Below are 66,592 nucleotides of genomic sequence, written 5' to 3' on the forward strand. Positions count from 1 at the left end.
GCCTTAACCCCCTAAGCAGTAGGGTAATAGGCTAAAGCATAATAGATCTAACCTTCAAGTATTTACAGTGAAGTAGATCCAAGATGATTTGGCGTCTCTGTATTGTCAGGGAGCAGATCGAAGATACCAGATTTGGCATCTCTATATTGGCAGGGAGCAGATCGAAGACATAGCTGATTTGGCTTTCACGTGTTTACGTTGAAGCAAATCTAAGATGATTTAGCGTCTCTGTATTGGCAGAGAGCATATCGAAGATGACTAATTTGGCATCTCTGTATTCGGCGGAGAGCAGATCGAAGACATAGCTGATTTGGCTTTCATGTGTTTATGTTGAAGCAAATCTAAGATGATTTGGCATCTTTGTATTGGTAGAGAGCAGATCAAAGATAACAGATTTGGCATCTCTGTATTGGCAGAGAGCAGATCAAAGATGACAGATTTAGCATCTCTGTATTCAGCGGAGAGCAGATCAAAGACATAGCTGATTTGGCTTTCATGTGTTTACGTTGAAACAAGTCTAAGATGATTTGGCATCTCTGTATTGGCAGAGAGCAGATCGAAGATAGCAGATTTGGCATCTCTGTATTGGCAGAGAGCATATCAAAGATGACAGATTTGGCATCTTTGTATTTTGCGGAGAGCAGATCGAAGACATAGCTGATTTGGCTTCCACGTGTTTATGTTGAAGCAAGTCTAAGATGATTTGGCATCTCTGTATTGGCAGAGAGCAGATCGAAGATAACAGATTTGACATCTCTATATTGGCAGAGAGCAGATCGAAGATAATAGATTTGGCGTCTCTGTATTGGCAGAGCGCAGATCGAAGATAGAAGATTTGGCGTCTTTGTATTGTCAAAGAGCATATCTAAGAGAAGAACAACAGATTTGACATCTCCGTATTCGACGGAGAGCAGATCCAAGATGATTTGGCATTCCTATGTTTACAGGGAACAGATCGAAGACATAGTAGAGCTGACATTCCTGTGCTTACAACGAAGCAGATCAAAGATTTTAACATGGCATCTCTGTGTTTATAGGGAACAAGTTGAAGATAGCAGATTTGGCATCCCTGTGTTTACAGGGAACAGATCGAAGACATAGCAGATCTGACATTCCTATGCTTACAGCGAAGCAGATTGAAGATTTCAGCATGGCATCCCTGTGTTTATAGAGAACAAGTTGAAGATAGCAGATTTGGCATCTCCATATTCGACGGGGAGCAGATTAAAGACATAGTAGATCTAACCTTCATGTGTTTACATCGAAGTAGATCCAAGATGACAGATTTGGCATCTTTGTATTAGACGGGGAGAAAATCGGAGATAACAGATTTGGCATCTCTGTATTAGACGGGGAGCATATTGAAGAAGCAAATTTGGCATCTCTGTATTAGACGGGGAGCAGATCAAAGATACCAGATATCGCCTTCCTGAGTTGCAGTGAAGCAGATTGAAGCCGTCAAGAGGCCATTTAAAGAAGATCAAGGATCAAGAACTCAAAACTCAGCGAGCCCGGGCAAAATTGGTCCTTTTATAGTCTTTGCTCTATTCCTGTTACACAGCAATGAGCAAAGAGGGGCAGCTATAGACACTCAATTTTGCCCGGGCCCAGAAATAAGTCCAAAAACAAAAATAATAAACCTAAAAAAAATGAAGTCCAAATTCAGCCCAAAATTACAAACATATAATTTGGCCCAATCGGAATGGCCCATTACTTGAAAAGATTTAAGGTCCATCTATAAGCTTGACTCATATGGAAATATAATCTTTAAGGATATGCAATTTTAGATATGATATGCAATCTTAGATATGATATGCAATCTTAGATATGATACAATCTTAGATATGATATGCAATCTTAAATATGATATGCAATCTTGAAGATATGATCTTGTAATCTTGGAGATTTAATTTGTAGATATCCTTTAATCTTAACCATTGATGTAATTGATTTGTACCGTTGGATTTTGGGAGGCTCAACTATAAATAGAGGCCTCTCCCTTCATTGTAAAACACTTGAGTTTTGGGAAGCAATAAGAATTCTTGAGAGCATTCACTCAAATTTCTCTCCCTCTTGCGTTCTTATTTTCTACGGTTTGTTCTTATTTATTCTTTGTTCATATTCGTTTTCAACCTTTTTTTTATTTAGTCCCTATCTCCTTGATTTTTTAATTCTCTTTTATATTTTATTTTTTAATAATTTTAGTATTATATCAAATTATTTTTTTATTAAATTCTATATTATTCATTGTTTTAAAAAATATATTTCATTTAATTGAAAAAGTTTTTTCTTAAATAAGGCAATGTTTGGTGTTTAGAAATTCGGAAAATAGTGCCCTAACATGCTGGGTTGCGTTTTTTTTTTTTTACTAAATAACCAAATATCCTTTTAATAAATTTTCAAAATCATGAGATAATTTTAGTTACGAGGATTTAAAACATCATGTCCTAACATGCTGGATGTGATGTTTGTATACTTTCGGAACAAAGGAATCTCAAGTTTCAACTTTAAATTGTTCAAGTTTTAAAATCTTTTCAAATTTTCGACATTAGGACAATAAATAATCAATTCGGTACCAATTTTGGGCGTTACGAGGGTGCTAATCCTTCCTTGTGCGTAACCGACTCCCGAACCTGTTTTCTTGCATTTCGTAGACCAAAATGTTTTATAAAGGTGATCCAATCACACCTAAAAAGGTTGGTGGCGACTCCCATTTTCATTTTTCAAAAAGTCGAACCCTGTTTTTCAAACCCTTTAAAAAATGGTTTCGACAATGGTTATAATGGCATGTATAGGTTATTTGGCCAATATCGACATATAAATGATTTAATTGTAACTAGCCATTGGAATGGCTTGTGATGGATATGTTTGGTATGTGTTTGAAATGGTTGATTGATAGAAATTATATTGGCATATTGATGATTGAATTAAGTTAGCATATTTGATAAAATATGCATATATATATGAACTTGGTAATTTAAGTAAGTGTGTATACTTGATTATATGAGGTACTATATCATGTATAGAACTTGATTTCGAGTTGGGTTAAATGACCTATAATAGCTTGTGAATGTGTTAAAGTGTTAGTGTAGGAGGATGACAAAATGGGGTGAGAAATATGGCTTGGAAAATAGCATATTTTTGTCCACATAGGCATAGACACAGATGTGCGTCTCATCCGTGTGTGACACACGGCCTAGCACATGGGCGTGTGATCTAGCCGTGTGTCCCCTGTGTGATAGCCCGAAATAGGGGCTAATCGGAATAGTGGTTTCGTAACCACAAATCCGAAGTGAAATAGTTTAATTTTATAAATTTTTATTAGTTACTGATTGATTGAAATATTGTGTGAAAATATGGATAGGAAATTTTAATACTTTAGTGCTTAATTGAATTTTTAGGACTAAATTGAGAAAAATGCAAAGTGTGTCTAATTAGTGATTAAATGACTTAATTGAATTATTGCATGAAATTGGAAGTGTTTATGTGGCAATTAGACCATAAATTAGTGTTATGGACACAAAAGGGTATTTCTAGAAAAATATCTAAGTAATGGGTCAAGGGCATTTTTGTCCAAATTGGGTAAAAGACAAAATAAAGAGAAAATAAGTGTCCATCTTCTTCAAAAAAATCAGAAGCTTGCTGCCGAAAGTTTCAGGTTACCATAGTTAAGGGTTTTGATTTTCCTAAGCTCAATTGTAAGTGATTTCTTGCCCCGTTTTTAATTATTTTCGTATTTTTATGCTTATTGAAGCTTGAATTTCATGTTTCTACCATTTAATTTAAATGAAATTAAAGTTTAAAAATTGACCCATTCATGATATAATTGTAAATTGATTAGTGATGTTAGATAATGAATGTTTGAAGTGTTAATTACAAGTTTTACTAGATGAATTTCAATGAAAAATGTTGAAAAAGGGCTAAATTGTGAAAGATGGTAAAGTGTGCATAAAGTTGTGATTTTGTGAAATTGAGGCCCGTTATGAGCATGAAATATGATTTAGTGAAGTTTGAAATTTAAGAATTTAGAGAATTTTATTTTTACGAGCTTAGGGACAAAAGTGGAATTTTTGAAAAGTTATGGGGAAAAATGTAAATGTGTCAAAATGTTGTGTATGAATTGTATTTGAATGGAATATTGATAAAATGTATTAAATTGTGTTAATATAGATCAAGAAAGAAGAAATAGTGCAAGTGATCGGGGAAAAGAGAAAGTTATCGACTAAATTACAAAAATAGTCGTTTTGCATCCGAGGTAAGTTATATGTAAATAATAGTTATATTTGTATAAATTGTGAATTATATTTGATATGTGAATTAATATTGAATGTGGAAGGAAAGTTGTTCATGAATTATTCAAGTGATAAAGTGTTGAAAATAAAGTGTTAAGTGTAAATTCCCGGTTGAACTTAGGAATAGAATTGGATACAAGTGACATGTCACTAGAGACCAGTGTTACAGTGTTACAGTGAGTCCCGGGTGCTGGGTGATCTAGCATGTGTTGCAGACACCTGACAACTTGTGTGAGCAGACCCGTGGACATTTCCAGTGTTATTGATCAGTGGTAGCTTCGGCTACATATCAGTGTGGCACTTATGTGCTAAATCTCTACGTATCCGTGTATATTCCAAGTGTTCAACGGGATTAATAATGAATTAAAGTGAATATGAAATGTTAAGTGTGAAAATGTATATGCAAGTGAATTGGTAAGATTGTGTATGTGTAAGTGATTGAAATTGCTAAGAAATATTTTGATTAGTTATATGTTAAAAGTGTTAATTATTAATTGAGTAATTATTGTTTACATGTAACTTACTAAGCTATTTATAGCTTACACATCTCTTTCTTTCCTTTGTTTTATAGTGATTTGAACTTGATCGAATAGTGGACCGTCGGAGCTCGTATCACACTATCATAACCATCTCGGTATTATGTGCTTTTCAAAATGTTTAAACTATGGCATGTATAGAGTCTTAATCATTTTGAGCATGTCCAAATGATATGGCTAATGTTAGCTATTGAAGTAGTTATTAAAGAATATGTTTTGGAGTTATGTATGTTTAAATGGTAACTAATTCAAAGAAGCAGTTTCTTTGACAGCAGTAGTGACGTGAATGTGAAAAATCACCATAAATAGTAGAAATGGAATTAGAGGGTGAATGATATATAGAATTAAAGCTTATCAAGTCTATTTTTACATTAAAGAAACGGTGTAGGCAAAGGAATTTTATATTTTGAGATATTTAAATTTTAGTGAGACAGGGTCAGAATGGTTTTTTGAAATCCCCTGTTCTAACTTTAGAAAATCATTATAAATTGTACAGAAATAATTATAGGTCATAATTTATATGTTTAGATTCCTTAGTGAGTCTATTTTCAAAATAAATTAATGGTAACCTTATATGAATTCTATACAATTAGATATTTGATTTTTAGCGCCAAGAGGTCAGATCTGTCGAGCTGTGAAACAGGGGATACTTTAATGAATAAACTGTACTAATGTGCTAAGTCAAAAATTCTTAAACTTTTATGGTAAGTAGGAATATGAGTCTAGTTTCACGGAAAATTTACGGATTTAAATTTTGAGTTTCGTAACTCAAGTTATAATTAAATTAGTGACAGTTGCGCAGGTGGACAGTGTTGTTATGAACAGTGAATTTAATTTTAAAAGCAAATTTTTATGCTCCGAATCGGTAAGTTAAATTGGATGACATCTCGTACTCGATTCCGGAGACGGTCTCGGGTAAGGGGTGTTACATTTAGTGGTATCAGAGCTACGGTTTAGTCGATTCTCGGACTAACGTAGCGAGTGTAATAGACTATCTATACATGCCATAATTGAATAATGATAGTGTGACGACTCCTGACATCTTAAAATGTTTTTTTTATAGTAATGGATTCTAACCGAGATACAGCTGATGATGCTCAAAGTAATGTGCCTGTTGAAAGTCGATTCGAGACTCAGGGTCAAGGAGATGAGGCTCGAGAAGCTTTTCTCCAAATGATGAACAATTGGTACACTGAGTTTGTTAGAACTAATCCTAATGCTCAACCTCCTCCGCCCCCTCCTATTCCTCAAGCTGTTCCCATAGCTCCTCAACAAACTGAAGTGTTAAAATTGTCAAAGCCTCCAGTGGACAAAATTCGAAAGTATGGAGCCGAAGAGTTCCGAGCTAATGTAAATGATGATCCTGAAAGAGCAGAGTTCTGGCTTGATAATACTATCAGAGTGTTGGATGAATTATCTTGTACTCCAGAAGAAAGTCTCAAATGTGCTATCTCATTGCTGAGGGATTCGGCTTATAATTGGTGGAAAACTTTAGTGTCAGTGGTGCCTAAAGAGAAAGTTACATGGGACTTCTTTCAAGAAGAATTCCGGAAGAAGTATGTGAGTCAGCGTTTCATTGATCAAAAGAGAAAAGAGTTTCTTGAATTGAAACAAGGGCGCATGACGGTAGCCGAATATGAGCGAGAATTTGTCAAATTAAGCAAGTATGCCCAAGAGTGTGTATCTAATGAAGCTACATTGTGTAAAAGGTTTGAAGATGGATTAAACGAGGATATCCGATTGCTAGTGGGAATTCTTGAAATTAAAGAGTTAGTGGTACTAGTTGAAAGAGCTATCAAGGCTGAAGAATTGAGCAAAGAGAAAAGAAACGTGGAAAGTGAAGCAAGAGATGAAAGAAAAAGATCAATGGGCAAGCCATTTCAGTCTCAAGCGAAGAAGTTTAAAGAAATGAATACTCGATCGAATGTTTCTAGTGTGAATTTTCAAAGAGATCGAGGAAGACAATATTCAGGTTCTAAAGCTCAGGCAACTTCTATGGCAAGTACAGGTAGTGTTAAACCTACTAGACCGGAATGTCAACATTGTGGAAAACGACATTTGGGGGAATGTTATTTAATCAGCCGAGCTTGTTTTAAATGTGGATCTCAAGATCATTTTGTGAAAGATTGTCCGGAAAGAGAAGAGATAGAAAAGTTTCAGAATGTGAGATCGAGCAGTGTGACTACTAGAGGAAGACCACAGAGAAATGTGGGGATTGGAACTAGTGGTAGAGGCGTAACAAAAGACACGACTGTAAGATCTGAAGTGGGAGCTCCAGCAAGAGCTTATGCCATCCGAGCTAGAGAGGAAGCATCTTCTCCTGATGTGATCACTGGTATATTTTCTCTTTACGACACTAATGTTCTTGCATTGATTGATCCTGATTCTACTCACTCGTATGTATGCATGAATTTAGTGTCTGATAAGAATTTGTGTGTTGAATTGACTAAGTATGTGGTTAAAGTGTCGAATCCTTTAGGCAAGCATATGATAGTTGATAAAATATGCAAAAATTGTCCTTTGATTATACAAGGTCAGTGTTTCCCTGCCAACTTAATGTTGTTGCCATTTGATGAATTTGATGTTATTTTGGGAATGGATTGGTTGACATTACATAAGGCCAAGATAGATTGCAGTCAAAAAATTCTTGAGTTGAAGTGTGGTAGTGGTACAGTTCTTCGGGTTGAAACAGATAAGTCAAATGTGATGCCAATTGTGATTTCTGCCATGTCTGCTCAGAAATGTTTGAAAAATGGTTGTGAAGCATATCTTGCTTATGTGTTGAACACAAAAGTGTCTGAAATAAAGATCGAATCAGTGCCAGTGGTATGTGAATATGTAGATGTGTTCCCAGAAGAGTTGCCAGGTTTGCCTCCGATTAGAGAAGTAGAGTTTGGTATTGAAGTAATGCCAGGTACTGCTCCAATATCGATTGCTCCCTACAGAATGGCACCAACTGAATTAAAAGAATTAAAAGTGCAATTACAAGAGCTGACAGATAAAGGATTTGTTAGACCAAGTTACTCTCCGTGGGGTGCTCCCGTTCTATTTGTGAAGAAAAAGGATGGGACATTGAGATTGTGTATTGATTATCGTCAACTTAACAAAGTGACAGTGAAGAATAAGTATCCATTACCCCAAATAGATGACTTGTTTGATCAGTTAAAGGATGCCACAGTGTTTTCCAAAATTGATTTGAGATCCGGATATTATCAATTGAGGGTTAAAGAGTCAGATGTGCCAAAGACTGCTTTCAGAACCCGATATGGCCACTATGAATTTCTTGTAATGCCTTTTGGTCTGACTAATGCTCCAGCTATTTTTATGGATTTGATGAATCGAATTTTCTGGCCCTATTTGGATAAATTTGTTGTGGTGTTTATAGATGATATTCTTATTTATTCCCGAAGTGAAGCCGAGCATGCTGAACATTTAAGAATTGTGCTACAAACGCTGCGAGAAAAGAAATTGTTTGCTAAATTTAGCAAAAGTGAATTTTGGCTTAGTGAAGTTGGATTTTTGGGGCATATTGTCTCGGGAGATGGCATTCGAGTGGATCCGAATAAGATATCGGCAATAATTGAGTGGAAGCCTCCAAGAAATGTATCTGAAGTTAGGAGTTTTCTGGGCTTAGCCGGATATTATCGTCGATTTGTAGAAGGTTTTTCGATGATAGCTTCACCGATAACAAAATTGTTGCAAAAAGATGTTAAGTTCGAATGGACCGAGGAGTGTCAACAAAGTTTTGAGAAATTAAAGAAGTGTTTAACTGAGGCACCAGTGTTAGTGCAACCTGAGTCAGGAAAGGAATTTGTTGTTTATAGTGACGCGTCACTAAATGGGCTTGGATGTGTATTGATGCAAGAAGGAAAGGTGATAGCGTATGCTTCTCGACAATTGAAACCGCATGAACGAAATTATCCTACCCATGATTTAGAGTTGGCTGCTATTGTCTTTGCTTTGAAGATTTGGCGTCATTATTTATATGGTGAGAAATGTCGTGTTTTTACAGATCATAAAAGTTTGAAATATGTTATGACACAAAAAGATCTGAATTTGCGGCAAAGAAGATGGTTGGAATTGTTGAAAGATTATGAACTTGTGATAGATTATCATCCGGGAAAAGCTAATATAGTTACTGATGCTTTGAGCAGAAAGTCTCTCTTTGCTTTGAGAGCTTTGAATACGAGATTAACATTGACTGAAGATGGATCATTGTTTGCAGAGTTAAAAGCTAGACCATTGTTTCTTCAAGAAATTTGTGAGGCTCAGAAAGTGGATAATGAATTGCAAAGAAGAAAGACTCAGTGTGCAGTGGACAATAATTCTGATTTTCAGATTGATTCAGATGGATGTTTAATGTTTCGTGATAGAATATGTGTTCCGAAAAATGTTGATTTAATTCAGAAAATTTTGCAAGAAGCACATGATAGTCATTTGGCAGTTCACCCCGGTAGTGTAAAAATGTACAATGATTTGAAGAAATTTTATTGGTGGTCGGGTATGAAACGGGATATCTCCGAGTATGTGACAAAGTGTTTAGTGTGCCAACAAGTAAAAGCTGAACACCAAGTACCTTCAGGATTACTTCAACCTATTATGGTGCCCGAGTGGAAATGGGATAGAATTACTATGGATTTTGTTTCTGGATTGCCATTGTCACCGAAAAAGAAAGACTCAATTTGGGTTATAGTTGATCGATTGACTAAGTCGGCTCATTTCATTCCTGTGCGAATGAGTTTTTCACTTGATAAGTTAGCTGAATTGTATATTGCTGAGATAGTCAGATTACATGGTGTACCTATGTCTATTATATCTGATAGAGATCCACGATTTACTTCAAGGTTTTGGAAGAAATTACAAGAGGCATTGGGTACTAAATTGAATTTTAGTACAGCATTCCATCCCCAAACCGATGGACAGTCTGAAAGAGTAATTCAAATACTCGAAGACATGTTGAGATGTTGTGTTTTGGAATTTGAAGGTAATTGGGAAAGATATTTACCTTTGGTGGAATTTGCTTATAATAATAGTTATCAGTCAAGCATAAAAATGGCACCTTATGAAGCGTTGTATGGACGAAAGTGTCGGACTCCATTATATTGGACTGAACTTAATGAAAATCAGTTACATGGAGTCGATTTGGTAAAAGAAACCGAAGACAAAGTGAAGATAATCCGTGATTGTTTGAAAGCTGCATCGGATCGACAGAAGTCGTATGCGGACTTGAAAAGAAAAGAGATTGAGTTTCAAGTGGGAGATAAAGTATTTTTGAAAGTGTCTCCATGGAAGAAAATTTTGAGATTTGGCCGTAAAGGCAAATTAAGTCCAAGATTTATTGGTCCGTATGAAGTGATAGAAAGAATTGGTCCAGTGGCTTATCGATTGTCTTTACCACCGGAATTGGAAAGAATTCATAATGTGTTTCATGTTTCTATGTTGAGGCGATATCGATCGGACCCATCACATGTGATTTCACCGACTGAAGTGGAAATTCGATCGGATATGACATACGAAGAAGAACCGATTCGAATCTTGGCACGAGAAGTGAAACAGTTGAGAAACAAAGAAATTGCTTTAGTGAAAGTGTTATGGCAACGACATGGGGTGGAAGAGGCAACATGGGAAACCGAGGAGGCTATGAGGAAACAGTATCCCAACTTATTCACTGGTAAGATTTTCGGGGACGAAAATCCCTAAGGGGGGAGAATTGTGATAGCCCGAAATAGGGCCTAATCAGAATAGTGGTTTCGTAACCACAAATCCGAAGTGAAATAGTTTAATTTTATAAATTTTTATTAGTTACTGATTGATTGAAATATTGTGTGAAAATATGGATAGGAAATTTTAATACTTTAGTGCTTAATTGAATTTTTAGGACTAAATTGAGAAAAATGCAAAGTGTGTCTAATTAGTGATTAAATGACTTAATTGAATTATTGCATGAAATTGGAAGTGTTTATGTGGCAATTAGACCATAAATTAGTGTTATGGACACAAAAGGGTATTTCTAGAAAAATATCTAAGTAATGGGTCAAGGGCATTTTTGTCCAAATTGGGTAAAAGACAAAATAAAGAGAAAATAAGTGTCCATCTTCTTCAAAAAAATCAGAAGCTTGCTGCCGAAAGTTTCAGGTTACCATAGTTAAGGGTTTTGATTTTCCTAAGCTCAATTGTAAGTGATTTCTTGCCCCGTTTTTAATTATTTTCGTATTTTTATGCTTATTGAAGCTTGAATTTCATGTTTCTACCATTTAATTTAAATGAAATTAAAGTTTAAAAATTGACCCATTCATGATATAATTGTAAATTGATTAGTGATGTTAGATAATGAATGTTTGAAGTGTTAATTACAAGTTTTACTAGATGAATTTCAATGAAAAATGTTGAAAAAGGGCTAAATTGTGAAAGATGGTAAAGTGTGCATAAAGTTGTGATTTTGTGAAATTGAGGCCCGTTATGAGCATGAAATATGATTTAGTGAAGTTTGAAATTTAAGAATTTAGAGAATTTTATTTTTACGAGCTTAGGGACAAAAGTGGAATTTTTGAAAAGTTATGGGGAAAAATGTAAATGTGTCAAAATGTTGTGTATGAATTGTATTTGAATGGAATATTGATAAAATGTATTAAATTGTGTTAATATAGATCAAGAAAGAAGAAATAGTGCAAGTGATCGGGGAAAAGAGAAAGTTATCGACTAAATTACAAAAATAGTCGTTTTGCATCCGAGGTAAGTTATATGTAAATAATAGTTATATTTGTATAAATTGTGAATTATATTTGATATGTGAATTAATATTGAATGTGGAAGGAAAGTTGTTCATGAATTATTCAAGTGATAAAGTGTTGAAAATAAAGTGTTAAGTGTAAATTCCCGGTTGAACTTAGGAATAGAATTGGATACAAGTGACATGTCACTAGAGACCAGTGTTACAGTGTTACAGTGAGTCCCGGGTGCTGGGTGATCTAGCATGTGTTGCAGACACCTGACAGCTTGTGTGAGCAGACCCGTGGACATTTCCAGTGTTATTGATCAGTGGTAGCTTCGGCTACATATCAGTGTGGCACTTATGTGCTAAATCTCTACGTATCCGTGTATATTCCAAGTGTTCAACGGGATTAATAATGAATTAAAGTGAATATGAAATGTTAAGTGTGAAAATGTATATGCAAGTGAATTGGTAAGATTGTGTATGTGTAAGTGATTGAAATTGCTAAGAAATATTTTGATTAGTTATATGTTAAAAGTGTTAATTATTAATTGAGTAATTATTGTTTACATGTAACTTACTAAGCTATTTATAGCTTACACATCTCTTTCTTTCCTTTGTTTTATAGTGATTTGAACTTGATCGAATAGTGGACCGTCGGAGCTCGTATCACACTATCATAACCATCTCGGTATTATGTGCTTTTCAAAATGTTTAAACTATGGCATGTATAGAGTCTTAATCATTTTGAGCATGTCCAAATGATATGGCTAATGTTAGCTATTGAAGTAGTTATTAAAGAATATGTTTTGGAGTTATGTATGTTTAAATGGTAACTAATTCAAAGAAGCAGTTTCTTTGACAGCAGCAGTGACGTGAATGTGAAAAATCACCATAAATAGTAGAAATGGAATTAGAGGGTGAATGATATATAGAATTAAAGCTTATCAAGTCTATTTTTACATTAAAGAAACGGTGTAGGCAAAGGAATTTTATATTTTGAGATATTTAAATTTTAGTGAGACAGGGTCAGAATGGTTTTTTGAAATCCCCTGTTCTAACTTTAGAAAATCATTATAAATTGTACAGAAATAATTATAGGTCATAATTTATATGTTTAGATTCCTTAGTGAGTCTATTTTCAAAATAAATTAATGGTAACCTTATATGAATTCTGTACAATTAGATATTTGATTTTTAGCGCCAAGAGGTCAGATCTGTCGAGCTGTGAAACAGGGGATACTTTAATGAATAAACTGTACTAATGTGCTAAGTCAAAAATTCTTAAACTTTTATGGTAAGTAGGAATATGAGTCTAGTTTCACGGAAAATTTACGGATTTAAATTTTGAGTTTCGTAACTCAAGTTATAATTAAATTAGTGACAGTTGCGCAGGTGGACAGTGTTGTTATGAACAGTGAATTTAATTTTAAAAGCAAATTTTTATGCTCCGAATCGGTAAGTTAAATTGGATGACATCTCGTACTCGATTCCGGAGACGGTCTCGGGTAAGGGGTGTTACACCCTGCATCTTTAAAATTTCAAAACAGAATGCTCATGTATTTACACACAGCCTAGCACACGGGCGTGTGGCTTAGTGGTGTGACCTAAGTAAGAGAGTTCCATAGCCTGAGACACGGGCGTTTCCCTCGGCTGCGTGAACCACACAGTCTGACCACACGGGCGTGTAACCCCTGCCCTTAGGAAAAATTTTGAGATTTTGCGAAAAATTCTCTGAGTACCCAGTTTAGTCCCAACTCGTTTCTAATGCATGTTTTGGTCCTCGAGGGTTCATATAAAGGACTTTATGTTTGATTTTTGATATGAATATTGTATGATGTGGAATATCTGTTATTTGATCTATAAATTCTAGTAATGCTCCATAACCCTGTTCCAGCGACGGATTTGGGTTAGGGGTATTACATCCCGTGTGGACGGTCATTTGTTTAGGTCGTCTGAAATGGTCCAGCTCGTGTGGCTCTTATAACTTGTTCCAATTTTCTGATTTTTGTTTGTTTTTAGCTCATTTTGCTCCCAAATGCTCTCCTAAGTATAAAAACATGAATTTAAATTATTAGGATCATAAAATTCACCATTAACATCGAATAATCACCCAAAAATGCATTAAGAATGAGATTAAAACATGTTACTTTTAGCACCTATCAGTATCCCTTACTCGTGATATATTGGTTCATTCCAGGTGAAGAGTGTTAGATTTCTTACTTGTAGCATCTTTGGTCATGTATCTTATCTCAAATTTATCTCTTAGTTCCTTAATGGTGACCTCGTTTTGGTAGGTATCAAACAAACCGTCGAATAAACCATTCAATATGTGGCCTATGCACATGTAATAATTGTTGTCTCATTTTTGCCCTCCTCAGGTTGCAACAACAGATTCGTTTTCATTCTCTTCTGGTTTTGGAATTAAGATATCTTCAAATTTGATAGTAAGAAGTACATCTTTTTCTTCCATCATAAAAAATTTTCACCATCAAACAAATCAAGCTTGACAAAGTTGGAAGCCAACTCCCTTAGTGTTCCACTTTCATGTGTTGTAGTAGTTATCATGAAAACAAGTAGAACCTTAAAATTGTTAATGTGGAATTTCTGTGAGGAAATCTTGAATACACAAATGGAACACAAACAACAACTCAAACAGAAAAACGAAGCAATAGGACAAGGCTTCAAGGCATGTATCAAGTCACTATCTTTAAGGTTCTATTTGCCCCTACCTATACTCAGTGTGCAAATGAGTTTCAAGCAAATGAACCTCAAGGATACAATGAAATCTGATGACTATTTGCATTTTGTAGTGGCGAAAATAGTCCACTAAGTACTGAGTAGAGTATAACAAGAAAATCAATGTCTATAAAAAAATTTCTGTAATAATTCTTTATAAAACAATCTAAGAATAGTAGAAGATGGAAGAATGATAGAAAGAACTTTTGAGAATTTGATATGTTTTCCAAATGAACTCTCGCTCCTAATTATAGAAATTTTCATTTCTTTTTATAGAGGCATAACTTTTAGTAGGTTTCTATTATGAATAATCATATCTTTAAAAGTGACATAACTATTCAATTAATATCTTTTAAATAAATATAACTATTCAAGTAATATTGCTTGAATACTTATATTTTTTGTCAAAAATAAAGTGATATAACTCTTGATCAATAACCAAAAGATAACTTTTGATTAATTACACCCTTTCATTTGTGATTATTAAAACACTATAAATATTTAAAAATGTTCCAAGATAACATCTTGATAGTTGGAATTTTAATTGCCTTTGTCGTTACTAATGTTAGGATGCTTGATATTGTAGGAACAAAGTATTAGAACAATTTTGTTATATTCCACTTCATGAAGGAGCGCATAGGCGAGGCAAAGTTATCAACAAGTGCCGCTAAGAAGTATTCATGTAGAGCAATGCTGCTACCTGACAATTATTATTCAAAGAATTAATATCTAAGAACTAGTTGTCTATATCTATGTATTATCCTACATAAATTCAATCATCATTTATAAGCTTTAACTCATATAATTTATGGTGGATCCTAAGGGTTGAAATAAGTCGGACAATTTTATTAGACAGGTTGACAAAGATAAACGTAGTTGAAGATCAAATTAAGAATCTAAAATTTAATTAATTTAATTTCCGAAATGAAACCAATGTAATACAAAATAATTTCAATGGCAGCCCGAACAGAAAAATAGAAAACACTAGAAATCTTTTTCCCTGCCACAGAGGCAACCAAGACATTTATCCCACCCTCACAGATCAAGGATATTGGAGCATTCATTTCTATACACAGTCTCTTTCGAAGGGGAAAGGACGAATAAAGGCAGAATTCAATTCCCATATTTTGAGTGTGGCCCTCACATTTACTCCAGTTGCATTGTTGAACAAGAACAACCTGGCTGCTCCATAGATGGCTTCCGTTGGATAAATTCTTGATGATATCACTGTCCTCCCTCCCTGAGCAAAGCTTTCCACAATTGAATGATCCACCTGAATCAACATTTTTTTTTTGTTTTACCTCAAATTTAGATCTTTACGTACTTAGGTTTTTCACCCCCATATCAGGTTGGTAGAAATATTTCTTACTTACCAATACCCTCATATTGTAGTTCTCATCATCAAGCACAGGAACTTTGCCTCCATAAACTTGTTTGAAGACGTCGGAAGCTTTAGAAGACCTGAACCATACAATTTATTGGCTCACATTATGCTTGTTAGCGTAAAACTGCAGAACAAGAATGTAAACACTAAATAAAGTAAAGCAAACCTTGTTTCGTCGGTGCAAAAGTAAGTCTTGAGAGTACCACCAGATGCATTAAGAGGACGGAAATATATAGGAGTCAACTCAGAAAGTGAAGCATCAGCAATAACCAGGAGGCCAAATGGTCCGTAAGTGCTCCTATCAACTGCACCATCACCGCAATTACCGATTTCATTCGTAGTACTAGATATCAATGGCTCTATTTCAAACTCTGCTAGTATATCCAACTGCAATATTGTTTTCAAGAACGATAGTGGAGAGTTATGAGTTACTGCAATAACATGGACGTAGCTAAAGGATTTATATGGAGTGCTAAACAAAAACCTGAGTGGTGGTGCCTATGTCAAGGGGCACAACAGATCCTGGTTCAACTAGCACCTCCTTAAACATTGTACTGTTCAATCTCAAGCTCTCTACTTCTTCCACTGGCCATTGAAGTAAATTGGTTCCAGTCTTGTTGTCATATAGAACAGTCCTGGGAATTGTCTGTAAAATACAGAAACGACTTACAGTGGGGAATCCCATCCTTTTTTTTAATTTAATATTTGAATAATTGCATGTTTAGAATTTAAACTAATCATATGGATTTATCTTGTTATAGCTAGCAATAGCATTATAAGGTACCTGAAGGGAAGCCCATCCCTTTTTGAGGTCAGCAGTTTCAGTATCAGTTTCATTAATCCAACCCCAAAGAACCCTCCTTTGTTTATGCTGATCAAAAAATGTCTTTGAGGCATAGTACCTTCCGTAATCCACTTTCAACCCGATACCCACATCCTCTTCCGGGTTATCGGGTGTCCATTTATCCGTTTTCGGGGCATAAGTCCCGATGGCATAATGGTCAACCTTTGTATTATCCAAGCTAGCCTTTAACACATGCTTAATTCCAGGCCCGAATGATGACGTGTCCAACGCCACCGAGCCGTTTATTGCAACGGGATAGAAATCCACGCATTCCCACATACCCGTACCCGGAACCGCATGTAAAACCCCATCCAATAGTTCATAATCCCTAAAGTTTGTGGTATGATAAACGAGGGATATTCCAATGGTGGTATTAAACTTTGAGCCCATGGTGAGACGCCAGGTACCTTCGGGTCCAAGCCAAGCTGTTGTTGGGTCCCGGAAATCGTCGGGTTTAATACCGGGTGGGGGGACCATAACAGGGTTGCCCGGGTATTTTAACCAGTGAAGGAGGAGGGGATCAGACAAGTTGGCAGGATATGCAAGATTTTGTACCTGCACAGATTCGTTGGTTTCGCCAGTGTAGAGCATTATGATTTGAGCATCTGGCAAGATAGTGGCAGACCCCGTCCATACACCTTTGATATCGTACCAGTGATCTGGGACCAGGGCTAGTGGAAGATAGAGCCAATGAATGAGATCCCTCGATACGGCATGGCCCCATGTGATGTTACCCCATATAGCTGAATAAGGGTTGTATTGGTAGAAAAGATGGTACCATCCCTTATGATACAATGGACCTGCAACAACAGTATAAAAACACATGCATTCTTAGCTCCAAACAATAAAATAAATAATGCATAATTTCATTTTTTTAAGCATTCTAACTTCAAAAAAAAAAAAAATCATTTCAACCTTTCTTTTAATTATTCTTTTTACTTAACGTTTAAAATTGTTATTTTTGATAAATCATTTCAAATGGATAAAAAAAATTAATCTTTTTTAACTTTGCTAATATGGATGAGATATCAATATTTAATAATTTTTTAAAATTTTAAAAAAAATTATAAAATTTATTTTTAAAATTAAAAATCATTAAAATTATTTAAAAAGTATAAAAATTACAAAAAAATATTTTTGATAGTTTTTAGAATATTAAAAATTAATTAAATATTGACATATCATCCAAGTGATGATTTATGTGTATGCCACATCAAGAAATATTAATTTTTTTCATATATTTCAGGATGACTTAATAAAAAATATAAAGTAAAAAATAGGCAAAATTAAATATAAAATTAAAATGATTTTTTTGAAGTCGTTATCCCTAAAATAATCACATGTTAGATTTTGGTGAAAGCTAGAGTCGGCTAACGCCAAATGGTGAGTGAGGACAAGGATGAAACAAGTACAGTAGTCCTGATTGGTCAGTCTGTATACGTTACAGCCACAGGGAATCCACTAATCATTCTTTCCTACCATTGCATTTCAGTCACAAGTCCTCTCTAGACCCGAAACATTACATATATACACACAGTCCCTTCCTCAATCTCGGCTTCTAAATTAGTAGGCATTAAAATGGTTTCATTTTGTGGCGTGAGCTTTGATAAAAAGAACTGGACTTGAATGTCTACCGGAACTGGAGCGTCAACTGGTACACACATTCAAATCATGTATGCTTTGCTTTATGACACAATGAAAATAATCATCTTTAAATAAAACATATTTGCCACACAAAATGATAAACAAGAGGTAAAAAAGTGATTTGCAGTTTTATGAGAGATGAAACAGTTTAAATTTGGAGGCATAATAGTGGTAAACAACCCAAAATGCTAGATTGAGATGCAACACACATGGGATAAACTAAAAGAATGCGGTTGTGAAAACTCACCGTTAGGATCTGAAGCAGAATATCCAGACGTTGATAGAAACAGAAACCAAAATCATTACGTTAGAAACCAAACAAATAAATTTAATCACAAAGATATGAAAACAAATATATATATCCACTACCATTCATCCAATTCTTTTGGGGCTGAAAATGGTAAGCACTTCTTTGCCAAGAAAACATAGCGTTAGTCCAATTAAAGGGAACTTGGTTCAATAAAGATGGATTTGACTTGGCTGACACACCTTCAGCCACCCCTCTTGGCTGCACTTTCTCAAACGGTTGTTGGGTTTGGTTAATGATTAATGCCAGGAGCGAGATCAAGGAAAAGAGGCAGGCAAAGACGGCTGCAAAACGTCCAGTCCGGGGTGAGGACCGGTCTAGCAAGGGAGCATGGAGTGGTGGGTTTTGTTCGGGGTCGTAGGAGGCCTCCATGACAGTTAATAGATGAAGAGAGCTTAAAAGATCGGTGGTTCTCCAATTTAGTTGGTGAAATTTTAAATAAAAAAGAAAGATGGAGGAAGGGTGGCTGATCTCGTGTTTCGTGCAGTGAAACGAAACAATGAGGGCAGGTGAAATGCTTAAATGTTTGGATTGAATTTTCAACTAAAAAATTCAAAACCATTTCTATTTTTGTTTTTGATTTTGATGTTGAAAGTTTGTGGGACTTTTTCTTTTTCTTTTGTTTCCTACCTGCTAGTTTGTAGAGTTCTAGTCAAACTATATTATATAACAGTATCTGATTCTTAAATTGAATTAAGACAACCCTTTTACCACTTTTTTTTTTAGGTAAATTATATCATTAGTCATTAAATTATCAAAAATTTTCATTTAAGTCATTAAACTATTAAAATTGATCCTACATGGATTTCTCTTCACACTGCTTGCTTCAATCCAAAGTTCTCATTGCCCTTTCTCTTTATAGTTCAATTTTTTTCTTTTTTAAAATAACTTTAGATATCACAAATCTACGAACTAAAATTCAAACAATATTTTTCCAATATTGTAATTTACCTTTACAATAAAATCAGATCATTCATTTATCCAATCAAAAATATATAATTTGAAGTGTATTCCATATAAAATACCAATAGTATTTAAATAGAGCCATATATATCTAATAAAAGAAAAGGTAAATTACCAAAATAGTCACTTTTGTTTGCCTTGGGTTACATTCTAGTCACTTAAGTTTGAAATTTTACATTTTAGTCACTTATGTTATCGTTTTGTTACAAAATGGTTACTCTGTCATTAAGATCTGTTACTTGTTACCATCAAAGAAGAGAATAGTCAAATGACAGAGAATAAGAAGAAGAAACTAACACACCAACCTCTATACATGCTTGCTATTGTGGTTGCCTACAATACACTAATAAACAAAGATGAAGCATGTCATTTTTGTCTATCACATATACAGAAAAACATGAAAAGATGAACCACCTTTTTGCAAAAAGAAAAATCATAATATTTGAAACCAAAACCCTAGTAAAGAACAAAAACAAACCCATTACTTACAATAATCCATGCTTGGAGCCTCCATTGAATTGGTCTTTTGTTCATCCATTTTGAATAAAAAAATCCAATCGATTAATAGAGCACTCAATTCGATTTCTACTGTTTTGATTCAAGAAAGATGACTATGAAAATGGATGGTTTTTTCAGTCAAAATGGAAACGAAAACTAAAAGAAAAAGGAGACCAAAGGTTCTTTTTTCTAGTTCAAAGATTAATCTAATGCATTGGTTTTGATTATTTCGGAAAACTAAATTAACATTTTACTTTAATTAATTTAGAAATTTTAATTAATTAATTTACTTAGTTGCACATCCACATTGGTATTTAAAATCCATTTTAACTGTCGTTTGGGAGGTAACAGATTTTAATGGTAGAGTGATTATTTCGTAATAAAAACGATAACGTAAGTGACTAAAACGTAACATTTTAAATACAAGTGACTAAAATGTAATCTAAGACAAACAAAAATGACTAGTTTGATAAATTACCTAAAAAAAATAGGAGGATGAAATAGGTTGAATGGAGAAGGAAGTTTCCAACAAAAGAAAAACATTTATTCATAAAAGAAGAAAAATATGATTCAGCAATGCCTGCTTACTTAGATGGCGTATGTGTGTGCATTAACGTACGGTCATCACTAATCTGTTCATTTAAGGCACGATACTATGACCAAAAACAGAAATTAAATCCTTGTTAATTTCGTTGACCCCAAATGTCAAACCATATTATCCTAAATTATTATCCACACCATTCACATTAAATAATAATTTATATAAATTTTAATATTCTTTATTTTTATTAAAAAAACATTTACTTCTAGAAAAACTAAACTAAACAAAATATTTGACATACTAATAATACTAGAATTTCATATACCATTAATGAATAATAAGATGATATAGCATTTTTAAACTCTAGCTTATTAGTCCGGTGTTCATCTTCCCTAGGTTAAAATCTTCGTTTTACCAAAAAAACTATTACATGATACATCATCATTAAATAAAAATAAAAAAATAGCACAAGACTTTTAAGTAGATATTAATAATTTTATTTAAACATAAATAAATATTAAATCCCTAAATTCTAAATCTAAAACCAAAAACCAAGTTATTAATATTTATTTATAAGTCCAATTTTTTTGTTTTATTTAAGTTGTGTTTGTTTCACTGGAAACAACTTTTGAAAAATAATTTTTGAAAAGTGAATTGATTTTTTTAGAAAAGTTGGTATTTTCTGGTGTTGGATGATTTTGCATAAAATACTTTTCATTTTTTGGTAATTTTTTCTTAATGAAACAAACACAACAAAATTATATTTGTCACAAAATATTATAGAAGCATTGCCTTTTCACACCCAAGTTTATTTTATAATAAGATAATATTTTATATCTTATATAAACTTAATAATAAACAATGCATAATTAAAACTTAAATTGAGAAGATATATATATATATATTTTATGATAGTGGATAGTGACACATTGAAGTCAAAAGGAATAAATGAAGTTAAGCATAATTAAAGTAAATACTCATATTTATATTATTAAATTATTCATATTTTTATTAAATAGTAATTATTAAATATTTATAAATTGCAATTTGTATTTATTATTAATATATCAATATAAATAATTTTCAATAAAAACAAAGAATATTGTTTAAATTTTAATATTATTAGTAATGTTAAAATTTTATTATTAGAATAAAATTGTAACATTAAATAATTTATTAGAATAATAAATTATATTAATATTTTTGTAACAACTCATTTTTCAGTGGTGTTGAAAACAGTGGTTTCAGGACTACAAATCCAATGAGTGAATCCGTAAATATTATTAATTAATATTTATAAGTCAAATATAGTATTATATTAAATTTTGATTTGATAATTTTTTTTGCTAATTGAAAGAATAGTTAAAATACAAATGGTTTGTTTCTAAAGTCAAGTGGTTTTGGAAAATAAGATATTGAGGCATCGTTTCTATAAACCGAGCCTGTAAATAGTTAATAAAAATATTTACAGAGTGATTAAATAGGTGTATTGAATCTTGGTCCATAAATTTTGACGTTTGGATAGTTAATTAAGAAAAAAAAGACTAAATCGTAAAAACTACAAAAATCAATAGCTAGTGTAAATTGATTATAAAAGTATATTTAAATGGTCTAAAATGTCAATTTAACCATATTTATGTTAGTGGCCGGTTAGATTTTAGCTTATATTAAACTATATATGTTTTAAATCATTAATTAAGGTTAATAAAATAAATAAAACTTAAAAAAAGAAAACATAAACGAAAAGCATCATCTCTTCCATTTTAACTTTCTTCCGCCCAACCTCCATCGTTATGAAGTTTAAAGTTTTGGCCTTGATTTTGTTTATGCATGTATGCCTTTGTTTATCCATTTTTAATAAATTTTATATTTTTGAGATCATTGTAATTAGGTCCAGTTAACCCGTATATCTAATTTTAAAATTATTAAAGGTTTTAAAACCTGTCATTGATGAATATTAGATTTTTTTATAGAAATTTTTAGATTTAGAAGCTATGAAATATTTAAGGACTATTTGATTAAGTAAATTTTGTTAATTTTGTATTTAAGGATTAAATTGTTAAAATAGCAAAATTATATGAAATTGTTATGAAAATGTGTTAAATATGGGTTGTACAAGGACTATATGAAATTTGATTAGTATGATTTGGGGTTAAATGTGTTCAATTTGAAAGTTTCGAATTTAAGGATTAAACTGAATAAAAAGTAAAATTTTAGGGTAGAGGTGTAAAATATTGATAAAAGGTCAAATATGTGAATTTTTGTATTTAAAATTATTTTAATTGGATAATTGAATTAAATTATTATATAGATCAAGAAATGGATCAATCGATAGACAAACGCAGAAAAAGAAAATTTGATGATTAGTTCTTAGAGTCGTGTTTGTTGCAGAATCGATTTAAGTAAGTTCGTAAAAATTAAATTAAACAAATTTATTTGTTCTTTTTGTGATTAAATATCTATTTACGTATGTTGTGATTGAATTCATTTGCTTAATAAATGGTAAGCAATGAAACGAATTATGTTGCAATATTGTTAATTAAGTTAAATATTATGTTTGAAAATGGGAAACCACATAAATGAAATAACGTGTAAATAATCAAATGATATAGATATGGAACATGGCCCATATGAACTTTGTGAATGTTTAGGATACAAATGACATGTCATTAAGGTTATTTACCGTTTCGAGTACTGATCTTGGATATGTCCTACCTATGGCTGAGGTCCTACATTTGTTGCAGATTTTCCACAGCTCATGTGAGCAGCATTGTGTAGCCTAACATCCCTACTCACAACTCGTGTGAGTAGGCCTATTTCACAGCTTATGTGAGCATTTACAGATATGGCTCATGAGAGCAATTACAGTTACAACTTGTATGAGTACCTTTTTCGCATATCTGACGTTGTTTCATTTGGTTCATTGAGTGCTAAATATATAAAATGAAACAAAATATATGAAACAATTATATGGAATTAGACATTGAATGGAGAAATTTATATGAATTACTGAAACAAAATGTGATATACAGAATGATTACATGTTAAATGTGTAAATGAAATATTTAGATGAAATGGTTATATGAAATGATTACATGAAATTGTTGTATGATTTGGTTATATGGAAATAGATGTATAAATTGGGACATTGGATGTGAATATTTGAAATGAAATGTGAGTTGTTAAATGAATAGGTGATGGTTGAATTAAATTTTAAATGTGTTCAGTTGTAATGTTCTATGACATGATAAGAAAATTTCATGTTATGTTTATATGAACTCACTAATCTTGTAAGACTTGTGATATCTATAGGTTAATAATGAACTATTAATCTTGTTATGGTATTTAGTTGAGAAATGTTTAAGTTACAACCGTTACGGTAAGTTAAAGTCTATATTATATACGAACTTATTGAGCTTTACCTAAGCTTACCTCATGTTGGTTTTTCTTCCTTGTAGATCGTAGGATTCGAGCTATCAATTGGATTGGTTTTGGAGATCACACTATCTGACATCTTATTCGGTAACTAATTGTTTATTTTGGTCCAGTTATAAGTGGCATGTAAATAAGGTTTTAGTTATATCTGTTATAAGCACTATGGTTATATTTTGTGCCATTTGAAGTATATAGTATGTGTATTGATGTCAATTCTAATTGGTATTTTGGTTGATTGTGGTGTGTGATGGTTAATCCATGATTTGGTATGTAAATGCATTTTGAATGGTTGTTTTGATATGTTTATGTTAATAGCTATCTTGGGATGTTTTCTGCCTTTTGAGATGAAATCATGTTTTTGGTTAGGGATGAACAAAATTCGATTCGACTCGAAAAAATTGAAAAAAAATTCAAACTTCGAGTTAAACGAATCGAGTTGTTCGAGTTAGAGTTATTCGAGTCAAGTTGAATTTTTTTTCGAATTTTGAGTCCAAATCGAGTTGAGTTTTCAAATTCGAATAACTCGAATAATTCGAATAATTCGAATATCAAACTATAATATTTTACATTTTTACCCCAAACTCTCAAACCTTTTTATTTTTCCCTCAAAACTTTTACTCCTTCCCACTTTCCCCCCAAAACTTTTACTCCCCTCCTATCGCAACCCCCCATCTACCTAAAATCCATTTCCCACTAAAATTTTACTCTCCCATTTACTTTTCCTCAAAATTTTACTCCAAAAAACCCTTAAAACTTTTTATTTTCCTCCTAAACTTTTACTCCCTTCCATTTTCCCCCTAAAACTTTTACTTCCTTCCCATCCCACCCCCCATCTATCCCAAACCCATCCCCCCTATTTTTTTTAAATATTTTCCCTCCAAAATTTTACTCCCCTATTTACTTTCCTTCAAACTTCTACTCTCCAAAACTTTTTATTTTCCCCCAAACTTTTACTTCTCACTCTTTACTCTCAAATAAAAGTCAAAAGTATTCAAAAAAAATCCCTAAACATAAATAGTAATAATTTTATTTATATAAAATATTTATATTATTAAATTAAATTTCACATTTTATATTTTTATATTATTGAATTGTTTAGTCATATTGAATATTTATATTAAAATTGAATTATTAACGATGCCATAAAATATTTGTGTTAAAATTTTATATTGGTATCAATTTCACATTTTATCTTTAAAATAACTTTTATTAAAAAATCACATTTTTACATTTAATATATTTTTTAATTCCAAAATATATAGTGACAAGAATCTGAAGATAATTGAAACAACTAAGCAAGCAAAGAAGCTAATCCGTATATAAAATATTAATAAATAAATTATGAGGTGATGAAAGTTAATAAAAAATTTGATTACGATGGATAATTTTTATTATGATGGGTGACAGTGGTTACAAGGACCCAAAATTATTTTTTAAAATTTAACTCGAACAAATATATTCAATTCGATTTGATTCGATTTGAATTCCATCTCACTCGACTTGATTCGAGAAAATTTCAAATCAAATTAGGTTGATAAAATATGACTCGATTAACTCAAAATTTTATCATTCGATTTGATCGAATGCTCACCCCTATTGGTGACTTGAATTTGGTAGCTTATTACTTGATGCCTATCTTGATCATTTATTGTGGAATGATCATTTTGGTTTAAGTTATAAATGACATGTACTGAAAGTCTATAAGTACAAATGTATATAACCATTTTGTGTATGTTTAACTTTATAAAAATGGTTAAGGTACTACCTAATAGGTACTTTTGGTTTGGTATAGTCAAGTATACATAAGTGGTATGATTTATGCTCTTGAAATGCTTAGTTACATGTTTTGTTATTTGGTAAATGATGTTTGTGAGTTGGATTTTAAATGTTTCAACTGTGTTGTCAATGAAGGCACATTGGTTAGGCACTTAGGTTGAATGTTATATGGTATATTTTGGCATGTTTTGATGTATTTTAGGTAGGTTTAAGAGATGAAAATGGTATGACTTGTGGCCTAAGCGTTTTGGATTGAAATTGTTTGGTTTTGAAGGCACTCTTAGGTACACACGACCCGTGACACGATTTGCTACACGGTCATGTATCACACACAGTCACCCCACACAATCGTGTGGTCTGTTTGATTTTAGGTGCAGGATGTTTCATACGGTCCTAGTTTGTTACACGGCTTGGCGACACAACCGTGTCACCTTATATTTCACAACATCGAGTTATACATGGTTTGAGGACAAGGGCGTGTAGCGTAGTACCACCTGGTCTTGTCACATTACCATGTGACCTCTATTTACAATTTTTTTTCACATTTTTCTGTTTTATTTCATATTAGTCCCTACTTGTTTTCGAACTAATTTTTAGGTTCCATAGGCTCGATTTAAGTTTTTTTTCAAATATATGCTATGAATAATAATTGGATATTGATTATTGATATTTAAATTGATTTTTGAATTGTTTTGAGATATTATCGAATTTGTTAACTATTGTAATATACCGTAATCTTAATCTAGCAACGGAAACGAGTTAGGGGTGTTACAAATTTATTATATTATTAAATATAAATAATTAAATATGTATATTTAATAATTTAGAAATTCTAATATTTCACAATATTTTAAAAATTAAAAAAAAAGTTATCATTAATATAATAGTTTTAGGTTTGGTTCAAGATAATTTTTATATAAAAGTCGAATTACTAACAAAGAAATTCTTTTTAAAAAATGAATTGTGCTTTTCAAAATGGAAAGTCAATTCCATTAACTTATTAGTTATTCCTCCTTGACCAAGCATTTTTCTATGAAACATACATAGGAAAATGCAAAAAAATATTTTTTGTATATCATTTTCTATGAACAACATTCCGCTAATGATGAAGTGTCATGTTACTATTCACTAATAGTGTATGAGACTTATGCATCAACGATTCATTATCATAACTCTTCTCCCCAAACTTCACTTTTTTTTAGAAGGGTACTCTTTTATGGAAATATATATAGGTTAAAATATACCATAACTTCTTATACTTTTAAAAAATTTGAAATTTAGTTCCTATATTTTTATTTCTAGCTATTGAGTCTCTATAGTTTTCAAATTTCAAAATTCAAGTTCAATTGTTAACACTATTATTATTTTTTGTAAAATTTATTGGTGTGACATTTAAAAAAAAACTCATTTAGTAGCTATGTAACTACATAATGACGTTATAATAAATTTGATTTTATAAAAAAAATTAATTGTGTTAATATTTAGATGTGAATTTTGATATGTAAAAAAAACTAAATTCTTGAAAATAAAAATAAAAATAAAAATTGTAAAATTTGAAAGAGTTGAGATATGTTTTAATGTTTTCACCTTTGTTTAATGTTAGTAGCAACATAATTTGAGCTGAGTTTGGTGTAGGGTTTTGCATGTTGTTTTTAATATTTAATCATTTTTGAGAAAAGAAAATAAAAACCATTACCATAAAACACCAAACCTAGAGTAAATCATTTAAAATGCTTGTGAACTTGACAGTTTAGAGTTAGGAATATGAATCATTTTCCTGTTTATACTAAGAGTAATATTCTCTTAATATTATTGTGATGGTAAGGAGAGTAGATAGAGGTCTTGGGAGCCCCTTAATTAAATGGAATAATACCAACTTTACTCCCTCTCAATTATAATGTATTTAAGCAAAAATTTTACCTTTGCTCCCCTCCCAACTTTTAAAATTTTATTTTAGCCTTCTAATATACTTTCATAAAATCATTATATAAAACAATTAAAAACCACATCTAAGAATCCAACACATGTTTAATAAGAGTTATATACAATATTTTTTTTACCACTCCACCTATAATTATTGTTGAATAATTTTAAAAAAAAATACTTTTTACATAAAATAGTCATCTTGAACGTCATATAATCTAATTTATCTATACTATTATTTGTTTTGTTGTCTTTACCAATGATGAAGCTACTACCGGTTAAAGCTAAATTTAGTGTCCAAAAATGTTGGCTTTAACCCATATTTTATCTTTAATATATTTTAAATAATCTTAATATTGAAATTAAATAAAAATATTTGATTAATTAAAAGATAATTTTCAATTATATATATAATTTATAAATCTTATATGAGTCATTCTCATTTAAAATTTAATTTAAATCAAATTGGATCCAGGAAAGGTGAAATTTTCTTATATTAATTATACATACTTCTCACTGTCACTTTCAATTTATAGATAAGTATCATAAATGGACTGAGAGGGATAACAACAAATAGAGTTGGCTCAACGTTACAAATTGAATTGCAATTCTTAACAACCTTTGGATGAACGGTATTTATGATTAGTGTAAAAATAACGGTTGACGGTGAAATTAGATATTGCAGTAACACTGTAATATGAGACAAAATAAAAGACAAATCCATTGCACTGAAAAAAAACATCCAAAAAAAAACCTAAATATTATGTGTATAACTTATAGATGAATCCTCATTTAATGGATAATGATTGTAATGAAGATTATTAACGGACAAAAAATCAATCGACAAAATGTTAGAATCGTAAAACAAGATTTTATTACAGAACTTAATAAAACCAAGACCTGTCATGTTAGATAATTAAGAACAAGACTATATGCGGAAGCGTACTTGAATCCATTGTTGGAGATTGCCCAAAAAATTTTGATCTTTCAAGAAAATAGTTTTTCTCTTAGTATAATTTTCTGACGGGGATGGAAAAGATATATGAGATAACCATATTTCTTGGGGATCATTACCTCCTTAAATAGTTGATTATTAAATCAATTTTGAGTATTTATAATTTGACCCTTCATCAAATTATAAATACGACTTATAGTATCTACACATTATTTCCGTAAGACTTTAATACCTATAATACTTATAACATAATTAATCACTTAATTTTACATAAACAACTCAAGAAGATGAAGTGGGTGAGGAGAGAGGAGCATGGATGAATATTGAAAAAGGAGATTTGGCGATCACAAATTGTGGATAGAGGCAGACCAATAAATTGGGTGGTTGGCAATCAATTTGCAGGCAGCCAAGGAAATAAAATACAATTAAAAGCAGTGTAAATTAGGGTTGTGTCATGCCAAAATGGTTTGTGCACACAACCAACCATCCTTCCTTTTCATTTGAACCCAATCACCCGCTCCTTGTGGTCCCTCATCTAATAAACTTAACACCTTGATTCAACACAATTCACGATAATTCCCCATTTTATATTCAATTAATTAGTTTTATATTGCCAAAATATTGTTTCAAATTGAATTAAATTTATGTTTTACTTCATAAACATCAATTGTTTTATCACTTACATAAACACTTGTTCATAAGTTAAAGTGGATTTACATGTTCTAATTTTGTAAAATATAGGCTAACGTGTATATAAGTCCTTAAATTTTGAAAAAAAAAATTTAAATTAATTCCTCTTCGGAAAATACTTTCAATTAAGTTTTTGAACTCTCAAATTGTATCAATTAAATTTATTAGCCAATATTTTCTGTCTTTGACTATTACAACGTTAATGTGACCATTAATAACATTAGCATGGCACTCCGCATCAACTATAATTTTGATGTGACAATGCTATGTTAATTGCCACATTAGTAAAAAAATTAAATTTATTAAAAAAATATTTGCAGGACTGAACCGTTCTTTCATTTCAAATTTAATTTTTTAAAAATTAAAAAAAAAAATTTAAAAATTTTATTTTTTAAAATTATAAAAAATTAATTTTTTATAAATTTGTAAAACATCATTAAAATTTATAAAAAAATATTAAATAAATTTCAAAGTTTTCAAAAAATTAAATATTAATAAAAACCATTTAAAATTTATTTTTAAATTTTCTACAGATAAATATAAATATATTCACACTTTAAAAAAAACTTTACACGTAAAATTAATAAAATTAAAATTTATTTATATTCTGAAAGGTACCAATAGAATTGAAACATCTATACACATATCATATTTTTAAAGAAAAGTAGTTTTTAATATTTTTTAAAAACTTTATATAATTTAAAAAAACTATCTTGGATGAATCTGGACATTTGGTTTAAATTTGGAAAACCATTTGTTTAGATTCATTTTGGACTTAACGTCGTAAACTAACTAAAAATTTAACTAAAGTAAATGCACCTATCAAAAGAAGAAACTCCTCTCAAACAAATTGCTGCCGAAGCAACCAAAATTTCCAAAAAAAAAAATAGAGAGATTATTCTACACAAATTAAAATCTCTCAAAAATATTTCAAAAGAAATATCTCGTTGAGAGTTTTTTTTCAAAAGAAGTAATTACACAAAAATCCTTATAATATTTTTCAGTCAAATGTTTTGAAAAACATTTTGTTATGGAGGAAGAATTTTTTTAAAAACCTCCATATATTGTTATCAAAGTTCAAATGATGACATTTTAAGCCATTAGACAACAATATTATGAAAACATACTGATTCAAATTGGATCAGTATTGTTCAAACATTACACAAATCCAAAAGATCCTAATTTTATTACCCATTTGACAGCTCAAATAATTAAAATTCTTAGACCAATAGGTTAGGGTGAAAAACCAAACTCTCCAAAGAAATTCCCAACTAAATTTACCACAAAAACAGACCATCACCCATATTTTACACATCGGGATTATCAAATAGCCTGATACAACGCTTTCCTTATTAACAATCAACATATGAGTCATTCTTGGCTCATACATATTTTAAGTATGACACCCAATTCAAATTCCCAAATTCATTTCAAGATTAGTGGAACTAGGATGAACCATCTTCTTTCGATATCCTACCAACAAAAATTCAAAATTTATAACCCAAGTTCTTTGACAAATTCCAGCCAGAATCGAATCAAAAATACATCCACTGAGCTATCCATTTCTTCTCAAAATTGTGTATCTCTTAGATTGTTTCCTGTAATTATTTTTATGAATAGGATCCATATATGAGAATCTCATTGTTAGTTTGAAATTTTAGAACAAAATGGTGAAACAAATTTGATAATGAAAAATGTGACTCCAAGTACTTGGATGATTTTTTGAACAAAAATCCAAGATTATGCAACCCAATTGTCTCGGACCACACTACTGCAAAATCCCTTCAACCCAAATCAAATGCCAATGCATTGTTGGCTCAAGCCAAAACAAAAAAGGAATACAAAAAAATTCATGGCTGAAATGCCTAGCTTAATGGAATACAGAAAAAGAAAAATAAAGAATTGTTTTGCAACAAAGCAATGACAGAGATAAATAGGGGTGATTCCTTGCAAAGTAAAGATAGAAATGAACTGGGGTGGTTCCTTGCAAAGCCAAGACAAGCAAAGAAAAAATGGAGATCAACAGTAAAGATTCTCTGCAAATAAAAGATGGAGATCAATAGTAAAGATTATATACAAAGAAAAGACGGAGATTAATAGTGAAGATTCTTTGCAAAAGTTTTGTAATAAGAGAATATATTCTCTACAATTGTAATAATAGTCTGAAAAGTAATAATTGTGTGATTTTTGTAATAATGTAAAGGGTCAGATTCCCTATAAAAGTTTTTAAAGATTTTTTGAAAAAATATTTTTTTATAATTTAAAAAAAATTAAGTTTCAAATGAATGAACCTAGACGACCATTTGTTTAAGTTTATTCTAGTAAAAATTGTAAAAAAATATTTTTTAAAATTTGAATTTTTTATTTTTGATTATAGTGCAATACATCAACAACTGTACCTCACTTGGAGTGCCGCGTCAGCATCATTAACAGTCAAATCAATGTTGTAACAGTCAAAGATAGAAAATGTTAGTCAAAGGGCTTAACTTATGCAATTTGAGAGTTGGAGTGCTTAATTGAGCATGCTTTTGCAAAAGAACTTAATTGATTTTTTTTATCAAAGTTTAGGAGCTTATATACCCCTTTAGCTTAAAATATATAATTTTTTCATGGATTGGGTTTGCTTGATCTAAATTCAAATTAAATAATAAAAACTATTTTATTTAAATTTATTAACCAAAACATCAATATTAATATAGAATAGTTAAGTATGGTTGATTAAGGGGGAGTTACTTAGAGGAGCATTTGGATCTTTTAAGTATGCTCTCCTAGTACGATTTTGTTCAAAATTTGCTGATATTTTTGGCAACTGCAAACCCATCATTTGGATCCAAACTATATATAGCAACATATCTTAGGGATCGGTTTGGATTTGGATAAAGGAAATCAACTTCCCAACTTTAGCGAGATTGGATCGAATTAGGTAAAACCTTGGATGCATAAATTGAAGATTCGAGTCTTATCCTTAGCTCATTGAATATATTATTTATGCTTATTATCTTGTTGGTTTTGTGGGAAGATTGATTGTAATTGATATAGTATGTTAGCTAATCTCGATTTCCTATAAATTAAGGAGACTTGTATAAATAATGTACAAATTTGAAAGCACTTATTCTTATTCATTAAGGAATGTTTCTTGTGAGTGCATTGACTGAAAAATCAAGTATATTACTTGGTTAATGTCCTAAGTTTTCAAGGGAAAAACTTAGAAGAGAGTTGTCTAGATCTTAGGTACAAAAGTGAGGAGTATAATTAGGAAAGTGTTGAATGTTGTAATCACTTGTTGGACTTGTTGCTAAGATAGTAGTCTTAAGCACTACTTTTGGCACTACTCAAATTTGATTGCAATTATCATTTAAGAACTTCCATAAACTATTATAAAATTGAAATATATATTATAATTTCATCCCAATTATATAAGTTAATTTTGAATAAGATTCATAAAATTTAATTGATTATATTTAATACAATTTCAATTTTTCTTTTTTAATTACTAACGTTGTTATTTGGTTTTAAAATAGGAAAATATTTAAAATTAAAATGTTGAAAAAATTTAAATATTAAAACTAAAAACTATAATTAATGCTTTAACATTAAATTTAAAAACTAATAGTTAATTCAATAATTTTAAAACATTAAAATCATAATTAGTTTTGAATTCAATTTTTAAGATATTTACCTAATTTTTTTTTTGAAATTCAATCTTTAAGACTTTTACATAAATTTTCAAGATAGAGTTATTCTTTTACCTTTATTTAAGTTTACAGTAAGTATTATTTAAGCTTACAATAAGGGTTTGTAACACCCCTTAACCATTATCCATCGCCGAAATAGGGTTATGAAGCATTACCAGACATTACAAATCAAATACGAACAATTTATAATTATTTACACATAAACAACATAATATAATTATATAGTCCCTTTATGAACCTTCGAGGTCCAAAACATGTATTAGAAACAAATCGCGACTTAATCAGAAACTCAGAAAATTTTTCGCGAAATTTCAAAATTTTTCCTAAGGGTAGGGCACACACGCCGTGTCTTTGTCCTTGCAATAATACATGAGCATTCTGTTTTAATTTTTTTTAAGATGCAGGGGACACACGACCTAATCACACGCCCATGTGTAAGCCGTGTGTCTCACACGGTCTAGTCACACGAGCGTATGGCTTGGTCGTGTAAGGTAAGTCAGGGAGTTACACGGGTTAGGGCACAGCCTGAAGCACAGGCATGGTATAGGGTCACACGGGCGTGTCCCTTGACCATACGGGCGTGTGTGCAGGGAATCTAGGAAAAAATTTTGAAATTTTGTGGAAAATTCTCTAAGTTTTCGATTAAGTCCCGATTTGTTTGTAACACATGTTTTGGACCTCGAAGGTTCATAAAGGGACTATATAATTATATTATGATGTTTATGTGTAAATAATTATGAATTGTTCGTATTTGATCTATAATGTCCGGTAATGCTCCGTAACCCTGTTTCGGTGACGTATAAGGGTTAGAGGGTGTTACATTTAGTGGTATCAGAGCTATTCAATTTATTCTATTCTCAAACTAAATTAAGCTCAGAATTGAGTTTAGAGGTACATGCCATAATTGAGTCAGGATTGAATACTGATATATTTGTTTGTTTTTGTTTTATAGTTAAAGATGTTGGATCAATATATTGTTGATACTGATCAATAAATGTATACTAGAGATGATGAATCATATGAAAAGGATGAAATCGAGTCAATAACACTAAGTGTAAATCCAGTAAGAAATCAACCACCTAACGTTGAAATAGGTAATGTTAGAGAGAAAGATTATTTACAGTTACTTAGGGTTATAGCCGATGCCCTTCAATGAGTAGCAGGGACTGCGTCTGCTACAACATCTGTACCTACGACATGACGAGCTTCGATCAAATAACTACGTAAGTATGGTGCCATTGAATTTTTGGGTTTAAAGGGAGTTGATCCATCTACTGCTGAAAATTGGATGGAGTCTACAAAAAGAATTCTGCAACAGCTTGAATGCATTCCTAGGGAAAGTTTATTGTATGCCGTATTTTTATTAAAAAGTGAGGCATATGTATGGTGGGAATCAATAATTCGACATATACCAGCAGAACAGGTAAACTGGAATTTATTTCAAAGAGAATTTTAGAAGAAATATGTGGGTGAACTGTATATTGAAGATAGAGAATAGGAGTTCTTGATGCTAAAACAAGGTGAAATGTCAGTAGTTGACTATGAACGAGAATTCTCACAACTTAGTAGATATGCAGCTGAATTTGTACCAATCGAAGCTGATAGTTGTAAGAGATTTCTACAAGGTTTACGTGATGAACTATGAGTACAATTCGTATCTCTCAGAATTACAGAATTTGCAGATTTAGTTGAGAGAGCAAAGATGGTTGAACATGTACTGGGTCTCGACAAAAAGCCTAAAAATACTCGTTTGATTGGAAAATGTACTGGAACTACTAGTTCAAATCCACAACCTAAAAGATCTAAAGAATCACAAGGTAGCTAAAAACCAAGTTTTAGATCATACAGGGGTGATAGAAATCGTGGAAGGCACATAACAGTTTCTACTGGAAGTGTACGAGGTCCGTCACGGGATATTAAAATACCAGATTGTGAACATTGCGGGAAGAAATATAGATGTGAATGCTGGAAATTAACTCGAGGATGTTTCCATTGTGGATCTACTGAGCATTTCATTAGAGATTGTCTGAAAAATAAAAATGTTGCACCAGTTACATTACAGAGATCGGTGCCTACTTCTGGAGGACGAGAATTTGGCAAAAGTGGTTCATTTTCTAGAGGTAGTACTAGAAGAGGAAGTGATGTAGCTACTTAACAATTAGAAGCTAGAGTATCAGCTCGAGCATATGTTGTATGGACACGTGAAGAGGGTGATGCACATGATATGGTAACAAATATATTTTTATTGCATTCAGAACCTGTTTATGCTTTAATAAACCCAGGATCTTCACACTCATATGTTATTACAAAATTAGTTAAGACAGGAAATTTAAAATCTGAAACATCTAGAGTATTAATAGTAGTGTCTAGTCCGTTAGGGCGAACTGTGTTAGAGGATTAGGTGTGTAAGAGGTGTCATCGAATAATACAAAATAATTTTTTTCTGTTGATCTGTTGATAATGCCGTTTGGCGATTTTGATATAATTCTGGGAATAGATTAGTTATCTAAGCATGGGGTGATCTTAGATTGCTATAAAAAGAAGTTCACTGTTCAAAGTGAAAATGGGAATAAGATTGAGGTAAATGGTATTCGAACCAGTGGGAATACTAGTATTATTTCAACAATTCAGGCTAATAAACTTTTTCATCAGGGTTGTGTAGCTTTTTTGGTTTATGTTATTAATTCAGATTCTGTTGAAAGCCAATGCAATAAAATTAAGACTGTTTATGAATTTCTTGGTGTATTTCATAAAGAATTACTAGGATTACCACCTGATAGAGAGGTTGAATTTGCAATAGAAGTCTATCCTGGTATAGCTCAGATATCAATATCTCCATACCGTATGTCACTTACTGAGTTAAAAGAATTAAAAGTGCAATTACAATATTTACTAAATCGAGGATTTATAAGTCTTAGTATTTCACCTTGGGGAGCTCTAGTGTTTTTTGTTAAAAAGAAAGACGGTTCAATACGATTGTGTATTGATTATCGATAATTAAACAAGGTGACTATCAAGAATCAATACCTGTTACCTCGTATTGATGATCTATTTGACCAGTTGAAAGGAGCTTCTGAATTTTCAAAGATTGATTTGAGATTGGGTTACTACCAGTTGAAGGTGAAAGAAAGTGATGTACCGAAGACAACATTTCGTACAAGATATGGCCATTATGAATTCTTAGTTATGCCTTTTGGATTGACTAAAGCTCCAGCTGCTTTTATGGATCTCATGAACTGTATTTTTCAACCGTACCTGGATCAGTTTGTTGTGGTTTTTATTTATGATATTTTGGTTTAATTGAAGTCTAAATCTGAACATGAGCAGCATCTCAGAATTGTTTTGCAAATATTACAGGAGAAATAGTTATACGAAAAACTTAGCAAATGTGAATTTTGGTTATCGGAGGTTGTATTTCTAAGACATGTAGTATCGGCAGATGGAATCAGAGTTAATCCGAAGAAGATTGAAGCAATTGTTTAGTGGAAAGTACCGAGAAATGTGTCAAGGTACGTAGTTTCCTTATATTAGCTGGTTACTATCAGAGATTTGTAAATAGATTTTCAAATATAGCTTTGTTGATGACAAAGTTGTTGCAAAAGAATGTTCCATTTGTTTGGGATGACCAATACCAAGAAAGATTTGAGAAGTTGAAGCAAATGTTGACTAGAAGCACCAATTTTAACATTACCAGAGTCGGGGAAGATTTTGTTATTTACAGTGATGCTTCTTTGAATGGTCTTGGGTGTGTATTGGTGTAAGATGGAAAGGTGATTGCTTATGCATCTAGGTAATTGAAAACTCATTAACGTAATTATCCGACGCACGATTTGGAACTAGCTGCTGTGATTTTTGCATTAAAATCTGGATACATTACTTGTATGGTGCGAAATGCTATATTTACATTGATCATAAAAGTCTCAAGTATTTATTATCTTAAAAAGAATTAAATTTAAGACAACGTCGGTGGATAAAACTTTTAAAAGATTATGATTGTGTTATTGATGATCATCTGGAAAGACAAATGTTGTAGCTAATGCATTGAGTAGAAAAACAACAATTGAATTACGAGCAATGTTTGCACAGGTCAGTATCAGTGATGACGGAAGCTTATTGGTTGAATTAAGAGTTATACCGGTGATGTTTGATCAAATCAGGTCAGCACAATTAGAAGATGACAAGTTAAAGAAGAAAAGAGAAATGGTTCAGAATGGCATGATAGATAATTTCAGTATTGATAAACATGATTGCCTGAGATTTCGTAATCGAATTTGTGTTCCAGCTGTTTCTGAATTGAAAGAGTTGATACTTCATGAGCACATGACAGTTCTTTTTCTTTGCATCTAGGAAGAACAAAAATATATTGTAATCTACAAAAATCTTATTGGTGGCTAGGTATGAAAAGAGATATAGTTGAGTATGTAGCTAAATGTTTAACTTGTTAACGAGTTAAGGCAGAGCATCAGGTTACTACTGGACTACTTCAACCTATTAACATTCTTGAGTGGAAATAAGATTGTATTACGATGGATTTTGTAACGGGGTTACCGTTGTTGGCAAGTAAGAAAATGCCATTTGGGTGATTGTTGATCGACTTATAAAGTCAGTTCATTTAATAGCTGCCAGAACTGATTAGTCGCTTTAGAAACTTGTTGAAGTTTACACTCGAGATATTGTGAGATTGCATGGTATTCCTGTGTCAACTATTTTTGATCGGGATCCTAGATTCATATCAAGATTTTGGAGGCAGTTGCATGAATCCCTTGGTACACGACTCAACTTTAACACAACTTTTCATCCGTAGACTGATGGACAATCTGAACGAGTTATTCAGATTTTAGAAGATATACTTCGTGCTTGTGTCATTTATTTTGAATTAAGTTAGGAACGTTATTTACCATTGGCTGAATTTGTGTACAATAATAGTTTCTAATCAAGTATTCAAATGGCTCTATATGAAGCACTATATGGTTGAAGATGTCGGACATCTGTGTGTTGGATGGAATTGAATGAAAGAAAGATGATTGGGTCGGATTTAATTCAAGAAACGGAAGACACTGTTAAGAAGATTCAAGATAGATTGAAAGCAGCATTCGACAGACAAAAATCATATGCAAATTTAAAAAGTCGGGATATTGAGTATTCCTCGTTTTATTGGGCCATATGAAATTGTGGAAAGAGTTGAGCCAATTGCTTATCGTTTAGCTTTGCCTCCGAAATTACAGAAGATTCATGATGTTTTTCATGTCTCAATGCTCAGAAGATACAGATCAGATCCTTCTCATGTTATTTCGACAGAGGATACTGAAATTCGACCTAATTTATCATATGAAGAAGAACCGGTTGAGATATTAGCACGAGAGGTGAAAGAATTACGTGATAAACGAGTGTCATTAGTGAAAGTATTATGGCAAAGTCATAATATTGAGGAAGCAATTTGGGAACAAGAAGAAACTATGAAATCTTAGTTACCCCACCTCTTTTTAGGTAAATTTCGAGGACAAAATTTATTAAGGAGGAGAAATGTAACGACCCAAAATTTACAAGTATCAAAAAAATACATTTTCGGGCCATCATCGTTGTAAAACGAATTCATAAATATTTATTAAAATATTTACGAAGTTAGTTGTGTGATTAATTAGATTCTGGTTAGGTGAATTAGCTTGAATTAAAATTAATTAGGTGTAAGGACTAAATTGAATAAAGGGTAAAAACTGAATTATAGAATAGAGAAAAGTCAAGGGACTAAATTAGCAATTAAGCCATAAGTGACAAGTGTGTGGTAATAGTGAAATACATGTGGTAAAATAAAATACATATATTAATTAATTATTTACTTATTATTTAAGTAAGTGATATTATGTTATTATATTATTATTATATTATATAACATAAAATTAAGTAAATGAAACAAATAAATAAAGAAAAGAATAGAAAAAGAATAAAGCATTGGAACGAAATAGAGAAGGAGAAAGGAGAAAGAAAAAAAAAGAAAAAAATTAGGGTTTAGGGATCAAATTCAATTTGGTAAGTCAATTTAGCTTCTTTTCTTGTAATTTTTAAGTTTTTGGAGTCCTAGAAGAAAATATTACTTGATATATGTTGAAATTTTGAAAATTAGTAAAATTTTAAATGTTGTTTATGTTGAATAATATGAAGTATTAGGGTTTAAATTGATAGATTTTTAAGTTAGAAGTGAAAAGGGATTAAATTATGAAATAAATTATAGGTTTTGAAGTAATAGGGACTAAATTGAAAGAATTTCAAAATTAGGATTTATGGTGAACTTAGGGAGTTGAAATTAGATTAAAGTGGAAATTGAATGAAATATGAAATTAGTTTTGTAAGAAAAAGAGTTAGTTTAAATTAAGGACTAAATTGGAATTTAGATAAAAGTTGAGTATAATTTAAATATTCAATGTGAAATTGTGTGTATTGATAAATTTTAATTGTTTCAATATTCGTAACTAACGTTGTGCCGGAGACCTCGGTTAAGAAAGGAAAAGAGAAAGTCGACGAAGAGTGATTCAGAAATTACGGTTTGTATTTCTATAATTCGAAGCTAATTATTAATTGTTTTATTTATTATTTAATATATGGTAAGTGGAATTGAGGTGAGTATTGGTATTGAATCGAATTGAATTGAATTGTGAGTATATGTGATTATTTGAAATGTGTATTGATTGGAAGTTGAAAAGTGATTTGAAAATCCTATTAACTGTATCGGGCTAAGTCGGATATAGTTGGCATGCCATAAGATTGGAAGTGTTTAGGGATACTTTGACGACGAGTCGATGAGACACTGGGTGTCATATTATTACTTCGGATAAATTCGACGAGGTGCTGGGTACCAACTTACTTCGGCATGGCCAATGAGACACTATGTGTCACTATATTACTTCGAATTATTTGATGAGGCACTGGGTGCCATACTAGTGTGTTTTGGTTGGATCTGTGTATCTACCAAAGTTCGAGTCCTATTAATAGGGGTAAATAAATAAATTTACAATATGAAAGATATTGAATGATTTTAAACATGAAATCGATTGAGATATTGAATTGAGTTATGGAATTGAAATGTATGAACCAATAGGTTCATAAAATGGGTATGGATATAGTGAGATGATACGTGTATTCTATTGAGAAAAACTATTTGAATAGTAATTATGAAATTTAAATAATAAGAGATGAGAATTGAAAGTGTTATAAATGATATGTTATGAAATTGATTATTTGTTTAAATGACTTTTGTTATGTGTATTTATATATATAAATATTGTAAATTCTTGTTAATAAGTATTCAGATTATAGAAATACTACTGGGTTTATACTCAGCATATGGTTTGTTTCTGTGTGCAAGTTAGGTTAAAGTTTGAACATTGAATCAGCATCCAGAGCTGATCCCGAACTCAAGTGGTGAAGTATATTTCTTTTTGATAAATGACATGTGACTAAGATGTTGTATTTGTCATTTTGGGAAATGTTTGTGAATGATGTTATAATATGAAATGAGTTTAATATATATGTGAATATATGTTTCATGTTTAAAGCAATTAAGTGATGTGTTTTTGGTTGAAATTGGCATAAATTTAGGAATGGTTTAAATGATGTTTAATTGAAATGTTTGAACATTATATGTGAAATATTTTTAAGAGTATATTGGATAAGTAATTAGAATGATTAATTTGACATGTATTAAATGCATTTGAATGTGTTTTGGATTGGTTGAATATTGGTTATTGAGTTGTTTGTTGTTTAAGTTTGCAGGGTTGGTTAAATTTGATGTATAAGGCTCATTTTGAGTCCACACGGCCTGCCACATAGGCGTGTGACCAGACCGTGTGAGACACACAGCTTACACATAGACGTGTGATTAGGCCGTGTGTCTCCTGCATCTTATAAAAAATTTAAAACAAAATACTCAAGTATTACCACACGAACAGAGACACGGGCATGTGTCTCAACCATGTGAAGCAAATGGTCTAGCACACGGGCGTGTGGCTTGGTTGTGTGAGGTAAGTCAGGGAGTTACACGGGTTAGGACAAGGCCTGAAGCACAAGCATACGGGCCCCACATCTAGGAAAAATTTTGAAATTTCGCGAAAAATTCTCTAAGTTTCTGATTAAGTCCCGATTTGTTTTTAACACATGTTTTGGACCTCAAAGGTTCATAAAGGGACTATATAATTATATTATGATGTTAATGTGTAAATAATTATGAATTGATCTGTAATGTTCGGTAATGCTCTGTAACCCTATTCCAACAACGGATAAGGGTTAAGGGGTGTTACAGTGCTGTAGTAATTCGTCTTCAAATATATAAAATACAAATATTTCATTAAATAATAAAATATAAACTAGGATGAGTCTTAGAGGAGATTCTCACTTATGAGTAGCAATCAATTGAATTGAATCATGCATATTAATGATCTTATTAACTAATTAACCAATTGACCATTGTTTTATTCATTACATTTTTCTAAAATGGAAAAGAGAGCGAATAGGTAATGTAAGTATTATGTGGTGTAGCTTAGTTCTTATGATCTTTAAGTCGGTTGTGTTGCACTAATAATTCAAAAGTTGAGAAAGTTAGTAGTTACTTAGAAGTGAAGTAATTGATTAAATCGCAATACCTTGTCAATCTCTATGAAAGAATGATCCTGGGAGTACTTATCGCAAGTATTTTATTGTAAACGCTATTATATTACAACTTAAAATGGATAAGCTTGCTATTTGTCATGCTTTAAATTATGAAATATTTGAGTTGTTTTAAGTAAGAATTAATGAGCAATCAACCTCACACCAGGCAAGAAGTGGCAAACAAAGCTCAGCATGCAACCAGTATGCCTTCTACCACTGTTAAGACCCTAAACCAGCCAACAAGCAACCACTCAAATTCTTACATCCAATTTGCCTTCTACCACCACTAAGCCTCATGTAGCAACAATTGAGGCCTTAAACCAGAAAGCAATCACTCAAACTCCTACAACCAATCGGCATCCTACCACTATTAAGCTTTTTGCATCAACTACTAAGGCCCTAAACCAAAAAGCAACCACCCAAACTCCTACAACCAATTTGTTTCCTGCCACTACTAAGCCTCATGCATCAATAATTAAGGCCCTAAACTAGCATGCAACCACTCAGATTCTTGCAACTAGTTTGCTTCTTACCACTACTAAGCCTGTTACAATGACTTAATGTTCATCCACCATCATCTCAACTAAATGATAGATTGAGTAGTGCCTCAAAGCTTACTCCAATAAATACAATCCCTAAAGCAACTATGTAGAGATTGTAATTATATGAACTTGTTATGTTTGTCACATGTCTTTGTTGGATTCAATTTTTTGTGTGCATAGAAACAATTGACTAGTTTGAAAGAAATTTAGGAAAAATGTGACAAAATAAGAAAGTGTTTTTGCCAATTTTATTTTGTGAACTATTTTTTATTGAAGTCAGAAAGCTTCTTTCTCATTTATTACTTGATTATCATATTTGCATATACAAGGGAATGAAAAAGGAAAGTTCATTTAAATTATTTATTGACATTTATGAACGGTTAAAGTTGTCATTTGGAGTTCATTTATTTTTGGAACTCTATAATCAATTAGGACAATTCATAACAGTTTGATAACAACATAAATTGATGACAACATCTAATAATAATCCACCAAGTCAAATGATACACAACAACATAAATTGATAACATATATTTCTTTTTCAACTACTTTTATAACAATTTTTCATGACATAAATTGACAATGATCTAAGAAATTAAAGTAAAAATATTATTACAATGAAAGACAATCTTATAAAATAATGCTTTTCTCCTACTCTTTACCATTATGAGCTTCTATGCTTTTAATTTGTCCCTTTTTTTTGTCAACCTTCAAAAAATTTTGGAGCTGGTTCAACTTCAACATTTTCTTCAACTCGGTGTTTTTAATATGAATTTCTCGATTTTCATTTAATATCATTTGAAGTTGACCTCTCAATTCATCAACTACAACATTCTCATGCCGTTAATCCTTTTTTAATCCATTCAAAGAATTCACAACCATTCCCTTACATCAAATAAAAATTAAACATGAAAAAAAATAATATTACTTCAATATCATCAACCCAAAAAATATCTAACTTATCTTTAATTTACCAATTTTAAACAAACTGTGGAGTGTGCCTCGTATTTTTGGACCCTTTCAAGCATTTACCGTTACCCATATCACGACGTGAGGATGTTAGAATCACAACACCTTCAACAGGCAACGACATCAAGATAAGGAGGTTTCTGACGTCACTACGAGGCGATGTCACGACAAGGATGAATACGACGTTAGGATGACTCGACTTTTTCCCAAGTAACTCATCCGTGTTTTACAACAAAGTAGGGTTACTTTTTTCAATTAAACTCTAATTACTCCATCATAATTCTAGTCATATTAGGTGCAAATTTTAGCCTATTTAAAGGCCATAGTAACACTAGAATTTATATATAGAAAATACAGAAGGAGAGAAAAAGATTAAGAGAGTTATGTAGGAATTTTGAGAGAATTTTCTATTTTGTGTTCAGGTTCATTTTGATTCTTCATCTTGTACTCTTTCAGTTTTGCTTATTAGTGAAGTCTCCTTTGCTCATGAATTTTTATTCTCTTTTGAGAAGTTTTTCCACGTAAATTTGTGTGTTTAATCTTCTCTGTTTTATTTGCTCATTATTTACTCGACTCAATCCCAACACAAACTAACAAATTAATTATAACCTCAAACAATTTAACAAATAAAATGAAACTACAATTTGCGATAAAATCATAAATCCAAATTTCAATGAAATGAATACCCAATTCTCAATGCAAATATAAAACCCAAATAAACATTAAATATGAACAACCATATTTACTCGAAGGCATATTGAACATCCTTCAGCTTCTTTGGAAAATGCTCTAGGTTAAGATATGGAAGGGGGAAGATGAAATTTGAAATGGTAGGTTCAAGAGAAAGGGCGAAATGAAATTTAACTCAATTTTAGTTAATTTAATTTTAATTAATTTTTTTAATTTTCGAATGAAATTAATGATTTTTTTTTTGAATAATTTTATTATAGGTTTTGATCATAGTCCCTCTCTAACCTATAAATGAGAGGATAATACGCTTCAATACACTCGAACCCACGTCCTCCTACATTGGCAATAATGTCCATGCTAATCAAGCTAAAACTCAATAGACAAATTAATGAAAAATTAAATATTGCATAAGTGTTGACTTTAAATTTGCTAGAGGGAATTTGTTCTTAAAGGAGATAAAGGTTGGGGCCAAATAGACTATGAAAATATAATTTAGGTACCTAATTCGACAAAAAGAAAAGTTTAAGCACCTCATTAAAAAAAAGCAATATAGTTTTAAGGGTTGATTATTCAGTTAAATCTTTTTATTAATAATGTAAATTACTTAAAATTTTGGTAGTATGATGACGATATTTGACAAATTAAAGTGGAGAAATTAACTTCTCAATATTAGTAAAGGGATGAAATTTATAATTAAATTTTTTTTCAAAAAAAATATATTTTTTTAGTTTTTTCAATCAAACATGTGTTTTTTAATGGGTTCCTCATTTTGCAAACTTAAGAAGCCAAACATGAACTTATATCGTATTGCAATAAGTGGTCGGAGATTGGTTTCTAGCTAGGGTTGGGTTGGGTTGAATTTATTTTTTATTTTTTATTTTTTAAACAATTGATGATGATTTAGTTTATTCGGATTTTTTTTCCATACTAATTTATTTTTTAAGTATTGTATTTATTCTGATAAAATAAACTTTATTTTTATAATTTTTCACATTATTTGATAGAATCTTACTTTTAAAATATTAATTTTTTAAGTAAATAAAAAAATAATTTACCACTCTTATATAAAAAAATTATATAAATATTGTAATTTATTTTCACTTATTTAAATAAAAATGTTCATTTTTACATTGTAAAAATTAAATTAATTATAAATTAAATTAAATTAAATTCTGAGACACGATTTTTTAACTCGTATTTTATAAATGGTCTGAACATCTAAATTCAAATCAGTTTATTTTATTTTATTTTTCTCGCCAAACCTTGTTATCCAAAAATAAATATCAATTGCACTACTCTTATAAATAGAAACAGCTGATTGAAGGCGGCCATCATACGTTACACGAAGTTTCTAGCCGATTTACTACAGCTAAACTTCCCAGTTACAAGCTGGGTCACCCAACACATGTACTACTTTCAGAAAACCTCAATGTGCCTTGCACTTGCATTACCCCAAAAAAGAAATGGTAAAATTATAATAGAGAAGAAGCCAAGCGGGGTTTATTATACATACAAACATTTCTCAAAGAAGAAAGGAATGAAAAAACAAATATTTAGAGTTTTCCATAGGAGGAGGACTGACCAAAACTGAAGGGGAAACAATCAGAAAGATATGTTTAAGGCAGGAATGTACACTTAAAGACATGCCAGCATTGAAAAGAAACAGTTTAGGCACCAGTCTTGGAGACTAATGGCGTTCCTCTGTGCAATTCCCATTCGGGTGTTAACTAAGAAAAACATAAATAGCTTAGGCTATCTTATTCTATGTTTGTATCACACAAATTTTCTTCTCTATATTATTTGTTTCAGAGGGTACTTGTCTTCTTCCATACCACCAGTGATTTGAGGAACTCCATAACCTTCAAAACCCAATCGAGTCAATAAATTAATAGAGGAATAAAAAAACTGAGGCACATGCATTTTACTTCCCATTCTATGGTCGATTGAAGAAATTTGATGTATGTGTATGACCATCTATAACACAATCAAACATCTCTAGTCCTAGAAAGTAAAACAAAAAGTACCTCTTGTGGATCCTTGAGGGAAAAAAATGCATTACTCTCCTTGGGCACGGATGAAACTAAAATGCCATATCCACAATTTCCCTCTCTAAGAACCTGTATAAACCAATAAACTCTCTATATGTATTAATACAAAAAGAAATCTCAAGAATTTCGCCATCTATATCTTACCTTAAACGCATCTTCATCTGTCTGGTCATCTCCAACATAAATGGGAAGCACATCCTCACAATTGCTAAGCCCTAAAGCGTTTTTATTATTCTTCGTCTCATGTTTTTAACCATAGAAAATACTACATACTCATGACAATAGGTTAAAAGGACATACTTACCAAGTGATTCAAGAAGAAACGTAACAGCTTTCCCCTTATCCCAGTTGATCACAGGCCGAACCTCTAAAACCTAATTTATGCAAATAATTTTAAGAAAAATAATGAATTATATTTTAAATAACTCAAAACAGAAAAGAAACCTAGTCTTTAAAGATCACCTTCCGCCCATGAGTCAACCGTAGACAAGGGTAGTTTCTGATGACATCATGGACTCGTTGTGCAACTACTGTCCAATCCTGAAAGGAAAGTGCCTACAAGTTAACTTATCACTATGTAAGGAAAACGTACTTCAATGCTCTTCATAACCATTACCAACAACAGAAGAAAATAATAAAGGCCTCTAATGCTAAGGGAATTTCAACTACTCTCTCACCTTCTCATCTACGTTTCGGTAATGGACAGAGACACAAAATTTATTGTTTTCAACTTTTGCTCCTCGAATGTCCTTGGTGTTATTGACAAGTGAGTTAAAAACCTGAGACGGACGAGAATTCTACGTTAGAACAGAGAGGGAAAGGTCAGGGCATGTATGGCACTCTTAAGAAAGATACACACCTCATCAATCATAGGTAAGAATTCACTAGCAGGCTGGAATAAATTAACTTCTTTGCCCTAAATTAAAGAGAAACAAGATGAAAAAAAAATACTCAAGGGATGGTAGGAAAGAAACACAAGGACTGTGCAAAAAAGGATAGAAATTTTGTAGCCCTAAACCTGATTATCTGTAGATCTAATGCAGTTAGAGTGGTCATCAAAAGATTGCCTAACAGGACCCATGATGTCCATTCCATGACTTCCAGCATAATTGAGCTCTGTTAGCCATACAAACTCATATACCTGAATAAACAAAGACGAATAAAATAAATATTGTCAAAGAGGCAATATAATGAAAAACAGCGCCAACGAAGGTGTCAAAATTATTTTAAATCATGGTCTTCAAATCACCTTGTCACGGCTTCTGCCACTAATTATTGCAGTTGGAAAGAATTCCGCCACATTTTTTACTGCAGCTCGCATCTAAATAAAAACGTTTCGGTTAGTACGTAATCAGTACAGAAGAAAGAAAAAGTGAGATGCTTGACTAAGAACGACTCTTACATCATTAGACATAAAGGCACAATCCGGGTTGTCCACAATTGGTGAAAGAGTCCCATCATAGTCCAGAAACAATGCTATTCTCTTGCCTTTTGCAGGATTTGTAATTTGATCAAAAGATGCAAGTGCAGAGGGATATTTAAGCTGCAAAGCAAAGGATAAGAGTACGTAGAGTAGATTAATAACCCCTCTGATTGTATCAAAAATAAAGTCAGATAAGCAAAGAAAATCTACTACCAGCCATGCACGATATGCAACATCTGTATCAGTAGATTCAAGGTCATTATTGAAATCCCTAGATTTCTTATCAGGAGGGGATGAGGATTCCATAGAATCCAGACAATTGCTGGCACGAATATCAAGAATTCCAGCTTTCATCGTAGGAACAGTTAGAAATAGATTCTGAGAGAAAGTTGCTCCTGAGTATGGCAACAGACCGGAAGATACTCGATTTAGTGGTGCAGGATCAGCAAGAACAAGAGCAGTGTGGTTGGATTTCAAGTCCATTGAATCCAGCCTCCTATCACTACTTAAACTGTAAAAGCTATTAGATTTCTTTAACAAACAATCCACTCAAGTGCAAAGAAACAAATTTCAATGTTCAATCTCAACAACCCTTTTCAGCCAACACTTTTATTAATAAAAAACCACCTCTTCAATGTTTTATTATCACTGTTGTTCGGCAAGCAGTCCATCAAGCACACAAGTCCTGAATACTGATATCAAAAGGAAATGTTAGAATTGACACAATGACGCTCAAATTCGTATCATTTTTTTTTTCAAAAGATATTCTTATCTGAATTGAACCTGTTCATCTCTCTAGGTTACTCAGCTATAATCGGTGTGCGTAAACAAGATCTGCATATTATAGGAATAAGAGGTATGTTAAGATTCATGTCTGGAATAACATCTGTAAGGAGTGAGAATGAAACAGTGACCAGTAAAACAAAAAGAAAATTATAAAAACTACACAAAATGATGAACACGCGGTATGAAATATGCCTCACCAACCAATGAATTTCATAAAAACATAAGTGGGGCAAAAGATTCACAGGGAGAAAGAAATCTTGTGACCCCAATGGAGTCAAATATATGTATACGAATCTGTTGAAAGCTGTTGAAAGCTGTTGTGATATTTTTGGTTGAAGTGCATGCCGCTGAAACATCATGATAAAATATGTATACATTTAGGTAGACCTTAATTCTTATGATTCAAGGCATATTGTTTCCAATGAAATGTCTTATCCAATCAATCCTAGTGATTTATCTAATTCTAGCACTACGCAATTTAATATTTTTTGCCTTGAAAAACACCACCGACTTTATATAATTTTCAAAACATCGATTGCCTACATGCATCACATAATCCAATATTTGATACATGAATTGGTGCTTACAATCACATGAATGCAGAAAACATCACTATACAAGCCAACATTGCCATGTTAACGGCACAGATATTTGATAAAGTTCAAACGAAATAACAAACATACATGATTCGATATCGATGACATCATGAAATGGGATATCACCACCAGGAAATTACACAAAATTAAAATCCGGAGAAAAAAATTAACGATCACCTACATCAGAGTCAAACTAAGCAAGCAAAAATGTAGCAAAGCCTGAATATATACAAAAGGAAAATCGAAACGGCAGCATCCATTCATAAAATGAAATTGGCATAATTGGTATAGAAAAAATAAGGAAATGGTGGTTGTGTTGATGAAAAAGCCATTAATACCCCACATAGTGGAGAGCGAAAACACGTAAAACGCAACCAAACAGAACGGGTATGGGAAAAACAACTAAAACACAATGGACCCAAGAACGTTAGAAATCAGTAATTGAACTAAAGCATTATTGGAAAACAATTTCCACCATGCTTATGTTTCCCATCAATGAGTACCAGATAAGACATGGACGGGGCCGTTCTATTTTTTTGGAAGATTTGAAGATTCAACTATTGAAAATAATCACATTCATATAATAGCAATGGGAGAGGTTGACAATAGATACATAAAAAGAAAAAGAAAAGAAAGGGAATATTACATCAGCACAACCAAACACAAGTATAAGGGCAAATTGGAATAGACATTGGCAGCATTTGTTTGCAGTAAAATAAACTGAGCTAACCAATCATGCAAACATCTGACCCAAACAAAAGAAAATGTATATATCTATTCAAAGAAAACAAGAAAACCACCCATATATATATATATATATAAGGAAATTGGTTTTGACAAAAAAAAAAGAAAAAAACCCTACATTTTTTAAAGAAAAAGAAAGGAAAGGAACTTGATTGAAATTTATGACGTCCACATAAAGTCTTGAATTATAAAAATGCCACATTTGTTTAAAAACTCGAAAGAGCAGAGATTATTAGTGGCGATAACTTAAAAGAGCCAATCAACGGGACGACATTACATAGAAAAGCAAAACAAGGATCGAAACAGAATCATAAAATAAAACCGTGCACCAAGCTGAGAAACCTGGAAATCACACAGCAACGAAGAAATGAAGCCAAACGCACGCCGCGAAATAGAGAAGTTGAAAAGAGAGAAAAGCTAATCAACAAAAACGTTTAATGCGCCATTTCCTTGTTCAAGAAATGTAAAGAAAGCCTGAGTTAAAGAAATTGACGACGCCGTAATGAAGTAAACTAAATGAGAGCCTTGATTTTACCTTTCTCGCCGGCCAAAAAAGAAGCAAATAAAACGTGAGTTGACGAGAGAAAAGGAGAAGGAGAATATCATAAATTTATAATCACCTGAACAGGAGAAGAAATCGCAGAGAACGTGAAGGAAACAACTTTTTATAGCTTTTGTCTATTTATAGAGACAAAATGTGAATTGCAAATCAAAATCCCGGTTGTTGAATCAGGAAACATAAGAAAACACCTTCAATTTGGAATTTCTATACTCTCCTTTCTATGTAAACTTCACCAGCGATTTCTATGATTTATTGGTTAATATAATTCGGTAAGTTGAAGGCATTGCTGAGACCTGTAACAAGATGGGCCTTAGCCATGTGTGAGTGCGTCGTCACTTTCAGTTATGACTAAGTGGTCGTTGGTCGGTAAGGGGTCGTTGATTTAATCCCTATCATATTAATTAATATCTGCTTGTGTTTGTGTTTATAATTCTAAAATTAATTCATTTGGTTCAATCAAAAATAAATTTATAAGTAAAAGTATATGCTACTAACTAAAACTGTACCCGAATCAAGAGATTAATTGGCAATTTTAAAAAAAAGAGAATTGGTTATTAAACATTGATTAAAAATATTAATTAATTTTGAATATAGAGAAAGAAGGAAAGGGGTAACGGAGGAGAGAGTAGACTAAGTCAGGGTTGATCACTAGGAAATCCAATATTCCTTTAAAGCGGCGTTGTTTGTGGTCAGTTTCCAACTCCAATTGCCATTAATATAATTCCTTTTTTATTTATAGCAATGATTTTCTTAGGGCAACCATTTCCTACTCAAAGTAGTTACTTATATCATCTTTACAAAATCTAATCCTCCTTCCCGTTACAACATTATTTTATATAGAATATAAAGTCGACTTACTTATTTTTATATTTTATATCCTGAAAAACGCAATAGAAAGCAGATAAAAGACACCTAGGCTAGCTATACAAGAGATGCTATTAAGAATGTGTTTTCGTATTCACTTCTACTTGATTCCTGGGCTAATTCAGTTTCCATACCAACCCATAATTCAGCTAACATCTCTAGCTCACTGATACATAAATAGGATGTGTTCACCCTATAGTAGGATACGTGTTGGCCTGTATGGGGCCTATCTAATTTTAGTACGTCAAATTATGGAACCATGCCATATAAATAGGAAATTGGCTCCTATAAGGAGGACACAAAAATATTCAACAATTTAGTGCGATGAGCGTGAACAGACTTCCAACCATAAAAAAAATCAAAGAAAAGACAACTCATCCTAACGAAAATTTTCATAGCAACATCCAATCAGATCAAGTTGGAGGCTTCGACACTGGAAATCAACCCAGAGGGATGAACCTCTTCGCTTGCTGGTTTACTGATCGACTAGAAAACTTAAGTAACTCAAGCCAATGAGGTGCCTCTAATTCCTTTGATCTCAATGTTCCTTCTAGTCAGGGGCCATCATTTCCCTCTAATTAGGGAGCATCACCACATCAATTATTTGCTTTATAAGAGTAGCTACGACTAATGAAAGAACAAGTAGAATATCAAGTTCAAGCAACAGTAGTTGTTTCACCAGGAGCTGCTAAGACAGAATCAGGAATTGAGGAGAAAGATGCAATTCGACCATTCCGATCTCTAAGACAATGTTGCACCTTTCTATAAGGAGGCTGTTGGAACGCATGCAAGTCGTGGAAAAATGAGATGGATGCTTTACGCAGGGACGTATAGGCATTGAACCCCGATGTGTAAGATATGGATTGGTTGTTTTGTTCTAACAAGCTTTTGGCTCCAGAGGTCGTAGCCATGGGGTTACCATCAAAATTCAAAGTACCAAAGAAGATGTTTAAAGGTAAAAGGGACCTAAGAGCACATTCATGTAATCCACATTTCATGTAATACAGCGATTACATGAATGTGTTGGGAGCTTCTGATGTGGTGAAGTGAAAGGCTTTCTCGACAACTCTTAGGGGAAACACGAAGGATTGATACTTTTCTTTACCGCAAGGTTCCACCCGAAGCTTCTCACAATTGGGCCAAATAATTTTGGGTAGGTTCTGTGCCCATAGAGCTATAATGAGCACCCCAATGAGGTTAATGTCAATAGGGAAGAGGGAAAGGAGAATCTTTGCAGGATTAAGTTAAGCGCTTCCATGCAACCATGTTGAACACAAAGAATTTAGAATATTAATAGGTTATTGATGCCTTCATTATAGGAGTTCAAAATGAACATGTTCAATACTTATTTATTGATAACAGATTGCATAGTTTGACAAACTTATATGAGAGGACGCACAAATTTATCAACGCCGAGGAAACCAAAAGAGCAGCCCGTGGTACCTTTTAGAGGGATAATAGGCAATTTAGAAGTCATCATAGTGCACGTGGCCAACAAGGCCCTTCTTCTCAGAACCTACGAGTCCAATGTGGGGGACAATAAGGGAGTTATTCGCAAAAAGAGTCACCCAAGTCATTTTAGATGCCCAAGGGTGATCACACTATAGGGTATGTTCCCCGTGGAAAATTTGAATTTTACACCCTTTTAAATGCTTCGTGTGCCTATGTTCTTAACTAGGTAAGAAGCTTAGGAATTTTGTCCAGTCCACCACCTATGTGGCGAGTCAATTGAGGTTTAATTCAAGGGCCTATTGGAAAATCAGCTTGGAAAGCGCAGTGAAAAATAAATTTAGGGAAAAATCAAATTTCTAAAAGAAATTTCCAAAATAAGAACTTGGTTATGATATCTAAAGTAATAAACACTTAATTAAAATTTTACTTTTTCGATTCGTCTAAGATGAATGCTTTGACCGAATAGTCTTCTCCATTATCCTCAAGCTCACATCTACCTAATGTGGGCTCGCTTTGAATTAGAAATTTTTTCACAAAAATTGTCAGTGGGGCAATTTCGCAATTTCTCTAAACTTTTAGGCCGAGTTGTAAATAAGAAAAATATTTTTAGAAATTTTATTAAACAATTTCTTCAGAGAATTTTCTCTATACAATTTTCTCTTGAATTTAAGTGTGTGTAAAATAACTATCCAAGGCTCTCTTTATATATGGAGAGTTTAAAGAGTTCAACTATTATTAATCTTAATCACTTTAATATTAAATATAATACTTATCAAGATAAATATTAGATAAATTTAATATTAAGATAATTAGTTTAATATTAAATTAATAAAATACTATTAAGATAAATGTTTAATTTAATTTAAATTTAAATATATTAAAATATTATTATTATTGCAACAGTTAATCTGAAATCAAATTCTTGGGTAGAGTTCCAATAAGAGTGTAATTCTTCCATTGCTCAACCACTAAAAACCCACCATTGTTGACCATTTTCAAACCACCAAAATGCCATCATCGCAGCCGCCAACACCTTGAGTTGGTTTGATTTTTGCCTGTTCGATTCGAACTCATGACGGCGCGACTGATCTGATCTAACCACTGGTTGGACCGTTAACTTGGTTTAACATACCAGGCTTGGTTCGACAAATTTTTAGGTTTTGGTCTTGGTTTTGGCCTCATATGCCTAATTTACAATCTCAGGTCCAATTTTCAAGTTCAATTACCCATTGGGCCAATTGTCTGACTTGAAAATTAATTTTCAAAAATATCATATTAATTTTAGTTAATTTGACTTAATCAAAATTAATTTCCCCAAAAATCACTTAAATTTTCCAGATTAATTTTTGAAGAAAATTCTTTAATCAAATTCTCTAGTTGAACAATTCTTACGACCGTCCAATTTAATTCTATGTCGAACAAATCAACTCAATTAAATTATTTCTAAAGTCTTAAATTTTCTTCTGATTCAAATGTAGTCTAATCGAGCTTTTGATGAACAAGCGGAGGAACAATCGGACATATACAATTAGGCTTTAATAATTGCAATTATATCCAGAAGCATCGTTCTGATAATTCGCAATTACTTAATCATAGAGTCAGTCCACAAGAAGTACCATGATTGAAAACTCCTTATTATATACTTTTTACGAAAGGAATTCATCCAACTGTTTTGTCTAATGACCTCGTCATGTGTGTGCTATCCTCATATGATATCCTTGATTTCTTTGAGTTAAATTTTTTCACTCAATACAATCCAATTTTATCTCATTGTCACCATTGTGTCTTCTTAATAATCAATACGACTACTGTCAAAAAATGACTGTGATAAATTGCTCGTTCGAGAACGAGCAACCCGTGGCCACGTTTTATATTTATCAATCCACATAATGCCAATGAGAGGATATCGTTAACTCTTGTTGCAAGTAAAGCCATGTCATACACAAGTGATGTACCCAACATACTGACTATCGGCTCGATCATCTTAGAGCATAAGCTTCCACTTATATCAAAACACATGAGTTACATACGCATGGTCAGTGACTAACTCGAGATTTAGGTAAATCACACCATGAATGTCACAAGTGAATTAATTCACAAATGGATTCAAAATTAATTCATCTTGAGTCCAATCCTATGTATCATTCTTCCACTGAATACATCTATGTCTATCCGTGGAGTCAACTGCTCCGATAGCCACGACTTGTAACATCCCGAAATAGGGCCTAAACGGAATAGTGGTTGCGAAACCACAAATTCGAGGTAGAAAAATTTATTTTTATTATTATTTTGAGGTTCATGATATGATTGCATGATTGTGTGAAAATTTCGTGATGAAATTCTATGCATAAAGTGCTTAAGTTGAGATTAGGGACTAAATCGAATAATTTGCAAAACTTGCATTCTAGAAGTTTTTAGTATGAAGTTGCTTTGGAATATTAATTAGGAGGGTTTAAATAAAAATTTGACCAATTTCTAAGTTCATGGACAAAATAGGACATGGATGGAATTTTTGAAAGTTTAATAAGGAAGGGCATTTTGGTCATTTGGATATTAAATGAAATAAAAAGGGAAAAATAACACAAAATTCATCATCTTCTTCATTAGCACGAAATTTCAAGGGTTCTCCATAGCTAGGGTTTGTTTCAAGCTTTCAAGCTCCATAGTAAGTGATTCCAAGCCCCGTTTTTAATGTTCTTTACGTTTTCGGAGTCCCGGTAGCTCGATAAAGCTTATGCTAGCAATAATTTAAGTTAGGGTTCATATTTGGAAAAATACCCATAGGTGAAAAGTGTTTATTTTGATGTTTTATGATAGAATATGAGGTTTTAAATTATATTAGACAACTTGTGCTACTCGGTTTTAAGTGAAAACGAGTAAAAGGGCTTAATTGGTAAAAATACCTAATAGTCATAAGTACATGTTAGAGTGTGAATTTGATGTTGTCATAGAAGGGAAAAATGATCAGCATGTCATAAAACATAAGAAAATAAGATGAAGTTTAAATTACGAGCCTTGGGGAAAAAGTGCAAATATGTGAAAGTTTAGGGGCAAAAATGTAATTTTTCCAAAGTTTGGGGTAAGGACTATTTTGATAAATTTGAATATTAAATAAGTTAAATTTGCTATTATAGATCAAGAAGAGCGAAATTCGGGAGTAGATAGGGGAAAAGAAAAAGTAAAGGACTAAATTGTAAAGTTTAGTCATATTTTGTATCGAGGTAAGTTTACAGTAAATAAATGCAATATTCTTTTATTTTACATTATTATTTTCAATTTCCAGCATTTATATACTTATTTTCTTTGAATATTTAAAGTCGAATTAAAGGCTAAGTGACAGAGAAAAAGCATTAGGAAGCCCCGTTTGAACCTTAGGAATGTTAGGATATTGGGGTTGACAGGACAGGACAGGACAGAAATGAGCCATGTAAATCCATATCAGTTATATGGCTTTGGAGACAGGAATGAGCCATGGAAGCCCATATTATATATATATGGCATTGGAGAAAAGAATAATTCATGTAAGTCCATGTCGAAGACATGGCATTGGTAGGATATTGATAGACAGGAACGACCCTAGTATCCTTAGTATTCCGAGTGGTTCAACGGGTCATTGTACACGTTAAATTACAGTGAATTATCAGCAAAAGGGAAGGTAGATTATATTTATGAATAGTTAAAGGTCAGGTAAGAAAGAAGGTAAGTGAGTAAAGAAGAAGGTAGAAAATGAGAAGTAAAGAAAGTTTATGAGGCTAGGTGACATTATGTATAATTAATCATTATGTTGAATGTTGTTATTTATTTGCTTGTAAGCTTACTAAGCCTAGTGCTTACTCTCTTTATTTTCTTTTTCTTATAGTTTTTATCAAGCCACTCAAGGATCGAAGGAAACGTCGGAGACCTGATCACACTATCGAAGAAATCACATTGGTATAGTTAGACGTTTCGTTTTGTGTATGACATGTATAGGAACTTGGTTTCTTTTGATATGATATGATCAATGAATGATATGTAAATACTTGCTAGTGATTAGCTAATAGAGTGGCTGATGATATACATGTTTAATAGTATGTATGATTAAGTAGTAACTATCACATGAAAACTAAGAAAAATGTGAAAGTAACTTAAGAACAGATTCAAGTATCAAAAATAACGGGACTTTGAAAAATCACAAGAAATTGTAGAGACATGGGTTGATGGTGAATAATATATAAAATTAAAGCTCGTTGTGTCTATTTTCATATGGAATAAGCAAAACAGGTAAAGGTTTTGTATTTTATAGGGTATCTGAGTTTTGGTGAAATAGGGCCAGAGCAATTTCTGGATCCCCTATTTCAACTTTAGAAATTCACCATAAATTTTACAAAACTAATTAGGTGGTGTACTTTATATTTTTAGAATCCTTATTGAATCTAGTTTTAATATAAACAAACAGTATAGTCATATGATTTTTGTATAGAGAGAAAAGTGGTTCGTAGTAAGTAGAGGACAGTGAAGTCGAATTCTGAAACAGGGGTAACTTTAACTAATAAACTGTACTAATTGACTAAGTCAAAAATTCTAGAAAGAAATTAGTAGATAGATATATGAGTCTAGTTTCAGGAAAAATTTACGGATATTAATTTTGAGTTTTGAAACTCAAGAAATGAATTTTTAAGCAACCATGATGCAGAAAAATAGTTTATTCCGAAAATTAAAATAAGTGGTTTAGAGTTGTTTAAAAGGTAAGATAAGTTTAGTAACACCTCAAGCTTGACTCCGGTGACGGTTTCGGGCATGGGGGTGTTACATTTATTGGTATCAGAGCAGGTTTAGTCAGTTCTCGGAATAGTTAGTGTGAGTAAAAGTCTAGCTATACATGCCATACATGTATTTTGATAGTGTGACGACTCCTGACGATTTTTAGATATTTTGTTTTATAGTAATGGATCTCGAGCGAGCTGGTGATGATGATGTAGAAAGTAATGTGCCTGCTCCTGCGGAAGGGGCAGCGCCATCTGAGAATAGGCCAGTAACAGTTAATCAGGGAGGAGTGACTCGAGAAGCTCTCTTCCAAGCTTTGAATGATTTGTTTGTTGAGTTCGTTCGTACGAATCTGGCAGTTAGACCTTCACCCCCTCATGATTCTCAGGCTACCCATGTAGCTCAAGCTCCCCCAGTCACAGGTACAGTGATAAGAGAAAAGCCACCAGTTGATAGAATCAGGAAACAAGGGGCAGAAGAGTTCCGAGCAACAAAAGATGATGATGCAGAAAGAGCAGAATTTTGGTTAGAAAATACTATCAGAGTCTTTGACGAATTATCTTGTACACCCGAGGAATGTATGAAATATGTAGTATCACTTCTTAGAGACTCAGCCTACTACTGGTGGAATACACTTGTATCAGTTGTACCAAAGGAGAAGGTCACTTGGGATTTCTTTCAGGAGGAATTTCGTAAAAAGTACATCAGTCAGAGGTTTATTGACCAGAAGAGAAAGGAATTCCTGGATTTGAAACAAGGTAATATGACAGTGACCGATTATGAGCGCGAATTTGTCAGGCTTAGTAAATATGCTCGAGAATGTGTGTCCACAGAGGCTATTATGTGTAAAAGGTTTGAGGATGGGTTAAATGATAATATCCGACTGTCAGTGGGTGTCCTAGAAATAAAAGAGTTCGTTATTTTAGTTGAGAGAGCCTGTAAGGTAGAGGAGCTGTTAAAAACAAAAGGCAAAGTTGAGACAGAGACACAAGATACAAAGAAGAGACAGATGAACAGGTCATTCCAAGCTACATCCAAAAGACCAAAGGAGTTTTCTACCAGATCTAGTTTCTCAGCCGGGTATTCTAGTCAGAATAGAGGCAGCAGATTTAAGGATTCGAAGGCTCAGAACACCTCGACTGCGAGTGTAGGTAATGTTGGACAAGGTAGATCAGGGTGTTCACGGTGTGGTAGACTTCATTATGGTCCTTGTCGGGATGGCGAAAATGTTTGTTATAAATGCAGTGCTCCAGATCATTTTGTACGAGAATGTCCAGATGTGGCTAATCGAGAGATAACACAGAGTGCTAGATCCAGAAATGCTCCTACTAGAGGCAGATCACCGAGGCAACCGGGAGTAGGAGCAAGTAACAGAGGTACCTCAAGAGATTCGGCTGTGAGACCAGATGTTAGAGCCCCTTCAAGGACTTATGCTATTTGTGCACGCGAAGAGGCATCCTTCCCCGATGTGATTACGGGTATATTTTCTCTATATGATATTAATGTCATTGCTTTGATTGATCCGGGTTCAACTCATTCATATGTTTGCAAGAAATTGATGTCTAGTACAAGTATGCCTATAGAATATACAGAATTTGTGCTTAAAGTATCGAATCCATTACGCAAGCATGTATTAGTAGATAAAGCAATTAAGGAACAAAAGTATTGCACTTGTGAGGATAGTGTTGTTCCCTTCGCAGGTTCTGAGAAAGGTGAGAGCAAACATACAAGGGAAGATGTTGATGATTCAAATGCCAATGCTTAATTTTCTTCTCTTATATTCGTTGTATCTTGGCTTTTCACTTTGAAATGAAAAGACTAATTTTATTTGTGTTTTTTAAACTTTAAGTAAATTGTCTTTGATGTGTTTCCTATATTAAATACGACTACAAGTTAATAAACTGTTTAGTATCGCTATGACTTTAAATCGATAAGCTCTTAAAACATTCATTATGAATGTAAATCGACAAACTCAAAATAAACTGTTCATGATTGTAAATCAACAAGCTTTAATAATACCAGTTGTAATCATAAATCAGTGAACCGTTTGAATGAGGTTGTGATTGTAAATCAGTAAACTCAAAATAAATTGTTCATGATTGTAAATCAACGAACTTAAGCTGTGATCGTAAATCAGAAAGCTTTAGTAATACTAGCCGTGATCATAAATCAGTGAACTTTTTGAATAAAGTTGCAATTGTAAATCAGCGAACTCAAAATAAACTGTTCATAATCGTAAATCAATGAACTTAAATTGTGATCGTAAATCAACAAGTTTTAATAATACCAATTGTGATCGTAAATCAGTGAACTATTTGAATGGAGTTTGGATCGTAAATTGACGAACTAAAAATAAATTGTTCATGATCGTAAATCAATGAACTTAAGTTGTGATCGTAAATAAACAAGCTTTAATAATACCAATCGTGTTCGTAAATCAGTGAACTATTTGAATAGAGTTGCGACCATAAATCAGTGAACTTAAAATGAATTGTTCATGATCGTAAATCAATGAACTTAAGCTATGATTGCAAATCAGCAAGCTTTAATAATACCAGTTGTGATTGTAAATCAACGAACTCAAAATGAACTATTCATGATCATAAATCATTGAACTTAAATTGTGATAATAAATCAACAAGTTTTAATAATACCAGTCGGGATCGTAAATCAACGAACTGTTTGAATGGAGTTGCGATCGTAAATTAGCAAACTCAAAATGAACTATTTATGATCGTAAATCACTGAACTTAAGTTGTGATCATAAATCAACAAGCTTTAATAATTCCAATCGTGATCATAAATCATCGATCTGTTTGATGTATTCCAAAATTTATTAAAAAAGAAGGTGAAATGCTCATACATAATATTTTTTCAGGTGACGAGCATTCCATGTGCGAGGCAGAACAAGTCATCCTTTTATGTTATCTTATAGGCTCCAAAGCCTATATTTTCTACAATTTTGTAGGGTCCCTTCCAATTGGGAGCCATTTTCCCTTGCTGTGATGCGGGTAGGCTACCTTCAGTGTTTCTTAAGAATAGGTCGACCACTTGAAATTGCATGTTCTTTACTCTAACATTGTAGTATCGAGCAGCCTGTCGAGTTGCGCTGCATTTTTGAGTTATGTTGCCTTTCTAACTTCGTTAATAAGATCTAAAGTGAGTCTTATGGCCTCCTAGTTGGCATTCTCGTTAAAATGGGATGTTCTATGTGATCGCAAGCCTATCTTAGTAGAAAATACTGTTTCAGCACCATATGCTAATGAAAATGTCGTTTCACCCATTACTGTATAAAGGGGTGTTCTCAAAGCTTACATAACTCTTGGAAGTTCCTACAACTAGGCACCCTTAGTATCATCAACCTTTTTCTTTAAAGCTATCAGAATTTTCTTGTTCATTGTTTCAGCTTGACCATTTGTTTGGGGGGTTTTCACAAAACTTTGGGCAAGTCATATTTGTAAGTCTGTACAGAAATTCTTGAATTTTCCCTAGGATTTGGTTCCATTGTATGTTATGATTAAATGCGGGATGCCAAACCTACAAAAAATAGATTTCTAAAAAAATAGATTTCTTTTGAGCTGTGGCCATTGGAAATGATCTTAAGATATCAATTGCACAAGTTGAAAATATCCAAAGACCAAACATCATTTTTAGAGGTTCAATCGGTGATGGTTGTACTAGAGCGTGCTTCTGGCAAACATCACAAGTGCGAACCAAGTCCGGGCATTCTTTTGTATAGTTGACCAATAATATCCCTGCTTAAGAACCTTGTGGGCTAAAAGTCTTCTCCTTAGGTGATCGCCACATATCCCCTCATGTATCTCCTTTATGACATTTTCAGCTTCCTTGGAGTTAAACATCTCAAGAGTAGTTAGGAATAACCCTTTGTAACACCCCTTACCTGGTCTAGTCGTCGGACTCGAGTTACATAATACTACAATAGTAAACAGAAACAATCACATACATTTTCATCAATAATATTCAATAATTCAATATATACGAGTCTAATTTTATGTTTATCATGCATTTCAAAAAATCTAAGACTTAATCGAGCTTATGAAAGCTTTTAAACCTACTTGAAACCAATTCAGGACCATTTTGAAATTTTTAAAAAAAGATAGGTAGAAAGGCAAAACAAGGGTCACACGACTGTGTGGCCAGGCCATGTGGTGCTATACCACATGGTGTATCCCCAAACTATGTGGTGCTATATCACATCATTCAAACTTTTCCATTTTTATTAACTTTCTAGATACCAACTTTGCAACAAACCAACATCACTTAGCAAGTTATAGACATAAGCTTATATACAAGAACTATTATGCCAAAACACATTCACTATCTTGCAAATGTTAGCCATCCTATGTACATGCCACAGATAAACAAGCTTGAAACATAAAAAAATCTACTGAATCAAGAGAAGATAGGTGTGTGCTTCTTGCTGATCCGATCGACACGTTTTGGACGTCCAAAATCTACAAGGAAAGTAGTAACACTACTAAGTACTATAAAATACTTAGTAAGCTCATACAATATAAACAAGTAGCTCACCTTAAGAACTTAACAAATACATAAATAAATTTGAACAATCTCACCTATCATAACATTCAAAATAACATCAACCAAATGAGATTTAAGTTAAATCCACATATATGTATACATATAGCTTTATAGTGAAAGACCAACTTCAATTCAAAATACATCAGGAATTCATTATCTAATTTATCACCTTGTTCATATTCACTATTCAAATTTGTATCATATACCGTTATCATAAACATTCATTTGCCAACATCAAATTGCATATCTTCATATTTTCATCTTTTTACTTCTACTAGATGAAACATCGTAAAAGAACTCAACACACAAGTGAAAGTAATAGTGTTTTGTTACCCGTATGGGTTAAACCTACACAATATTTATCAATTTTTTCTCTGAGCTAATCCTGAATAATAATGTCTAGTCACCTATTCGAGTTGAACCTACACAACAAGTATCAATTACTTGTTCGAGCTAATCATAAACAATAGTACATGGTTACCCATTTGGGTTAAACCTACACAACAAGTAGCTTGGCCAAGGCTTAATATACATGTACCCTCGAGTCTGCAACAAATGTTGGAGCTTGGTACCATCGGGCAGCAACTCGTAACCTCATATACGAGACCTTTACTAAGTTCATCGGGATTTAACCTCAAATTATATCTCAATTCAAAAATCTAAACAAAACACCATTTCATATTTAAGTATAACAAAACAAAAATATAATCTCAATTATACAGTATGAACTTACCTGACAAAACAGTAGCAGTGGTTTATATGAAGAATATTATACAGAATTCATAATTTTGAAATTTTTATGCACACTTCAAATTTATTGCATTTTAGTCCCTAAGCTCAAGACTAATAACTTTTTTACTTTACAAACTAGTATATTAGTATACCTAAGCTTCAAAACTAACCAAGTAACCACAAAAAATTCAATAAAAAATCAATGAAACCTTTTAAAAACTTTAAAATTTTCACGAAATAGTCCTTGGGCTAGCTAAATCAAGCTCCCGAGGTTTCAAACATATAAACATTACAAGAAACGAGATAGGAACCACTTACCAAATTAGAGCTGAATAGCTTGAAGTTGAAAAGAATGGTTGTTATTTTTTTTTCTTAGGGACGGTGGGAAAGATGATAGAAAATGAAAATAAAACCTTGTTTTACTTTTTACTTATTTGTTTATTATTTTAAACATAATTTTTAATGTAAAAATTACTTAATAAACACATCGAACCGTGCATCCACTTTTAAAGTGGTCAAATTTCCACTTTGAGCCCTAATGTAAATCTAACTACCCTTATAATAGTTACAAATCAATAGTGATAAACTTTTACAATTTTTATGATTTAGTCCCTATACCTTAATTAACCATTCAATCACCCAAAATTATCATATCAAAACTCAATTCAAATCTAATATAGACTTGTTTATATTAAATAATATTATTAACTGACTCGATCATTGGAATACGAGTTCCAAAACCACCATTTTCGGTACTAATAAAAATTAGGCTGTTTCACCTTTTTTTATATATAGTACAACTTTTAACATGAATATCTAAAGGTGGTAGATTTAAATAATTTTAGCTAAGTCAAAGACAAATAATCTTTAGGTACGGAAATGTATTAAATGTTAATACTAGTGTCATACCTCATTGTTTTATGTTGCATCTTGGCTAACTCTTTCTTGCTTAACTACTGACTTCTTCCTGTAAAGCTTTTATAATGGGAGTCATCCATGTTTGTTCACGATTTAAATTAAGTACTTGTTGGCTGTCGTAGCTTGGGGTGGCTCTATGCTTTAGAAAAATTTCCCTTTTTGTTCGATAATGATGGAGGATGCTAATTTGGATAAAGTGTAAGCCTTTGTATTTTAAGCCTCTATATTTTTTGCCTTAAACAATTTTTGGATTTCCGTCTTATGAAATCGAGCGAACAGTTCGCTAACTATGGCATGGTATCTCTTTAGACTAGGCTCTTTTACTTCGTATCCTTCGATCATTCGCTTGGTTACCAACTGAGAATGAGTGAATATTATCAATTCCTTTGCTCCCAACTGTTTAGGTAACTGTAGTTCAGAAATTAGTGCTTCATACTCTGCCGCATTGTTGAATGCTTGGAAGCCAAATGAGAGTCCATATTCCACTTGTTCTCATTGGGATCTATAAGGAGGACACCCGTTCCTAATCCCTTCTTTGTTGTTGAACCATGTACATACACTATCCAACGCTCTGACTTCACGGTTGGGCTATTTTGTCCTTGAGGTAAGCTAACAACTACATGTTGTATAATAATAAAAAAATTAAATCCAAATGCATATTGAAATGAAATATTGCAAGGAAAAAAGCATATTGTTAGATAAAATTTCAATAAACACTGTGAGATTTTAGTATATAATGCATGTAAGTCATGTAACCTCGAATTAGTAAGTTACTTGCAAGGGCTGGTGATTTATTAAAAGAGCATTCTACCATAAAGTCAACAAAAATTTGAGCTTTGATTGCCTTCCATTGGGAATATCCTATTCCAAACTATACTAACCCAATTCCCCACTTTGTCATCTTACCCGAATTGTCCACTCTAGATAGGATGTCCTTAAATGGCTGATCTATTATGACTCTTGTAGAAACCTTCCTTTGAAAAGGAGATCATTTAAAAAAAAATGGGAGTCGCCACCAACCTTTTTAGGTGCGATTGGATCACCTTATAAAATATTTTGGTCTACGAAATTATGAGAAAACGGGTTCGGAAATCGGTTACGTGCGAGGAAGGGTTAGCACCCTCGCAACTCCCAAAATTGGTACCAAATTGAATAGTTTTGTCTTAATGCCAAAAACTTGAAAGAATCTAGAAATAAGATCTCTTTTAAAGCCGAAATAATTTGAGTTGAAAATTGAAATTCTTTCATTTCAAAAGAATGCGAACATCACATCCAGCATGATTGGACACGATATTCTTAAACTTTTGTAACAAAAATTATCTAATAATTTACAAAATGTATTAAAAGGGTACTTTAGATATTTAGACAAACGGGAAATCGCCACCCAGCGTGTTAGGGCACTATTTCCCGAATTCCTAAATACAAAAGACATTGCCTTGTTTTTAATATTCATTTGGGCTAAATGAAATATAAAGTTTTCTAAAAACGATGATGCATTTAACCTATTAAAAAAGATCAATATTAGATTAATTAAACTACATACTTTCATGCAAATATAATGGGAAAATGGTAAGCACGACATAAATCTTACAATATATATACTTTAACATTTCATGCATATATAATTATAAATAACATGAATATACACATTATCATTTCATGCAAAAATACAAAATGGCGAAATAATGAATATATCGATACAAACTAAATATATATTAATAATATTTCATGCGAATATATTCTTAAAATAACAACATAAAATGATCAATTTTCATGCGAATATATGACAATGAATAAATAACATAAAAATAACAAATAATTTATGAGATGAAATTAGCATGTTAAAACAATATCTAATAAATACAAAAAGGATAGAAATAAAAACAATAAATAAAAAATGAAATATATTAAGCAATATATAAGTAATAAAAAGAAAATTTTTAAAAAATAAAAATATAATAAATAATAACAATGTATATGTTAATTTAGTAATTTACAAATTTAATAATAAATAATGAAATAATATATAACAAAAGAAAGATAATATAGGGAATAATATATAATAATATATGATATGTAATATATAAATAAAATATAATGAAATATAAATGATGTGATAAATATCATATAAGGATAATACATATACTATTATTTAATAATAATTTAAAAAATTTAAAATTTTACACAATTAATAAATAATAAAATAATACATAATTAATAATAGAATGAAAACGCAAGGAATAATATATATAGTAAAATATAATATATACTAAATTTATAAATAAAATGTATGATAATATAAATAATATAATGAATAATATATACATAAAAGTTATATATACTACTTTATATAACTAATATTTATAAATATATAAGGTATTTAATAAATTACGCAAAAATATTTAAAAGGATTAAAATGAAATAAAACTAAAGTTTTTGGGTTAATTTAAAAAAATAAAAGATTTTAGGCCTAATTGGAACGTGCCCAAGATTACAAGGGACTCACTGGGCAATTTGCCCTAATCCCAAAACGGCGTCGTTCTTCAGAATGAATTTTAATGGCCATCGGGGCTAAATTGAAATAAAACATAAAGGTTAGGGCCAATTTAAAAATAAAAATAAAATGAAATTGTAAAAATTAAAATGCAAAAGGATCGATTGAATAATTTTCCCTTTTAATAAAAACATGCGGATCTCATTCGGGTTTCGGGTCAACACGCGGATCCTGGGCTTAAACGGCGTCGTTTTGATGCTTATGAATTAAGCAAAAACGACGTCGTTTTGGTAATATTATATAAGCTAATTTTAAACCTAAAGTTCATTTTAACATTTGTTTTTTTTTTTTTAAAAAACTCCTTCAAAACCTCTGAAGGCCTTCTGAGCTCCGACCAGTGATCTGCCTAGCTCCGACGTCATGCACCACCGCACGCGCGGCCACACACGGCGGTCAGTAGGCCCAAAAACTTCTCTTTTTTTGGTAGAAACACAGGTAATCCTTCTCCTTTTATTTTTTTAAAAAATATTTTGCACGAAAAAAAAGTAATAACCCAAAAACCTTTCGGTATTTCTTTGTTTCGTGTATATATGAAAAAAAATGAAAATAAAATAAAAGTGCAGTTCTAATCCAAATAAAGTAGAAAAATAAACCTCTATCTTCTTTCAAAATCTTTGTATTCTCTGTATATATTTGTATCTCCTCCTCTTTAACTTTTTTTTACACCCATTTATACTGTTTACAAATGAATCTAAAAAATTAAACCCCGATTCTGATTCTGATTTATTGGCTGATTGCTTGCTCCTTTCCTTTTCTTACAGGTTAACGACGCAATCTTCGGCGGTGGGGCACGATCCGTGTGCCGATTGCGTCGCGACATAGGGCCGTGTTGCTT

At 32.1% G+C, this 66,592-nt stretch overlaps 2 protein-coding genes and 1 long non-coding RNA gene across 8 annotated transcripts in view; 1 reads left to right on the plus strand and 2 right to left on the minus strand.

Annotated features, from left to right (window-relative positions):
• Nucleotides 1–15,167: 15,167 nt before the first annotated feature.
• Nucleotides 15,168–19,052, minus strand: LOC107947357 (acid beta-fructofuranosidase 1, vacuolar). The gene is made up of 7 exons (XM_016881998.2): nucleotides 18,521–19,052; nucleotides 18,399–18,407; nucleotides 16,448–17,307; nucleotides 16,148–16,309; nucleotides 15,830–16,050; nucleotides 15,653–15,740; nucleotides 15,168–15,552 (listed from the first exon to the last, which is right to left on the minus strand). Exons 1-7 carry the CDS (start codon nucleotides 18,828–18,830, stop codon nucleotides 15,346–15,348), a joined length of 1,857 nt encoding a protein of 618 aa, XP_016737487.1. The 5' UTR covers nucleotides 18,831–19,052; the 3' UTR covers nucleotides 15,168–15,345.
• A 26,000-nt stretch (nucleotides 19,053–45,052) lies between these two features.
• On the minus strand, nucleotides 45,053–50,341 carry LOC107947356 (trehalose-phosphate phosphatase A). Of its 6 annotated transcripts, none has more exons than XM_041108817.1 (14): nucleotides 49,993–50,341; nucleotides 48,030–48,080; nucleotides 47,874–47,938; nucleotides 47,460–47,757; nucleotides 47,226–47,366; nucleotides 47,073–47,144; nucleotides 46,842–46,964; nucleotides 46,683–46,739; nucleotides 46,501–46,602; nucleotides 46,286–46,363; nucleotides 46,128–46,197; nucleotides 45,968–46,038; nucleotides 45,800–45,892; nucleotides 45,053–45,634 (listed from the first exon to the last, which is right to left on the minus strand). In XM_041108817.1, the coding sequence occupies exons 3-14, from the start codon at nucleotides 47,915–47,917 to the stop codon at nucleotides 45,581–45,583; spliced, it is 1,203 nt and encodes a 400-aa protein (XP_040964751.1). In that variant the 5' UTR covers nucleotides 47,918–47,938; nucleotides 48,030–48,080; nucleotides 49,993–50,341; the 3' UTR covers nucleotides 45,053–45,580. The 6 variants fall into 6 exon arrangements, with proteins under 6 accessions (XP_040964751.1, XP_040964753.1, XP_040964761.1 ...); XM_041108819.1 differs by having other exon boundaries at nucleotides 49,908–50,341; XM_041108827.1 differs by having other exon boundaries at nucleotides 47,460–47,641; nucleotides 49,993–50,340.
• Nucleotides 50,342–66,023: 15,682 nt separating this feature from the next.
• LOC107947355 (uncharacterized) overlaps nucleotides 66,024–66,592 on the plus strand; it is an 887-nt gene continuing 318 nt past the window's right edge. Inside the window, exons 1-2 of the long non-coding RNA XR_001697093.2 lie at nucleotides 66,024–66,192; nucleotides 66,519–66,592. The exon at nucleotides 66,519–66,592 is cut by the window's right edge and continues 318 nt beyond it. This is a non-coding gene — a long non-coding RNA (uncharacterized lncRNA). The remainder of the gene's footprint in view (nucleotides 66,193–66,518) is intronic.

Source organism: Gossypium hirsutum, chromosome A03, assembly GCF_007990345.1.
Source record: "Gossypium hirsutum isolate 1008001.06 chromosome A03, Gossypium_hirsutum_v2.1, whole genome shotgun sequence".
NCBI lineage: Eukaryota > Viridiplantae > Streptophyta > Magnoliopsida > Malvales > Malvaceae > Gossypium > Gossypium hirsutum.

Bases quoted from the DNA above. Each gene is read 5' to 3' on its own strand.
- LOC107947357 (XM_016881998.2), bottom strand. From the start codon at position 18,830: ATGGAGGCCTCCTACGACCCCGAACAAAACCCACCACTCCATGCTCCC. The intron at 16,051-16,147 runs GTTTTTGTTTAG...ACAATATTGCAG, and splicing joins ACATAGGCACCACCACTCAG to TTGGATATACTAGCAGAGTT. The intron at 15,741-15,829 runs GTTTGCTTTACT...TGTATGGTTCAG, and splicing joins TTTTGCACCGACGAAACAAG to GTCTTCTAAAGCTTCCGACG.
- LOC107947356 (XM_041108817.1), bottom strand. From the start codon at position 47,917: ATGGACTGCTTGCCGAACAACAGTGATAATAAAACATTGAAGAG. The intron at 47,145-47,225 runs GTAAGAGTCGTT...GTTTTTATTTAG, and splicing joins GTGCCTTTATGTCTAATGAT to ATGCGAGCTGCAGTAAAAAA. The intron at 46,965-47,072 runs GTGATTTGAAGA...TTGTTTATTCAG, and splicing joins GTGGCAGAAGCCGTGACAAG to GTATATGAGTTTGTATGGCT.